At 40.8% G+C, this 72,089-nt stretch overlaps 3 protein-coding genes and 2 long non-coding RNA genes across 6 annotated transcripts in view; 3 read left to right on the top strand and 2 right to left on the bottom strand.

Annotated features, from left to right (window-relative positions):
• The window catches only part of LOC141611487 (uncharacterized), a 3,214-nt gene extending 337 nt beyond the window's left edge, over positions 1-2,877 (top strand). Inside the window, exons 1-3 of one of the 2 annotated variants that reach the window (XM_074430037.1) lie at positions 1-45; positions 142-238; positions 2,362-2,877. The exon at positions 1-45 is cut by the window's left edge and continues 40 nt beyond it. In XM_074430037.1, the coding sequence (XP_074286138.1) occupies positions 148-238; positions 2,362-2,483 (213 nt within the window). In that variant the 5' untranslated portion in view covers positions 1-45; positions 142-147 and the 3' untranslated portion in view covers positions 2,484-2,877. The remainder of the gene's footprint in view (positions 46-141; positions 239-2,361) is intronic. The other variant, XM_074430035.1, reaches the window with a different exon arrangement.
• A 14,776-nt stretch (positions 2,878-17,653) lies between these two features.
• On the top strand, positions 17,654-23,187 carry LOC141611486 (uncharacterized). Its single transcript, XR_012528632.1, has 3 exons — positions 17,654-17,887; positions 20,524-21,389; positions 22,083-23,187. It is a non-coding gene; the product is annotated as an uncharacterized LOC141611486 (long non-coding RNA).
• Positions 23,188-27,214: 4,027 nt separating this feature from the next.
• Positions 27,215-28,770, top strand: LOC141614263 (uncharacterized). The gene is made up of 2 exons (XR_012529319.1): positions 27,215-27,392; positions 28,604-28,770. It is a non-coding gene; the product is annotated as an uncharacterized LOC141614263 (long non-coding RNA).
• Positions 28,771-34,056: 5,286 nt separating this feature from the next.
• Positions 34,057-34,800, bottom strand: LOC141613191 (putative pentatricopeptide repeat-containing protein At1g12700, mitochondrial). Its single transcript, XM_074431931.1, has one exon. It carries the CDS (start codon positions 34,798-34,800, stop codon positions 34,057-34,059), a length of 744 nt encoding a protein of 247 aa, XP_074288032.1.
• A 1,852-nt stretch (positions 34,801-36,652) lies between these two features.
• LOC141611485 (uncharacterized) lies at positions 36,653-42,676 on the bottom strand. Its single transcript, XM_074430034.1, has 5 exons — positions 42,397-42,676; positions 42,253-42,295; positions 41,216-41,257; positions 40,827-41,076; positions 36,653-37,304 (listed from the first exon to the last, which is right to left on the bottom strand). The coding sequence occupies exons 1-5, from the start codon at positions 42,402-42,404 to the stop codon at positions 36,847-36,849; spliced, it is 801 nt and encodes a 266-aa protein (XP_074286135.1). The 5' UTR covers positions 42,405-42,676; the 3' UTR covers positions 36,653-36,846.
• Between the last annotated feature and the right edge of the window lie 29,413 nt (positions 42,677-72,089).

Genomic DNA, 72,089 nt, shown 5'->3' with positions numbered 1-72,089 from the left:
CATTGCCTGTTATCCTTATTTAAATTGGTTGCCAGACGGTCTTAGGCAAGAGTTTGTGTTTCAGTTCATATGGTTTATGTATTTTTAGTTATGCTGATACATCATACATACAAGTTGATTCATTTATGGTGAATTTTTTAGGGTTAGATGAAGTTCTGGGATTGGTACTTGAAGATTGCGGTGGGTTCCGCCATTGTTGGAGCTTCAATGGAGATGTTCATGATTAAAACTGGTTTCTGTGTGTGAACTCTCCATCTCTCTCCCTCCCTATTTTACCCTTTTTTTTATACGTGTAGTATCATTTTCTGTATTTCTATCAATATTCTGTGTGTAACTCGTAAATTAATTGGAATTTTGTTGCAACATTCTTCATCCATCTCATTTGTATTTATTTTACGGAATTTACGTTAGTCTCGTATGAGACTATCTCATGATAAATTTTTGTCATTATGTCAAATGAATATTGTAAAAAGGTAGTTAATTTTGAATTAGTGAATTATTGGGTTTATAGGTAGTTATTTAGAGGTAAAAGGGGTAGGCTCATGTTATACTCTATTAACATGAGACGGTCTGATAGGAGATTAAACATTTCTTTTATGTGGTTTGAGATATCCTCAGTCCCTTTAGTCAGTTGGTAAATTCATTATATCTTACTTTGTCGAAGTTGGTTTGAGATATCCTCAGTCCCTTCAGTTGATTTTGATTTTGTGAACGTTCGTCTTGATTTTGGAGCTTTAGATCTTCGACGTCGTAGTTGCTCTCTTTCTGGTGCTGTAAATGCCTATATGGTTTTTGTTGTGTTTGGTTGAGTCTTTATTTTATGAGTCTTGGTTAGGTTATTGCGTGGTTTGTTTTTACCCTTTGTTAGTTTTCTGGCGTTGTGCCTTCTACTTTTAGGCTTGGTGTGGTCACTAATAGAACCATCGAAAAAATGTACACTATGTTCTGTTCCGGATTCTTGTCTACACAAGGTCAGGACTACCGCAAGCCTTGTATTATGCAAGGTCTAGTTTTAAAACATTCAGAAGTAATTATACATACGGCTAGAGTTTATTTAGGCATTGGCTTGGTGGCTGCCAGGGTTCACTGATGAGTGCTAACCTTTTTAAACCAGGCTTCTGATCTTCTCTAGTCATTTTTTTCTACAGTGAATTTTTGTGTAGTTCCTTTGACCGTGTGTCCAATGCTTACCATGTACTAGAATCGTACGATGGTAACCTTGACAAGTATTTGCTTATTTAGTGCACAAGTTGTAGACAAATGTTAGGTTTGGGCCAATAACCAGGACTGTTACAGGCTTGGTTGTTGGGGTAGGACACTTGGACAAATGTTAGGTTTGGGTTAATAACCAGGACTGTTACTCCAGTATCCTAATAAAAGTCCGAGCAAAGTTCCATATTCCAGCAATTTAGTGGTGTGAATAATCAAAATGATCACTCTTAACGTGCTTTCTCCGTACTTGGTATGAAATTTCCATTCAAATGCTCTGGCAAGCCTTGATGCTGCCTCGTGCCGACCTTTATTAAGCTAAGACTATTTCCTTGTGGATCATCGCTCTTCCTGTCCAATATCACTATGTTACTATGTGTTGGGGTTTGTTTACGGCACCCAAGTACAATTTCAAGTCTCAATAATATCGTCTGTCAATTATACGTAGTTGTGTGCCTTGTGTTATTAAACCTTAAAAGTAGTAATACATGTTTCTGGAGCAAACTTGAAGTTGGTTTCTTATTAGGATACTGGCGTACTGTACTATATTAGCTTAGATAGTTTCTGACCACTTAGTTAGCCTAATCTTAATTATAGGACCTCGATTTTGTTTTTCTTTTCAAATTTGTTTTAAATTCTGGTTGAGTTCTTTGGTTGAGCTTTTTGCTTGGGAGGGTTCCCTGTACACACAAGCGTCGTACCATAAAGGAGTTTAATTGGATTTTCTTAGGGGATCCTAGATGTCAAACTCTTGACATGTATGCTTTCTGCCTCTGGTCATAATTACATCCAACCTCCCTTACAAGGTAGGAGTCCTTGAGGCATTAGGCAGGGTGTTGACTAGAATTTCAGATAATGGTAATTTTGTCGGCATGAACTGTTTAGAATGAAACTTTTTGAGCAAAAAGCATGGGCTACAATTAATTTCTTCATTTTTTTACTGTCTGTATTCAATCTTGTGATTTGCTTCGTGCATTTTCGAACTGTTTAATAAATTGTTCATATCTGTTACTAACATCTCAACATCACGGTTATTCTTCTAAATGAAGGTAGTTGTGAACTGCACCTGCATATTTGCCCTATGTTGTCTGAAATATTTTAAGCCACATTATTTGCAGCTTTGATAAGCCTGATGATGTGATGTAAATGCAGATGACAAGGTAACTGTTCTGGAGTCCGAGAAACGAGCATGGGAAAGCTCACCTGAAGCTCAAGCTATGAGAGAAGCTCTCAATCCTTGGAGGCATCTTGATAACAATGAAGATAAAAAGTAACTTTTTCTCCGAGTTGACGTATTTATTTTCCCAAAAATATACTGCAGGAGGATATCTCCTGGAAGACTTTAGGTTAGGTTTTATATTGTTCCAATCTGCGGGCCTGTGGTATATCATAGGTTATTTATTTAGTTTAGACATCATCACCTTTCTATTTTTAACTTGAAGATTTGCACGACTATTGTCAGACGATCCTATACAAGTATACAACCTATAAGCAATAGCATTTCATGGCAATGTGTACGAGGCTTTCGGCTATGTAATCTTGAGGAAATATGGCGTTTTTGTGAAATCAGGTGAAATTATTGAGATGGTTGTGAAATTTCTGTTCAGTTTTGTGCATTCCCTTCAGCTTCAAAAGTATATTTGGGTCCATGTACAACGACTCATTTGATACCTTATTCCGATTTTTTTTTTTTTTTTTTTTTTTTTTTAAGTTCTCATTTGATAATTTAAGAGATACCATTTGATGTAAATCTTATTTCACCACTTTAATAATGTCATATTGGAAAATGAGTTCTCTTTATCACCAGCCACAACACCTTATTGGGAAACGAGTTTTCGCTATATTTACCATCCACTCGAAGGTGAAAAGTAAATCAAAACTTAGATCATTAGAATAGAAGTGTGTATGTTTCATACTTTCATTTTTATAAGTCGTGTTAAGATGCTTTACAAGAATCAAGTAAAATCATTGAAAATTTTGCAAAACTTGCACTAATGCGGGTTTAAAAATTACTGCTTGAAAATTAAAAAGGAGAAACCTTTGTAGCAAGTCTTATTTTGGCCAGTAAATTGCTTTGATGTGTGAAATAATATGGGAATGTGTAACCGGGATGAAAAACATGGAAAAAATGTAAAACAACAAATTAAAGGAAAAAAAGAAAATTTCAAAGCGGCTTATACATTAACTCCTTATCATCAACCTTTTTGTGTTTTTACATTAGGTTTTAAAAAAATATATTAATTTAAATTTAAAAATAAAGTTATAAAGAGAGTAGAACAATGAGAGACCGTTTCTACAAACTACTTGAACATTGCAATATTCAGTTAATCAGGGGGTTTCTTAATGGTAAAGAGACATACAACGTATAATATTACGATAAGAGATAAGAGTGGCGAATTTGAGACTTTGTTGCCAAAGTTCACAATACCTGAAATCGCCATGGCTAAAGCTTGAATATCTTACACTTTTAAGATAAGTAGCTTACATGGTGCTAAAACTACATTATTATTATTACAAAAACTTAAACTAGGGGTGGGGTAGTTAAAACACGGGGTTTCTTCCGAGAGTTGTTGGAGCAGTCCATTGAGGTTGCCAATTCTTTTCTTTTCTTCAATATTTGAGCTTCGGAAGATTACCTGCAACAAGACACGCCCACGTCATGAGAATGTGGGAATTTACCTAAATAAATATAAACATTGCGTCTTGGAGATTCTTCTCTTCGATTTTGAATTCTTGTTGATTGTCTTCTAGCACTAAAAGCTTTAGTAACCTTCGACTTCAATGAAAGAAGATGAAAGCTGCGGTTGAGAATTGGCACCGGTTGAATCACATAAAACATATTGATTGACAAAACACACGATAAGCTCGAGTAACTTTCTCCATAGGTAAAACACAACCAATAAGCTTGTTAAGATCAGCAGGAGATAAAGACGTAACATCACTTTTCTATCGTCGGTCACAGTTTCACGCAAACATTTTTTCCTTTTTCTTCTTTTTCTTTTCTTCTTATAGGTAGTGCCTGAGCTTGTCTCAAGCTCACTGATAACATCACAATCAATAGGCTGCTGTCGGATTCGAATTTTCAAGAAGACAAATGTGACTTCCGGAAAAACTCACTTCCTTACCATCAAGGAGTTTTTTATAGGTACGCGCATCAATCTTTAGCAGAGAGTGTCCTTCTCCCTTTTTGTTAAAATGAAGCATTGTGTTGTCCACACTCAACACCATGACAATCCTCAAGCTTTCCATTCAAATTCATGCTATAGCATTATCAAGAACCTTAACATTTGCACTGCCATCAAAATTACAAGTGACCTCACTTGTAGAGGTCAAACCATAATCAGAGCAAGATTGCCGATCCAAAACAAGCTTGTTGGTATCAAGCTCCACATCAAACTTCTCGGTAACAAACGATTGGGTACGAATGTTATTATCTTGTGTACTAGTAAAACCAACGCAAGAGTCGCTTTCAGAACAACCATCGGGCTCAGTTAAATTATTCCAAGATGGCCCTTCATCTTGAACATGCATTTTACCCTTCCAGTAGGATGATCATCCATAAGCCTCTTACCATTCGGATTAATGGCAAGACAACTCTTAACCACACCCAATTCTCTAAGAAAATCCTTATTCTTAGGTTCAACTAATAAAGCCTCTCATTATACAAAGGTGAGATTGTTTTCGGATTATTAAAAGGTGAGACTATTTTGAGAAGACGTGTCAAAGGTGGGATTATTCCTATCAATTATTTCTTAATACTATTCCTTCTATTTTGCTTATTTATTTACCTTTATTTTTGACACAAAGATTAAAGAGAAATAGAGGTACCACTTGTGGTTATAGTTAGTGGATGCCAAGTAAAGTTGGCATAAAGGGCCGCGGGCTGGTGGGCGGCACGACCAAGCACGGCACGGCCCGGTCCCGTGAGAAAATCGATGAAGCACGGGGCACGACACGACTGGGCTTGAGACGGGCTCCGACGCGATTTTCTTCAGAAATCTGTGGCCATGCACGGCACGGCCCAAGCACGGTGGAGCCTGGCACGCACCAGGCACGGCGAGCCTGGCACGACCGGGCCCGAAGAATAGCCCGCTGATCATCATTTATTAAACAAAAAGTACATTAATATTTAATAAAATATATATATTTAAACCATTAATCATCATTTATTAAACAAAAAGTACATTAATATTTAATAAAATATATATTTAAACCATTAATCATCATTTATTAAACAAAAAGTACTAAAAATAAATCAATTATATAACATTTTTTTTAAAATAAAAAAAATATTAAAGCACATGGGCCGGCAAACGAACAAGGCACGAAAAGCCCATAGGCCAGGCACGGCCCGAGCACGAAAATGACCGTGCCTTGAGCGGGCCGCGACGTAGGTTTGGATCAGTGGGTCTAGCACGACACGACCGGAGGAGCCCAATATCTGTGCCTGGGCCGGGCCAATTTTGAAGGAAGGCATGACGGGCCGGCCCAACACGGCCCATTGCTTACTCTTATGCCAAGTGTACAATAGTAAATAGGGTTGAACCAAAATTTCCGATAAAATTTTTTTATCCGAATTTGATACGAAAGGCGAATATATGGATACCAGTGAAATTGGATATCTGATCCGGTTTTTCTTAGTAAACTGAATCGGAGGTAGATTAAAATTTTTTAAACTGGATATCCAAATATTATTTAAAATTAGTTTTGGTCCCCGTGCAATGCACGGACCGTTTCTGAGGTTTGTTCTTTAGATACTCAAGTGTCACCAATTCACCATATTTCTTTTGTCCTCTTTTTGTTATGTTTTTTCATTTTTTGTCCAATGCTATCATATCACAAAATTTTATTCAATGTATGACGACTTAAACAACAATTACTTGTCCTTGTACTCTTGTAGATTTAATTTGTAAATGAGACACTCGTGAACCCGAAATTGAGTATCCTTATAATGAAAACTAGTTTTAAACCCGTGCAAAATTGCAAGGATATGTATTTGGACCGGTATTAATGATGTTGGATGATTTTTTTTTTTTTTTTGCATTTCTATTGTAATTATCTAGTTGGTCTAAATCAGCGATCTACATAGTTAATGTTTACATTTGTTTCAAATACGTGTTCAAATGCAATGATTTAAGAGGAAATAACGTAATATACTATTGTAAATAAAATTTGCATACATAAAAAAACTTTACACCCCGAATAAAGAATTATAATTTAATAATCTATTTTAACACAGCTTAGTGTAATATCAGAATGTCAAAGCTTATATGATTTATTGGTGAAATTAGTGTGTGCTAGTAAGCCCATATACAATGAAGTACATGGATCGATAAATAATACTTCGTATTTTGTTTTGATAATTAAATATTTCTTATTTTTAAATAACAAATTCAAAGATGTCGTATTTATCATAAAATTTCGAATTGTTAAAATAAAATTAATATCCGTATACAAATAAAATCAAAGTGTAAAGCTTGGGCTATTATCGCTTTGGATTCGTTGTCAGTAAATTTATTGCATATGTATAAATATAGTTTTATCAAATTATTCGGAATGTATAAAATTATTTCGTAGTATTATTTTCATTTATTCCGATTTGTAATTCATACCGCTTATATGCCATTAATTTCATTTATTCGGAATGTATAAAATTATTTCATAGTATTTGTTCTACGACGGAATTTGTAGGATATTTGTATTGGCGGAATTCTGAAGAAATATACTTCTTTGCACACTAACGGAGCCCACCATAACATGAATTTCAGAATAAAAAAAAAAGGCTGAATTAATGAGATGCCACGTCCTGGTTTGAGTATTGTCTTCTGAATTAATAAAAATAAGATTGAAATAAGTTAGTCACTAAGGGTGTTAACATCCTCGTCTTCTCACTATCACATTTTTGTGTACTATAGCGGTCCTAAGACTACTAATAAGAATTGCTGTCAAAAAAAAAAAAAAAAGAGACTACTAATAAGTTGCTTCATAACTTTCGTCCCTTTTAATGAACATAGAACATTAAACCATGTATATATGAGATACTACATACATACGTGATTCCATGTTTAATACACTAAACTACACAAATCTATGACGAAATCCAAATAATAAAAATTCACTCCATGTTCTATAATATGTAACCATCAAATCTTATGCACTAAAATTTTATATGTACACATTTTCGTTTTTACTAACTATAATGAACCTCAAACTAAAGAATTAAAATCTCATATAATTACCAAGCCTAGATATAGGAATCCCGATGGCATGAGTATAAAAAAACTTTTTCTATAGAAAAGCAACATAGACAATAGAGCCATGAACCTCCAAAATCATGCTTTTAATTTGTAGAATTAAGCATGTTACCCTTATATAGAGGATAAAATTAGTATTTTTTTTTTTTTTTTTAAGAAAACTCTATTAGCAACGACTCACTTAATCATCTTGCTTGGCATGCTTATTTTTGTCCAAACACCTAATTACATGAAATTACAATGACAAAGATTAAAACAACACTTATACATCTATACAATATATATGCAATTACGCATGTATGTATATGTCAACGCTTTCATCTCCGGTTTTGATCCTCTAGTTATACTGCCATATTGGAGCTCTTTGTATGTGTGTTAATCATTCTCTATGCCTTTATACCCTGCATAAGAGACATATTGTAAGTGAAAATAAAGAGTAATCAACGGAAAAAAGAGTTCAATAGTTGAATGCAATTGCAAAACATAAAATGTCATTCATCTCCCTCTGAAGTAATCATACAAAAGCAAAACACTAAACGTACCAAATGCTTTTTTAGTACGGTTGATTATCGCCTTATTGGTGCATGTACCTGCATTCTAGTATGAATGATTTCTTGTGTTTAGAACTATAGAATCCAACGCAAAATGATTTAGAGACCATATGGTTTGAGAAACGTGAAGTTCGGAGCAAATAAATAAGTAGACAGATCTTCTTTCAACTTTGAGCGATGATTATAAACAATTGCAAAATAAAACAACATGAAAAGGAAATAAGACTACGAATCACTCACTTAACTGGTAACGAAGAACAAACATTAAAGTATTGATAAACGATATACCACGACAATTGAGTTGAGACATTTTATATATATATGGAAGATCAAAGCAAAGAGGAAAGAAAACATTTTGCATTTAGTACATACCATGAAAAACGATGGATGTGGAAGGACTTGTTGTAACACTACGGATTTCCTTTGGAGCCTACTCGACCGAGTAGAGCCTACTCGGCCGAGTAGTGCTCTGAATGCGTGTTATTTCGGTTCTGCCGAAGAACACTCGGCCGAGTATATTGAATACTCGACCGAGTGTAGGTCACTCGGCCGAGTGTCCTTACACTCGACCGAGTGTCCGGTTTGGCGAAGTTATATTTCGACGGTTTGATTAAGGAATGATTAGGGTATTTTTATATTCCGCGTCAGTTTCTAATATCATATTTCACAGCGTTATCATTGCTACGTTACCCTAATCCTACCCAAATCATTCCCTAATCATCCCTTTTGAGCATTTCGTAGCATCTTTGTGTTGATAATTTGCGGTGATTCTTGCGTAAAGGTTCTTGTTGCACTGTTGGTAAGTATATCTTTGTAATTATTGCATCGTTTTGGGTTGCTATACATTTATATGGAAGGGGATGTTGGGAATTGTTCAAAGTGTAATGGTATTGTATGATCTTTGTATAGGAGAAGACTTCGTAGAGGAGCCTTTTTGATTATCCGTGTTGCTTATCTTCTTTGTGATTGCTAAGGTAGGGTTTCCCTACTCGATTCTTTGTGCTTTACATGACATATTATTGTATTTACCGTTGTCTATTGATCATCGTAATATGGAGATTGTTTTGTGAGTGTTAGTGTGAGGGGATTGAGATGACAAAGTAATGTCATGTGATTGTGATTGTGGTGGAGTCACTTGCGGGAGTGGCTTCACACCCTAGTTCGCCCTCCGTGGAACCCGCCACGGGAGGGGATGTGCACATTAAGGGACAGGGATTATTGTCGCTCGTTGAGGAGCTGGACTAGGTGGGATCGGCTGCGGTCACCCACTGGCGGCGAGGATTACCTGTTGCGATGGGTAATGGCGGGGCTACACACTTTAGTGTGTAGTCGGATACCATGTGAGACGGGGGTGATTGGGAGTTGATGATGATCGACGAGTATTGCATTTGTTTGTCTTGTTTGTTGCATAATACTGACCCCGTTGTTGTTTGTGGAATCTGCGGTGATCCATTCGGGGATGGTGAGCAGGCTTGACAGGTTTTGCTAGTGAGAGCTTGGGGATTGTCTTGGGAGATTTGCCATCATGAGTCATAGCAACACCGTTGGAGTCTTAGCGAGTTTCTTTTATTATTAAGACTTCGAAGTTGTATTTCATTAGACGGTATTTGGTTTTGGATGTTGTAAACTTTGTTAATTACATTACTTTAATAAATGTGCTCAGTTCAGACGCTTTTGATATGTACTAACCTCGGGCAACCGAGATGGTAACACATTCTCATGGTAGGGTGGTCCTGGTAAGGCACCTTGGTATGAGGGGGTGTTACAAAGTGGTATCAGAGCCGAAGATTCCGGCACCTAAACAAATGAATTTAATGAACCTAGGGAGTCTAAATAAAATGAACCCGGGGAGAGTTGTCTGGAGCTACCGCAAAGACTCGGGAGACGTCCCGGAGTCGCAACTTGGCCCTCACTAACTCAAACCGGTAACAGGGGGAAAAGTGGTGAGAGTAGGTTTTGTATGTACATGTATGTGATGATGAAGGCAAATAAAAGTTGATAGTTGAATATATATATATATATATGTGTTAAAGTGGTGAAGGTGATGAATGGAGAAATGATAGAAGAGATGGATTGTGAATGATTGTTATGTTAGAAATCGAATCAGCGTGAATAGTATGCTGATATGTTTACAATGTGACATTAAAATTTTGGTATATGCATTGGATGTTGATATGATTGCAATATGATGTTAAAGTTTAATATATGCATTACATGCTGACGTGATTTTTACGTGGTTTTAAAATCCTTAAGTAATTGCTGCGGGAATAGTGAGCAGGATAGGGGAATCGTAAATCTTTTATGGCGTAACTCGGCCGAGCAGGGAAGGCACTCGACCGAGTGTGGGGTACTCGGCCGAGTAGCCAAAACTCGACCGAGTGTTGTTTGATAAGAAGTAGCAGTTGCTACTGTTTGTGATTACTCGACCGAGTATGAGAGTGTATACTCGACCGAGTATAGGCCACTCGGCCGAGTGTTGCTACACTCGACCGAGTGTTCTTTTTGGTGTTTTGGCGTTTGTCTCTGGAGTCGATACTCGACCGAGTATCTTCAAAGGTACTAGACCGAGTTATCAGTACTCGACCGAGTGTGATGTACACTCGGCCGAGTGTTCTTTTGGCGGAGGAATGTTAAACTTTGAGCATGTGTTTACGTTTCTTTCTTTCTTATCAGCTCAAAATGCCGCCCAAAAGAACTCCCGCTCAGATCCAAGCTTCGGAGATGTCTGTTGATGAGGTTGCTCGCATGATTGAGCAACAAGAGGCTCTCCTTGAAGCTCTCAAAAATGTGGGAAAAGGAAACGAGAAGACGATGGATGCAACCCAGCTTAGCATCAACATTGCTCGTTTCCACCCTCCCACATATGACGGGGTAGGCGAACCAAAGCTGCTAGAGAAGTGGCACCGTGAGATTGAAGCTCTCATGGAAATGGTTAAGTGCCCCGAGGATATGATTGTTGAACAGGTTGTGTACTATTTAAGGGGAGAAGCTGCAGTTTGGTGGCAGAACGTCAAGGAGGATGCTAGAGCTTACTACCAAGAGGAAGGGGCTATTCCGTGGTCTGGGTTGAAGAGTGCCATGAGAGAGCAGTTTGTGCCGGAGCATATCCGACACAAGATGAGGTCCGACTTTGAATCTTTTACTATGTCTGAGGAGATGACGGTCACTGATTACTATCATCGATTTATGGAGCTATCTCGCTATGTGGAAGATTTGACTCGGGCAAAGAGGTTTGGCTCTCCGTTTTGAGAGGGTTTGTCTGCTAAGATCGTGAGTCGTATGCCGGTGGGGTTGCTACCGACCTCAAGGAAGTGTATCCGAGAGCGGGTCAAGCCGAGAGAATGGTGGATCTCTCAAGGGAGATTGAGGAGAGGACTGCTACCGAAAGAGGAAGGCCGATAGTGGGAACAACAATCGCCCAACCAACAAGAAAGGGAATTTCAACCATGCTAAAGCTTTCTCTAGTGGAGTGGTTTCTCCGGAGGTTTCTCGTGGTGGGGGAAGAATGGAGGTCGGGTGTAAGTGACAACACCAACCTTACGTGTTTCAATTTGTGGTGGTGTAGGCCACAAAGGCGAGACCGCACGAGCTACAAGCCCGGCAATGGTTCAGAGCTCGATCGGAAATTTCTCTCGGGGCCGACTCGAGTTTTGCTAGTAGCCGACCGGGAGGTTCATGGGGCAACAGAGGTGGACGGGGGTAACCGGGCGGTTACAACCGCGGTGGTGGTGGATCTTACCAGCGCGAGAATAACGATGTCACCCAGGATTCGGCAGCTAAGCCTAGTACCTCCAATGCTTGATTCGGGGTGGAGGACAGAAGAATAGTGGAAAGCTCTTCATGATGGATAAGCAGGAAGCACAGGATGATGCTCATGTAGTTACCGGTACCTTTCTTGTTAATAATGTACCGTCCTTTGTTTTGTTTGATTGGGGCTACACATTCTTTTGTGTCTAAGAGTCATCTTTGTGTCTATGGGTTTGGGCAATTTTGAGGTTGTAAAGGATGATGTGTTCATACCTTCGGGGAGTCGTGTCGTGTCTCAAGTTATATAAGGGTATATCTATGGTGATTGGAGGGGTAGATTTACCAAGAAACCTATTAGAGTTTCCTAAGGATGGGTTTGAGGTGATTGTCGGGATGGATTGGCTAGGTAGGTATGATGCCAGGATAGATTGTAGACAGAAGAGAGTGTCTTTAAAGAGTCCCAAGGGTGTTAAGGTGTCCTATAGAGGGTTTGTGGTAAAGCCTAAGTGTAGGTTTATAGCGGTTATGACTTTAAAGTCATGTTTAAGGAAGAAGTGTCCCTTAATCCTTTGTCATGTGAGAGATCACCGAGTAGAGCCGCCGACAACTTCGGAGATTTCTGTGGTGAAAGAATTTGAAGATGTATTTCCTGAGGAAATACCGGGTTTGCCTCCCAAGAGGGATGTCGATTTCAGCGTGGAGCTTAAGCCAGGAACGGGTCCTATATCTAAAGCACCTTATCGTATGGCACCTAAAGAGTTGGCCGAGTTGAAGAAGCGATTACATGAGTTGTTAGACAAGGGTTATATCAGGCCTAGCGTGTCACCGTGGGGAGCTCCGATTCTTTTGTAAAGAAGAAAGATGGGAGTATGAGATTGTGCATTGACTACAGAGAGCTCAATCGGGTTGCAGTGAAGAACAAGTATCCGTTGCCGAGGATTGATGATTTGTTCGATCGGTTAAGTGGAGTGGTGTATTCTCTAAGATTGATCTCGGTCGGGGTATCATCACCGAGGATAGCAGACGAAGATATTCCTAAAAAAAATGCGTTCCGATCTCGTTATGGTCACTACGAGTATGTAGTGATGCCTTTTGGGTTGACCAATGCGCCAGCAGCTTTTATGGATTTGATGAACCGGATCTTCACACCGTTTTTGGATAGATTTGTGGTTGTTTTCATCGACGATATCCTAGTTTATTCCAAGACCAAGGAAGAGCACGAAGAGCATTTGAGGATAGTCTTGCAGACTTTGAGAGAAAATCAGCTCTATGCCAAGTTATCCAAGTGTGAATTCTGGTTAGAGGAAGTGGCTTTTCTAGGCCATGTCATATCTAAGAAGGGGGTGTCTGTGGATCCTAGTAAGATTGAGGCCGTTACCAAGTGGGAATCGCCGAAGAATGTTCTTGAGATCCGGAGTTTCTTAGGCCTTCCGGCTACTCACTAGGAGATTTGTGAAGGATTTCTCTACCATAGCACGGCCTATGACATCCTTGATGAGGAAAGAAGTCAGATTTGTTTGGGATGGGAGTTGTGAAACGGCGTTTCAGACCTTAAAAGAACGCTTGACTACAGCTCCTATCCTAGCCTTGCCAGAGGGTTGTGAGAACTTCGAGGTCTATACCGACGCTTCAAAGAACGGTTTGGGTTGTGTCTTGATGCAGGGAGGGAAAGTTATAGCTTATGCTTCGAGGCAGTTGAAGCAATATGAGGAGAATTACCCTACTCATGATTTGGAGCTGGGTGCAGTTGTGTTCGCTCTTAAAATTTGGAGGCACTACCTTTATGGCGCAACTTTTAAGGTGTTCTCTGATCATAAGAGTCTAAAGTATATCCACACTCAGAAGGAGCTTAACATGCGACAGAGGCGGTGGATGGAGCTGATTGGAGATTATGATATGGAGATCATCTATCACGAGGGTAAAGCTAATGTTGTCGCTGATGCTTTGAGTAGGAAGAGCGTTCATTCGCTATGTACAGCTATGTCCTTGCTGAAGTTGAGAGATGAGATGTCTAGATTGGGGATCTTTATGATTCGAGAAGGGAGTACCATCGGGGATTTGACTATCGAGCCAGAGTTGTATGAAAACATCAAAAGTAAGCAAGAGCTTGATCCTAAGATCCAGGAGTGGAAGTCAAAGGTAGAGAGTGGAGCAGCTTCCCGGTTCTCTATACATCCAGATGGGAGTGTTCGTTTTGATGGGAGATGGTGTGTTTCCCGACGATGCGAGTTGAGGAGAATGATCTTGTCTGAGGCTCATTGCACTCCTTATTCAGTTCACCCGGGTGGTGATAAGCTTTACAGAGACCTTAAGAAGACTTTTTGGTGGCCGAACATGAAGAAAGACGTAGCTGAGTTTGTGGCTAGATGTTTGACCTGTCAAAGGGTCAAAGGTGAACAAAGGAGACCTCAAGGTAAGATTCAGTCTCTGACAGTGCCTGAGTGGAAGTGGAAGTCGATCTCCATGGACTTTATTGTGGGGTTACCTAGGTCACAGCAAGGTAACAACATGATTTGGGTGATTGTGGATCGGCTAACCAAATCAGCCCATTTCGTCCCCATGAAAGATACTTGGTCTAAGATGCAGCTTGCATTGGGTTACCGAAAGCATGTGGTTCGGTTGCATGGTATTCCGAAAGATATTGTTTCCGATCGTGATGCGAGGTTCATATCAAAGTTTTGGCAAGAACTGCAAGAGTTGATGGGTACAACTTTGAAGATGAGTACAGCTTTTCATCCGGCAACTGATGGCCAGACAGAACGGACCATCAAGACCTTAGAAGACATGCTAAGGGCATGTGTTATGGACTTTGGAGGCAGTTGGGAAGACAGACTTGATTTGATCGAGTTTTCATACAATAATAGTTATCATACAAGCATTGGGATGGCACCTTTTGAAGCTTTGTATGGCCGGAAATGCCGAAGTCCAGTTTGTTGGGATGATAGTTCCGAGACAGTGGTCTTAGGGCCACAATTGGTTCAAGATATGGTTGAGCAAATCCAGTTGATTCGCCAAAAGATGAGAGCAGCTCAAGATCGTCAGAAGAGCTACGCCGACTTACACCGCAGGGACATTGAGTTCGCGGTAGGTGACAAAGTGCTTTTGAAAGTGTCACCTATGCGAGGTGTGATGAGGTTTGGGAAGAAGGGTAAGTTAAGCCAAAAGTTTATAGGCCCTTATGAAATTCTGGACCGTGTTGGCGAGGTAGCCTACAGGTTAGCTTTGCCACCAGCTTTGGATAGAGTGCATAATGTGTTTCATGTGTCTCAACTCCGGAAATATGTGAGTGATCCGTCGCACATCCTCGAGATGGAGAACATCGAACTTGATGAATCCTTGTCCTATGCTGAGATTCCTAAGGAGATTCTTGATCGCAAGGTTCGTAAGACCCGGAATGGTGAGACAGTCTTACTCAAGGTCCTTTGGTCTAATCATAATGTGGAGGAAGCCACATGGGAACCCGAGGAGGCTATGCGAGACCGCTTTTCTAACCTTTTTGATCAGGTATGTTTGGTTACAGGGACGTAACCGTTGTCTTTTTAGGGGGGTAGGGGATGCTCGCGATAGTGTTTTGGTGTTTTCTTTGCTTTGTTTGATTCGAGTCGGGAGATGCGTTTGGGGTAACTTGTTGTGATGTGTGTATAGTTCCTTGGAGTTGTCTCATGTAATTTGTTAGAGTCTTGTGTCGTGGTGTTGTGCTTGCTGATAGTAGGGTGTGAACTTCGGGACGAAGTTCTTTTTAGGGGGAAAGATTGTAACACTACGGATTTCCTTTGGAGCCTACTCGACCGAGTAGAGCCTACTCGGCCGAGTAGTGCTCTGAATGCGTGTTATTTCGGTTCTGCCGAAGAACACTCGGCCGAGTATATTGAATACTCGACCGAGTGTAGGTCACTCGGCCGAGTGTCCTTACACTCGACCGAGTGTCCGGTTTGGCGAAGTTATATTTCGACGGTTTGATTAAGGAATGATTAGGGTATTTTTATATTCCGCGTCAGTTTCTAATATCATATTTCACAGCGTTATCATTGCTATGTTACCCTAATCCTACCCAAATCATTCCCTAATCATCCCTTTTGAGCATTTCGTAGCATCTTTGTGTTGATAATTTGCGGTGATTCTTGCGTAAAGGTTCTTGTTGCACTGTTGGTAAGTATATCTTTGTAATTATTGCATCGTTTTGGGTTGCTATACATTTATATGGAAGGGGATGTTGGGAATTGTTCAAAGTGTAATGGTATTGTATGATCTTTGTATAGGAGAAGACTTCGTAGAGGAGCCTTTTTTATTATCCGTGTTGCTTACTGCTGTGATTGCTAAGGTAGGGTTTCCCTACTCAGTTGCTGTGCTTTACATGACATATTATTGTATTTACCGTTGTCTATTGATCATCGTAATATGGAGATTGTTGTGACAGTGTTAGTGTGAGGGGATTGAGATGACAGTAATGTCATGTGATTGTGATTGTGGTGGAGTCACTTGCGGGAGTGGCTTCACACCCTAGTTCGCCCTCCGTGGAACCCGCCACGGGAGGGGATGTGCACATTAAGGGACAGGGATTATTGTCGCTCGTTGAGGAGCCGGACTAGGTGGGATCGGTGCGGTCACCCACTGGCGGCGAGGATTACCTGTTGCGATGGGTAATCTGGCAGGGCTACACACTTTAGTGTGTAGTCGGATACCATGTGAGACAGGGTGATTGGGAGTTGATGATGATCAGACGAGTATTGCATTTGTTTGTCTTGTTTGTTGCATAATACTGACCCCGTTGTTGTTTGTGGAATCTGCGGTGATCCATTCGGGGATGGTGAGCAGGCTTGACAGGTTTTGCTAGTGAGAGCTTGGGGATTGTCTTGGGAGATTTGCCATCATGAGTCATAGCAACACCGTTGGAGTCTTAGCGAGTTTCTTTTATTATTAAGACTTCGAAGTTGTATTTCATTAGACGGTATTTGGTTTTGGATGTTGTAAACTTTGTTAATTACATTACTTTAATAAATGTGCTCAGTTCAGACGCTTTTGATATGTACTAACCTCGGGCAACCGAGATGGTAACACATTCTCATGGTAGGGTGGTCCTGGTAAGGCACCTTGGTATGAGGGGGTGTTACACTTGTAATGAACAATTAAAACGTCAAAATACTGAAATAATAATTGAGGTAACGTCTGAATTCATTAAGGATAATAACTCTTCATCTCCTCCCTTCATAACTCTGATTTAATGTTTGCAGGATCAATTAATTAATTTACGAATCATCATCCATAGCAAAGATATCAAACAACTATGATGTAAAATGAAAAGTTAAGGAGGGAGATAAAGAGACATAAGAATTTTAAGAGGTGAAGAGCTACCAAAGAGATTAAGCACATAAATACGTCATAGTAAAAGTCTTTTAATTAGGAAAAATGACTAATAAATGGAGGTTTTTGTAGAAACATAACCTATCACGTGTCCTCAAGATGATGCTTAAGTTAGACTTTTTATGTTATTATATAGATATAGATTATATAGATTTTAAAAAGATTAATAAAAAGAAAAAAAAAATGTAGGCAAATTGACAAAGTCAATGCTCATTGCTCAGTATAAGAATTTTTTTTTATCTTAAATAAAATAAAACAAACCACAAACCACAAAACACAACTACACTGTCAAGACATGAACCTGAACCGTCACTCTCTGAGACCCTCACAACTTTGTGGATTTTATAATAACAATTATAAAATCCGGATCGAGGTCGTTACCAACTTACCATGTAAAGTTGACAGTTTTAAAACTTATAAATTATGCGATCGAGGTCGTTATCATATATAAAATACACATATCTTCTTTTTAGTGGTGTGAAAAATGTCAAATGGATTGAATTGTTTTTGAGAGACTGACGATTTTTTTTTTTCTGTATATAAATCGAATCAGATTGGGATCTTGAAATCTGGATACCAGATTTTCGAATATCTGAATATTCAAATCCGGATCTGGAACAAAAACCCGAATGATTGTAAAACAATAGAAACTCGATCCGAACAAATATTCTATAGCCTAAGTCCCAACCTGAATCAAAACCACAACATATTGGCAGTTTCTCTCTGAATGCTCTCTTTCTCCATCTCCAATATTCCATCCCAGCAGTAAGCTCTCCTCTTTTTATCTTTAATTTGCTTTATTTCCTGCAAAAATATGTGGAATAATTTGCCTACTGAAATCACTAATAATATCTTACATAGATTGCCTGTCAAAACCCTAATTAAATGCACTATTCTGTCCAAATCATTCCTCTCTTTAATTACTAGTCATGATTTTATCTTCACCCATATTGCACAATATGCCAATTCCCACTTGTTACTTCGTTATTTTACCAAAGACAAACAAGAAATTTACCATTTTGATGCCGACGATGACACTTTTTCCGGCTTCCAAACTCAAGGCTTGCTTGTCCCCTTCCTTAATTATCCTGATAAGTGCTTTACTGTGGCGGGTTGTGTAAACGGTGTTCTTTGCTTAGTTAATGATTTTGGCATGGAGGGTACTCTTATTATACTTTGGAACCCTTCTATCAGGAAGTTTGTTCATGTTCCGAGGCCTATAATTGTAGTTCAAAGTTATGGTCCGTATGAGTCTGTTTGTGGCTTCGGGTTTGATCCTATTTCGGTTGATTACAAGGTTGTTCGACTCGTACAACTGGATAGTGGTGATAGGCCAAGCTCGGAAACGAAAGTTGAGGTCTATAGTTTGAAATCTGGGTGTTGGAGGGTTATCGGTGTTGGTCCTTGCTACTCAATTAAACAGTGCAGCACCGGGTATACCCCTCGCTTCATTAATGGCTCTGTTTATTGGCTTGGCACGCCTTATGCGTTTCCAAATTGTGAAACTGTGCTCCTCAAATTTGATATGTCTACAGAGAGTTTCGAGACCATACAACTGCCTAGTATTTTACAAAACACCGGGTTAATATTTGGAGGGACCTCAGACTTTTTTATCAATGAGTATAATGGAAATTTAACTTTGATTAAGCGGAACTACAATGGTGAAATTAAGACTTGTAGTGCATGGCTTATGAAAGAAGATGGGGTCATTAAATCTTGGACGAAGATGTTCGATTTCAATATTGCTAAGTTACATCCATGTGGCATGCCAAGGACTTTTGGTTTTAAAAAGAATGGGGAACTTATCATGCTGAAGGGTGGTCATGATATTTTTGCCCGACACGAAAGTGAGACTGTCATCGTTTCAACTGATCTAGTAACACACAGCATGACAACATTAAGCGACATACGTGTAGATTGTTTCTCATATTATTTGTCTACTTATGTAGAGAGCATGGTATTGTTTAAGGAAGGAAAAGGAATTGAAGAACAAACCAGGCAGTTGGATTTGTTCCAAACTAAGAAAAGAAGTATTGATGGTGAAATGAAATTCCAGAGGAAGAAGAAGAATTAGAGTAATGACATTGATGCTGATAAGTTTCAGGCGTGCTAAGAAAACAGGATGATTTGATGGGGAAAAGAAACCTCGGAGGAAGAATTAGAGGAATGCATTACATAGTATAGGTAGGCTGAGTTTGCTTTTGGCGTCGGAAGTTACTCAAAATCGTTTAGTGTGGTGTTATGCTCAGTTTTGCGCCTTTAGGGAGGTCCTCCTTGTCTGGTCAGCATTCGGCAAGCTAACTTTCTCAAAATCTTTTAATCCTTTTGAAGTCTTGAATGTAATTACACTATCAAACTTATGCTTTTACTCTACTTTTAATCGGAATATTAGTGCGATTGTTTGCTAACGACTTCTAGTTAAGTTTCTGTTTAAATTCAAGTTCCTAATTAGTTTTGTCCATCATTAGAAGCCTGGTCAACAGGTACATGTTTGCGTGGAACCTGAGAGTTCCGCTAGAATATGATAGTCTACCCGGTTCTTCAAAGTACGAAGTAGTTATCTATTTTAACTGTAGTTGGGAACTGTTATTGCTCGTTATTGGTTCAGTGTCTCCCATTTAGGCATTTAGCTTGTTTCCGCTAGCATTTTAGTGAGATTAGTTGTGTTTGATGTAGTTACGGTATACATTAGAATATTAGATGCCTATCTATTTTCTTGATAAATTTGTGGACATAATTATTTAGATTGTGTGTGGGAATTTGTAGTGATTGACCCAATTCTCATTGGGTCGTTCAGAAACGCCATTGTGGTATTAACACAATGGTATGGTCATGTATATCTGAGCCCCCTTATTTCGCCGTTGACGGGAGCCTTTTAAGGAACTGGGTTAATGTTATTGTTTGCTGTTGCAGAATTTAAGTTTTAAGTTATGCTAGATTTCTGTTATACCTTTCTTGAAACCCTCTTGAAACATGCGACTTAATAAATCAAGAATCAGGCTGTTCCCGACCTGCCTTTTAACCTTCAGTGAAGCCTTTTCTTTGTTCAATTTGTGGGTTTTTCTTATCCAAAATATTTCGGAGACGATGTGCCTCTGCTAGTGCAGTAGTGCTTTCATGGGTGAAGAGAATATTACTACATTAATCACTACTGTTTACTAAACTTGCTATACTTTTAGGAGTAAGTAAATTTTTAAGTCTGACATGGCATTTGTAAATTTTTGAGTCTTATTTCAATCTTCAGGTTATACAATACTGTTGGAAATTAGCTAATTGTTCAGGTTGATTATAGTCTTAATTGCAGTTGCTGCAGATCAGAGACTGCTAATTCTTAGTTTTTAGTGTCTCCCGTTGGCTTGTTTCCGCTACCATTTTAGTGAGATTATCTGTGTTCGATGCAGAAATTCGGTATACATTGGATGCCTATTTATTTGGTTGATAAATCTGTGGACAGAGATATTCAGGTTTTTTCAAGAACTTGACGCAATTCTCGTTATGTCGTTTGGAAACACAACGGTAAGGTCATGTTCATTTGAGCCCCTTATTTCTCCATTGAAAGCCTCCTTTTAAGAAATTGGGTTAATTTGATTGTATGCTGATGTGGAAATTTAAATGAAGTGATTCAAGATTTTTGTTATACCTTCTTGAAGCATATGACTTAATAAATCGAGAACCAGGCTCTTCCCGACCTCCTTTTATTCTTCATTGAAGTCGTTCAACCACTCTGACTGTTTTTTGTCGATTTGTGTTTTTTTTCTTACCCAAAATTTTTCCAAGACGAATGTGCTTCTGCTAGTGCAGTAGTGCTTTCATGGGTGAAGGAGAGAATATTGCTTTTTTCAAGCACAAGTCATGTTTACGAATTAATAGTGGATAATGGGTGGAAGACACATAACTTTTCATTTCTCAGTCATCTAAATTAAGACAAAAAATTATGTTCAAATCAACAGTTAGCGGATTATATAATCTGTGTCATGTTTACGAATTAATAGTTGAATTTGTGTTCTAAGCTAAGACTTCATATCAGATTTTCACAATGTCGTAACTAGTACATAGCTTCTTTTCTTTCATTACTACTACGGAGTATATATTTTTGCCAAAGATCTGTCAGAAATCATCTTTGCCGGTCCAATTCGAAATCTCCCTAAGCCTGAGGTTCCTGAAGCGCCTAAGGCCGAGGTCCAAGAAATTCCCAAGCCAGAAGTGTCGGAGCTCCTAAAGCCCACTGTTCCTGAACTACCAAATCCAGAGGTGCCTGTAGAAACTGGTACGTAGCTTCTTTTCTTTCATTACTACTCTATGATGTTAGTCCAACTCTATATTTATTCTCCCAGTTGCATCGGACTGCCGACCCTCGAACATGACATGAAACTTAAGACACATCATTTTAGACCAAAACATAAATTTATCCATAATGGTGTCTGTCACCTGAACAAGCACCTGTGTTAGATGCTTATAATCAGGGCGGAGTAGCATATCACATGTTACAGCAATAAAATCAGAGTAACATTTGTTAGAGGAGAATATCGAAGTGTCGTTTACTTAACACCGCTGCTTTTGCTTTTTACCATTGTAGCATATCAGTAAGACCATAACAGACGTAAACTCAGAGACGTTAAGCAAAAGTTTTCCGAAATATGAGGAGGAGTTAAAATGTTGTTTGATGCTTAGAAATTGTTAGTGCATACTGCATTGCCAGGTGTATCATTTTTCAAGTTTAGATAGGATGTTGAACAATGTACAACCTACTTCTCACCAAACTCCTTGGGACATCATCTATAAATACACTTCGAAATTACAGGTGTATTAGCAACATATTCTCTACCTATACAAGCTTAATCAATTCCCATTCATATTTCTACAACTATTTTTTCGATTATGGCTACACGTTCCCATCTCATGTTTCTAATGTTTGTAGTTATATCCTGCTTATCAAGTAGTAATACAAACATTGTGGCAGCTCGTCGTCTCTTAGACGCTCCTGAACTACCCAAACCTGACGTGCCTGAACTGCCCAAACCTGAACTGCCAAAGATCACAGTGCCTGACCTTCCTAAGCCCGAGATGCCCAAGCCTACGTTGCCTGAGCTTCCTAAGGTAGAAGTACCCGGGGTTCCTGAATTGCCTAAACCCGAAATTCCTGAGCTTCCTAAGCCAGAAATACCTGAGCTCCCTAAGCCTGAGGTTCCTGAATTGCCCAAGCTCAAAGTACCCGAGGTCCCTGAATTACCTAAGCCAGAAGTGCCTGAGCTTCCTAAACCTGAGGTCCATGAATTACCCAAGCCCGTAGTGCCGAGCTCCCTAATCCCGAGGTTCTGAAGTGCCTAAGCCTCGAGGTCCCGCAGCTTCCCAAGCCGAAGTGCCCGAGCTCCCTAAGCGGTTCTGAATTGCCAAAACCAGAGGTTCCCGAACTACCGGCCGGAGATTCAGAATCGCCCAAACTGTTGTGCCTGAGCACCCAGCTAAGCCATGAAATTGAGCATCTGTACACGATTGTTGTTATATATGTGACCTGCTAGTTTATGATACTGCAATCTCATAATCAGCTGGCGTTTGGATTTACAAATATGTTTGTATTGTATTTGATCTTCCAAGGGCTAGTAATGCCTAGTATATACTTGCTATACTGCACAAATATACTTTGTATGCGTGTGATATATGTACCTGCTTTATATGTTTGTGTTGCATGATTGATTAGTAGGTCTTACTTAAGACCTCTCACAAACCTGCATTTATTTTTGTCTTGTTTAAATTTGTTGTGAGGCGTCTTTACTTACGACGGTCTCAAGTCTTAACCAAAAATTCGAATTGCAGGATATATGTTACTGTGTTTCCCTCTTTTATATACTCTCTCTCATCCAGATCAAAGGTACATTTGCTTTTTGGCACTATTCATGGTCGTAGGAAATGTTTGATATTATTATTAATTTATAAGACAAAATATAGTCATGTGAAATCTTGTTTGATTTATCGTCATGAATGCTATAGGAATATCAAATTTTTATAATTTTTAATAATGTGTGACTAAAAATATGCACGTTACATAACGTGCCTCGACAAGTGTGATAAAGCAACTGTAACCTTTGGTCTGGATGGGAGGGAGTATTTAACTGAATTGTTAGTGTTGTTTTTTTTTTACAATTCTCTTAAAATTGTTGTTGTGTAAGTTTTACCTTGCATGTGTGAAGAGGTTAATTTTGTGAATCTATCAATTTTTGTTGAAGAAATGATTGTTTATTCCCTTCGTGTGCAGTATTCTTAGTAATTGAGGTTGAAATGTTTGTAAACAATTGAGTGTTTTGATATTATTAATGGCGGAACTGAGATTTGAAGCAAGGGGGAAGTTTTGGTGCAATAAGGTAAACCAGAAAGAGGCGGAAATTTTGAGTGAAAATATTAGAATTTTTGTTGGGGATGACTCCCTATTAGACCCGACCCGACCCGCTCGACCCGTTTTTAGGGTTACAAACCCGATTTTTTCGACCCGCGACCCGTTTGACCCGAACCCGAAATGACCTGTTATTTTAGGGTTGAGACCCGACCCGAACGGGTCAACCCGTTGAGTCAAGGGAAAATCATGAATTTTATTAAAAATAGGGTTATTCTACGTAGTAACCCTGTGTTTTTTAAAATTCTACCGTAGCTGGTAACCCTTCATTTTCCAACCATCCACATGGTAACCCCGAACTTATCAAAAAAAGTTTTAATGACCCTAAACTTTTATTCCGTTAAAATGTTCTGTTGGTTTGCATATTTATTGGACTTGGGCTTGTTTGTTGGCCTTCAAATATGCTTAAATGGCCAAGTAATTGTTGTCTTCTAAACTCAATTAAATAAATGAACCCCAACTTTTCCTAATAAATAATTATATTCTAGGTGTTGTAATAGTATAATTCATAATATTTTATTATCATTATTATTTCTATCATCATTTTTATTGTTTAACAAAGAATATTAAAGTAGTAAATATACTGAAACACATCTTACCTTTGTTATAAATTAGATTGGATTATAATTGTTAATATTAATGTTATTATTATATTTATTACAAAAACAAAGGTAGGATGTGTTTTGGTATATTTATTAATTTAATATTCTTGTTAAGTAATAAAAATGAAGATAATAATAATAGTGATGATAAAAATATTATGAATTATACTTTTATCACACCTAGAATATGATTATTTGTTAGGAAAATTTGGAATTTATTTTTTTAATTGAATTGAGAACACCACAATTACTTGGCCATTTAAGCATTTGATGCCTAAAAAACAAGCCCAAGTCCAATAAATATGCAAACTAACGGAACATTTTAACGGAATAAAAGTTGAGGGTTACGGAGAACTTTTTTTGATAAGTTCAGGGTTACCGTGTGGGTGGTGGAAAAATGAAGGGTTACCAGCTAGAATTCAAAAAAACACAGGGTTACCATGTAGAAAAACCCTTAAAAATATTAATATTTATATATTATATTTGAAAATATAGTTAAAAAATTATTTTTTTATTACTTAAAATTAAAAATTCAACCAAAAAGTCAATTTTATATAACTTTTATAATATTTAATAATAAAATAATTATTAAAAAAACTTTATTTTAATAATTATATCAATATAATTATTGTATATGATGAATAGGATTAAAATAATAATTTTAAATATATTTTACTTTTTAAAAAAATATTTTTTAAATTAAAAAAATCATTTAAAAAAGACGTTAAAAATAATTTCTTGACCCGTATTCTGACCCTAACCCGATCCGTGACCCGTATGACCCGACCCGCCCGACCTGTTTGACAGGTCTACTCCCTATGCCAGTCCCCTCTTTGTTTCGCTATTAGCTCTTGAATGTTGATATGATCATTAGTGGCGGACTTAGAATTTGTAGTTAGGGACAAACTATTGGTGCAATAAGTTAAAAACTAAAAGGAGCTTTGAAAATTTAAACAAAAATTTCAAAAGTTTTGTTGCTAGGGACGGCCGTCTGTTTAGTCCCCTCTTAGTTTTGCTATTGATGATAATACCAAAATTGATTATGAGAAATGATATTAATGAAGGTACTTGATGAATTTTTGCGTCATATTTACCAAGTAACTATTTGGAGTCGATTTTAGGACAAATTATTGTTTGAGCATTATCAGGAAGATTTCATGATATTGTCTTCGGTGGAGCTTTTCATATGAGACTTGAAGTGTAGACTAGGGTTTGTATCTAGATTCTAGAATGTTTATTTATCGGCCATGTTACTATGATTTTTCATATGATGTGGTGTATAATTTGTGTCCAACACTCGGACTTGTGTTTACTTGGACATGAGGGACTTTATTAATAGCTGAGATTGACACTTAGACACGCATTTGACATTTGAAAATCCATTAGCGTGTGTAACACTCGGAATCTAGGAAGCTGACAGTGCCAAATGTCGTGAAGAAATTTTGAATGAGCTGACATGTATTGCGTTACATACCCTAGCTAATGTTGCTGATTGCAGGGTTTCCTCTCGTCACTTACCAGACCTGCAACAGTAGCTCTTGTCATGCAGAGCATTTAAGGCCTTCTTAGTTGACATGCCATAATAACAAACATTGATTTTTGGAAGAAAATATGCATATGAAATTATTTGATGATTCTTCTTTTCTTTCTCATATTGACACACAGTGACATTGACAGCGGAGGAGAGGAATGACAGGGGCTCTTACTGTCATCTGTCGGTTTGGTATATTTCAGATTCTCAGAAATTTTTAGAATGACTGAATGACCACTGTTTGTTATTCTGACTTCAACTAAGAAGTTAGTGAAGGGAGTATATATATCGCCAAATCTAATTGAGCATCTAAGAACTTTTTCAACTTCGTAAAAGCCAAGCCTCATATTCAGGGAATGAAGATAACACTATAGAACAAAGGTCTTTGGTTGCCTCATATTCAAATAGCTTTAGAGCACAAGCGGCCAAATTTAAATTCAGGGATACCGCAAGATCAGACAAAGATTTAATGTATACCCTCCATACCAACAAGGCCTTGATTTTAAGAATAGGAGATCCCTCTCCTCTCCTTGCATAAAACAATTCATCATATCCCATCTACCATCCTCAAAGAGGCCCTCATTTATATGAGCACTGAGCACATGCAAAAGATTCAAGAAACTTCTCACAAATCAAATTGGAATCCATGATGACAAAGAGTAAACCAAATACCTGAAATCCAAGCACAGCCAGAAGAAACACAAAGCAACAAACAATCGATCGAAACCAAAGACAGTTGGTTGCAGGCACTGATTTAACAGCACCAAAAAGGAATATAAACCCCAATCAAGATTTAGGAAAAACGTAAATGATTACCCCCTCCAGCAAAAGGAAAAACAGTAGATCTTTAAAATTGGGAAACAAAGATAAGCGTAGGAAAAACAGTAATGCTTAATAAAGAGGGCGAAAGTTAGAAAAACAAAAAAATAACCACAAGAGAGGGAAATTGGTATCACTGACGAGTTCGGAAGAAGTGCTGTAGAACAATCGCGTCTTGGTAATCGTGCCACTTGAAGGAGAAACAAGCGACAAACCAAATGACCAATTAAACTCCCTCTTTTGCAATCAGAATCCCCGAACACTACAAGAAAAAGGTCATTTTGCGACCAATGTTAGAGACTAACGGCAATTGGTTGCTAATTAGCGACTAAAAACATGTTAGATGCAAACTAGAAACCAATAATCAGTTAGTCGCTTTAATTAGTTTCTAATTAGCAACCATTTAAATATTAGTCTCAAATTTGCTACCAAAATACCAGTAGTCGCTAAATTAGTTGCAGATTTGCAACTAATATAGAGACCAACTCAATTTTTTTATTAAAAACCTTGCAGCACGGGTATGAATTGAAGTAGGGTTTGTTGTATTTTAATAGCCGCTCTACCTCTCTTCCTCTCTAGCTCATCACCCTTAACTCCCATTTCTCAATGATCTCACCCTTAATAACACACTATTCCTTCTTTCTTTTACTTTGTAAACAAATTTGACAAACTTAAATTCACCTCTTTCTTTTATACCCTTGTTCATTCTTCTATCATCTCAACCAAATATTTTGGCATATATATATATTATTTCTTTTGCGTTTTAGGAGCAATATTTGATAGATCTAGTAGTTTTATTAGCTAGAAATTTGGGTCTTTGCTAATTTTTGTCGATGTGTTTGTTTTTGTTGTCCTTGCCCAGATTTATTCGACTTTTTGCTAGAGTTGTTCTTACCCTTGCCCAGATCTGTTCTAATTTTTGTATAAGAGGTAAGAACTGAACACATTAATTATGGAAGTTGATTTATATCGACGACGTTTTAGTAAATATCGACGACGTTTTTTTAAAAAAAAGACGATAACTGCCCTTCCACTCATCCAACACTTTCTCTCTCTAAAAAATTTCCTCTCAACTTCAACTAAATTAAAAAAGAAAACAACAACAACAATTAACAACACGACGGATCTCGAATCACCGGTACTTAAACAACTTAATCGCTTCATTATTTGGTTAATTTTTTTTTCCGCACCGCTAAATATATTCGATAATTGATTTACGTCACGTATTGATTTAGTAATAATAAACATTGCAATTTTTCTGCGTAAATCTGAAATTTGTACCCCCAAGGTTGAACCGTAGACCAAACTTTGAGATCTAACGTTCAGCCATGGATCAAACGTTGGAAATCAACGTTTGCCGTTGTCCAAACGTGGGAAATCAACGTTGGCCGCGGTCCAAACGTTGGAATCCCACGTTTGGCCGCGGAGATTTTTTTTTTTTTTTTTTTTTTTTTTTTTTTTTTTTTTTTTTTTTTTTTTTTTTTTTTTTTTAAAAGAATTTCAAAAACAAAAAAAAAAAAATTCTCCGCGGCCAAACGTGGGATTCCAACGTTTGGACCGCGGCCAACGTTGATTTCCCACGTTTGGACCACGGCCAACGTTGGTTTCCCACGTTTGGGCCATGGCAAACGTTGGTTTTCAACGTTTGGTCCATGGTCGATTGTTGAATCTCAACATTTAGTCCATGAACTAGTTCATTTTTAAAAAGAAAAAAACGTGTTTAATACGTTTATTTGCCGATTTTTTAAATTTATTTAACTTTTCTAGTCGATGTGCGTTAATTTCTAACATCTTTTAATTGGTTTAGTGCAATGAGAGATCGAAATGTAGTTGGCTTTTAGTAGAATTTGAGAGAAAATTGTTTAGAGAGAGAAATAGTGTAATTATGCAAAGGGCATTATCGTCTTTTGGAATGAAAACGTCGACGATATTTACTAAAACGTCGACGATATTTACAAATCGGGTTAATTATTCCTTCGTTCTTGAATCTTACTTTTGGGTTTGTGGTTTGCCACTTTTATTTATTTTAAGAAGTAGAAGGTAAATTATATTTCCATGTGTCATGAATTTGACAAGTTAAACGATTTTCATTATTTTTGAGGATTAGTTGTTGATATCTATGGTTTTTTTTCCTATGTTAGGTTTTGGATGAAGGCAATAATGGAGCTTCGTTGATGGTTGGCCTTTGGACTTGAAAGGATTTACATGACAATTGACAATAAAAAGATTAATTTTAATAAAGATGAACACCTCCCAATGTATTTCCATCCGTATTATTTTTAAATTATACGATTTCACAATTTGAGTACGTATACTTCTAACTCTACCAAGAGTTGGGAGTATTTTTTTTTAAATGACCAAATACAGTTAGCGACTAATTTAGCAACCATACGGTAGTAGCTAATTTGCAACCATCACAGTTGGTCTCTAATTTGCGACTACTTTGAGTTAGTCTCTAATCTGCGACTACTTTGAGTTAGTCTCTAATCTGCAACCAACTATAATTGGTCACTATTTTGCAACCAATTTAGCAACCAACTGAGATTTGCGACTAGGCTTACAGCAACTACCTAAAATTGGTCGCTAATTGGTCGCAAAATGAGTTTAGCGACCAATTTTGGGCAATTTGCTACCAATCAAGTTGGTCGCTAATCACCCTTTTCCTTGTAGTGGAAGAGCAAGACTTAAGTAATTCGGCACGCCGGCGACGGATAGACTGACAGCGTAGGGAGTAGACGCCGGCGAGCCTAGAGAACAGAGAAATGTGTAGGTTTTATCAAGAGGAACTTTCTCTCTCTGGAACTATCTTACACTATTCAACACCAACCTTTTTGACAGAAATACGAGCAAGTGAGAAATGTTAATAAAGTTGATTAAACACTGTCTGATGACCATAAACTCGCACAAAACATAACAAACACAAGTCATCCCTATTAGAATAACGACCGCTGTTTGGCGGTTGACCATATGCAAAGCTATCACCACCTGAGGTCGCAGGGTAAGCAGGATTTCCACCTGAAGACGGGAAAGATGGGGGTAGGGGCATGCTGGTACCACTGAAGTTATCACTTGCAGCAGGATTCTGGAATGTGGGCTTTTGAGCTGTTAGTGGTGCACTACTAGAACCAGGAACTGTTGGAGGAGCACCATTTGGACCGGGATTCTAGAACATGGGTTGTGATCCTGGCGTTGAGGTTGGACGGGGATTCTGGAACATGGGTTGTGATCCTGGCGTCGAGGTTGGACCAGTCATTGGAGGTGGGACAGGAAACCCATTTCCTTGAGTTAGGGGAGCACCTAATTATCCAGCACCTGGTGCAGGAGGCGGGGCACCATAAACTGTAAAGGTTGAAGGATAGGCCAATTAGCAGAAAGCGAAAATATAAAAGGATTTCACAATCAAAAATTAGTAAATCTCAAGTAGAAAACAACAAAATTACCCTTGCTGCCTTGAGGAAATGAGGGGCAAAAGGGTCAAGTGTATGTAGGCTTATCCTTGTGTTGAAAAACAGAGGCTGTTCTGTGATATCGATAATGAAATTGCACTCACCAACAGCTATTTCACAAAATAAGCTGCGCATACAGTTTAATGAGCCATTTTACTCCACATTTCATCATATTGCAAAGCCAGCGAGAGTATTAGGTATGTAACTTATTAGGTTCCATTGGAAGTTATAGAAACAAATTTCGAAGACTAAGACAGACTTAACTACGGAGGCTTTAATGATGGTTTATATCTTAGGTCAAATACGCCACTCTGTAAGAAATATCGACATCCAACATTAACTGAAAGCACAAGTGCACAACAATAATTAGACACTTGGAAAGTCCCCCTTGCCCCCTCATTTACCTATACAACTCACCATGGGGTGGGGGTGGGGGTGGGGGTGGGGTACGAAGGGATACATTACTCCATTTCCCCTCACCTCCCTTTTCCTTCTAATTTTGTATCCAAACACAGGGTTAGTCCCACCCTCCTCTAATGAGCTCCCAAATCAGATTTGTAATACGACCAATTCGAATTTGTATACGAATATATGATTTTATAACCAAACACCATAATTCCATGTAATTCGGGTTTGTATCTCGTGCGAACTGAATCGCAATTTGGTAGGTAACTAATCGAATCTGGTAACTCAGGTTCTTTGTCTGAGACTCGTCAAACGTAACTAGAAAACTTCCAACTCGAAATTCATTTTCTCAATGCAAGAACAGGCTTCAAGTCAATCTTAAAAACTAATGGATATGCCCCCACAGACCGAGCAGAATGAGTCTTCAACATATTTGCAGCTCAAACATTGCCACTCCTGCAGTCATGCCTCTCGGAAGAGGTCAGATGTTCAGAACACCAGGAAGAACATTCAAATTCTTCCAATTTCTAAGGATATGTACTGGGAGCAATACCAGTGACAACATCTAACTCGCACCTTGCATTGTCCCTCCAATATATTCTATTTCTCTTGATCATTCATTCACAAATAAAGTCTCCAAATTAGCTCAATTTCGATTTCAAGAAGCATACACCTCCAGTCCCCAATAATTAATACTCCATTTTTTAATGATGTTCCCACTTCTTGAATACAAGTGAGAAGTATTTTAATGAAGTGGGAACATCAATAAGATATGGAGGGAGTACCTATGAAGTAACACTAAGATCCACTAATATTGAAAGCTCCCACATAACCTAACCTAACACAGGTCAAGGGGAGCCTACACTACTCAGGACAAATATTACGATTCAGCTAATCAGAGACGTAATATTACGATAGAGTGGAGAGTTTGAGACTTTGTTACCACAGTTCACAATACCCGAAATCGCCACAGCTAAATCCCGAATATCTTACACTATTCAACACCAGCATTTTTGACCGAAATGCTAGCAAGTGAGAAATGTTAATAAAGTTAATTAAAAAAAACTGTCTGATAACCACGAGCTCGCACAAAATATAACAAACATTTCTTTTATTTTACTCCCTCGATTCTTTTTTAATTGTCATTCTCACTTTTCGAGACACTTCTCTCTTCAATATCTCTCAAAATATATGACTAAATATATTGAAATGTATATTCATATTAAAGCTATATTCGTAAGGAATTTTGGTGTAATTTTTATAATTTTCCAACCAATATATTTTTGTATAAATTGAATTCAAAGGCTCCCCTCGTAAAATGAAAACGTTATTTGACGGATTTAAGGCTTAGGGTTACGTTAGGTTTTATTAGTGAAAATTAGGGGTACCACGAAAGTTCCAAAAAGTGGAGGGGTGCCATGGAGAAAACGAAAAAATATAGGGGTACTAGACTACTATGTAGAAAAACCCAAACAAATAAAAAATACTCCCTCCATAACACCATAGTCTTCCCACTTCAATAAAATACTCCTCATATATATTAGAGAAGCAGGAAGATCAATAATGGAGGGAGTATTTAGAAGAGGGCACCAAGATATCAGTGTGATAGTTACACGAAGACATCAGTGAAACATATTAAGAGAGCAGAAGGATTTCTATCATAGAACCTAAAAAAGTATGCATGATGTATTGATGCACATTCTTTGGATTTCGAGATTAAAATTCTTATGTAATCATGTATGTCAAGTCGGTAAGTACCAATGCTCACTGATGCATTACATAAAGAAAAAGACAAAATGTTAAACATTTACCTCGAGGACAGTTTTCAAATATCCTAAACCACATTCCAAGCAGAAATGATCATCAAGTCATCAATTTAGAAACTTGGTTATCATGCGATCAATGGTTAAGGAACAATGAAAGTGTGCAATCATCAGCTTCAAACGGCCCTCATTAACCATTATATCACGGTAACATAATGCATTTTGCAAATCCTCATTGACAATGAATCCTCGGATAATGGCATGGAAGTGACACTATCGGGAGAGCATCCATTATGCCTCATTTTGTTTAGGAGCTCTATTGCATCATGATACTGTATGTTTTAAGATCTGGTACCAAACCCTAGGACAGGAGATCAGAAACTAGGTTATCGACATCTTTAACTTGGCCTTGGCCTGCCTCACACAAGCTATCAAATAGGAATGCCACTGTCTTATCAAGTTGTGCATTCTTACATAGCCCATCTAGCCAACTCATAGTTGACCAAATCATGAATCTACAAGTCGAGAATTCAGCACTTTTTGGAGAAATTCTCTCGTTTATCATGCAATAAATGGCTACGGAATAAAGAAAGAGTGTTAGCATCGGCCTCAAAGCCCTCATTAACCATTATATCACGAAAACATAATGCATTTCGCAAATCGTCGTTGAAAACGAATCCTCGGATAATTGTATTATAGGTGGTGCCATCAGGAGAGCATCCATTTTGCTTCATTTTGTTTAGATGCGCTATAGCTGTACTCAAAAGACCATTTTTACATAACCCCTTAATCATTGTACTATAAATTATATGATCGGTTACCATAACCCTTGATAGGAGAACAGAGAAAAGGTTTTCAGCATCTTTAACCTGACCAGCCTCACATAAACTGTCGATTAGAATATTGTAGATGACAATATCAGGAGCAACTCTATTAGACTCCATCTCCTTGAGCAATGCCTTCGCTTCAACAAGCTGTGCATTTTTACATAGCCCGTCTAATAAGGTACCATATGTGATAACATTTGGTTTTATTCCATAGAATTGCATGTCATTGAACAACTGACGTGCCATTGGGATCCAATTAGATTTACACAATCCATGTATGAGTGTGTTATAGTCCACGACGTTAGGAAAGCATCCAATTTGCTTCATTTTGTTAAGGAGCCCTATAGCTGTACTCAAAAGACCATTTTTACATAACCCTTTAATCATTATATTATAAGTTATATGATCGGGTACCATACCCCTTGATAGTAGAATAGAGACAAGGTTTTCAGCATCTTTAACTTGACCAGCCTCACATAAACTGTCAATCAGGATATTGTAGATGACAATATTAGGAGCAACTCCATCAGACTCCATCTCCTTGAGCAATGCCTTCGCTTCATCAAGTTGTGCATTTTTACAAAGCCCGTCTAATAAGGAACCATAAGTGAAAACATTTGGTTTTGTTCCATACGTTTGCATGTCGTTGAACAACTGATGTGCCGTTGGGATCCTACTAGATTTACACAATCCATCAATCAGAGTGCTATAGGCCACGACATTGGGGGCAATCCCTTGATCAATCATTTTTTGTAATATGTCAAGGGCTTTGTCAATGCTTTTCAGTTTAACATACCCATTGATCAGAGTATTATACGTCACAAAATTAGGGTGGCAATGAGTTTGTACCATTAAATCAAAAACCTCTCGTCTTGTCCATTTGGCCGCACAAGCAATACTCATCCAATAAAGTATTATAAGTACGTACATTAGGAGCCACACCTTATTCAGTCATTATCTATATAAGGGCTTGTGCTTCATCAATCATAGTGTCCTTACATTGCATGTGAATCAACGTGTTATATGTAACATCGGGTGCAATGTTGCTCTCAATCATCCCAACCAACCTTAGCCTCCACCTTACGACCTAGATTGAACATTCCTCGAATCAATGTGTTATAGGTGACCACGTTTGGATTGATGCCCTCGATTTTCATGGCTGAAAAGAGGTTCGGGCCTGAGTTAGGAGTTTATCTCTACACAGACTATGGATAACAGTGTTGTACATGATAAGGTGAGACTTATACCTAGAGGGACGAGAATTCATTTGGTGGAGCAAGTGGAGAGCGCCAGCATAGTCCCTAATCCCGCAAAGACCTTTCACCATGGTACCATAGGTAACTATATCTGGCTGAATGCCTAGCTTAACCACAGCTACGTCGAACAACTCAACAGCTTGTGGAAGTTGGTTATTGTGCACAAAGCCGTTAACTAAGGTGTTAAAAAAATCAAAATTAGACTCAAAGGGATACCCAAGCTTTTGGGACTTCGCAAGGAGAGCATACCCGAAATCAACACGGCCTAAGTGGCAATAACAATTAGAGAGGATAGCCATGGAATGAGAATCGGGTCGGGTACCAGATAAATCGAGATGTGAATAGAGAGAAATGACTGTAGATTGAGGTTGTAGTCGCTTGAGTTTGAGCATTGCCGCTAATAACCGATTAAAATCGATAATCGAAGGTCGGCGGGGAAGAGCCATCATTTGGTGGAATAGATTAATGGGAAATTGGAGATTAGTGAACCCTAATTGACATTGTTCTCTAACATAATCCATAAACTTACGAGAATCATCAATAGTAGTAGCCTTAAAATGAGCAGAATTGCTGAGATGACGGGAATTAAATTGAAAATTGAGTTGAAATCGAAACCCTAATTTAGAAAAAGGGGAAGACATTTTTGCAGAAACGGGAGAAGAAGAAATAAATTACCAGAAAACTAGAAGCTTACCAAATCGAAACGTAATCGTAGAAACTAGTATAGATCCCGTGCAAATGCGCGGTTTTCTAGATAAACATATTAGAGAAACTAACAATTAGTAATAGTATTAACTTTAATTGAAATTTAATTATAAAATTTACTATTAATAATGTTTAGTATTAAGAGGTAGAAAACACAAGGTTCAACACTTTTAATATTTGTCACTTTTTATCAAAAAAATAACATTTTATGTAATTTTTTTCATAATATATATATATATATATATATATATATATATATATATTTCGTCTATCAAAGTTTTATACTTTTGATGGAATTCAGAGTCAAAACTCAAAATTTGTGAAGTTGGACTCCCAAAAAGAGAATGTAACCTTTGGTTTGAAACTTTGAATGAGGGGGAGTAAATGAAATTAAACAGAATGACCCAATTGTAGATATTACATAACGAAGCCCAATTATAGAGTAATTTTCATTTAGACGGGAAAATATTGGAGATCTCTTATTCTTTTAGTATAAGGGGGATGGCGAGCGATTTGCAGAAGAGTGAAATGAAGAGAAGCAGTGATTTTTTTTTTTTGGTTACAAGAGAAGCAGTGATTGTGAATGCAATCAACTAAGAAACCCGATTCGATTAAAATCTTTGACTCAAGGTGAATCAAGTCGTGACATATTTGATCGGGTTGTATTGGGATCGTGTCACATGTAAACAGGTCACGAACCCTTCAACCCAAACTCTATCCGATAAATTTTGTGTTGTGTCCTTTTTATTAAGCCTCAACACTAACTTTTTAACTTCGTGTCATGTCTATATTTGAAAAGTGTAAATACATTTATGTGATAAAAATCAAGTAAAATTAGTATTAATTTAGTAAATAGGTCGTGCCGAGTTCGTGTTTTGAAAGCTCAACCAAACCCAACCCAATTTATTTTTGTATCCTGTTCGTGTTAACCCAATTACATAAACGAGTTATCAAGCTTCTCAATCGAAACCCGTTAATTTCATGTCGAGTTTGTGTCGTGTTTTCGTGTCATGTCATTGTTTCTCAACTCTAGTTCTAAAGAGTAGTATTTTCAATTTCTACTTTGTTGATACCACTTTGATATCATATTCCACTCTCAAGTTGTGATTGTTATTTTTCAAAAAATAGTTCTCATTTGATAACTTATTGGACAACATAGTATACAATGATGATTTAAGACTGACGGCGGTACAAAAATAGTTATACAAGTGAAATTTGATGTAATTGTCCGGTTAGGAACGAATTTTCTCAATAGAACGGAATACCACCTTATTGTCAGACCAAAAACAATGGTCTTAAGAAAAACTGACTGGTTAGTTATTAGGGATCAGGTTTTCACTATATTACCAATTTACCATCCACATCACAAAAGTGAAAAGTAAATCAAAACTTAGGTCACTAGAGCAGAACTCATAGAAGTGTCTATTTCGTTTGTATAATTCGTTTTAAGAATGCTCCTCAATAGTTAAGAAAAATCATTAAAAATGCTTAAATTTGCAATAATACTCTAGTATAATAATTACTCCATAAAAAACTGAAAGGAGAAATTAACCTTTGTATCAGGTCTTAATTTGACCATTTAAATTACTTTGATGTGAAATATTATGACAATGTGTGTAATCAAGAGAAAATATCACAGAATTTATAGAGAATAGAACAATGAGAGACCGTCTCTACCGTATATTTGTGAAGAAAAATAAAGAGAGAAAGAAAAGCAGCAACCTACTAGCAATTGCAAGATTCAGCTAATCAGAGACGTAAAATTACGATAAGTGGAGAGTTTGAGACTTTGTTACCACAGTTCACAATACCTGAAATCGCCACAGCTAAATCCCGAATATCTTACACTATTCAACACCAGCATTTTGGACCGAAATACTAGCAAGTAGCAAGTGAGAAATGTTAATAAAGATGATTAAAAAAACTGTCTGATGACCATAAGCTCGCACAAAACATAACAAACACAAGTCATTACTACTAAACTAACGACCGCTGTTTGGCGGTTGACCATATGCAAAGCTATCACCAGCTGAGGTAGCAGGGTAAGTAGGATTTCCACCTGAAGACGGGAAAGATGGAGGTGGAGGCATGCTGGCACCACTGAAGTTCCCACTTGCAGCAGGATTCTGGAATGTGGGTGGTTGCGCTGTTGGTGGTGCACCACTAGAACCAGGAACTGTTGAATGAGGAGCACCATTTGGAGCGGGATTCTGGAACATGGGTTGTGATCCTGGCGCCGAAGTTGGACCAGGATTCTGGAACATGGGTTGTGATCCTGGCGTCGAAGTTGGACCAGGATTCTGGAACATGGGTTGTGATCCTGGAGTCGAGGTTGGACCAGTCATTGGAGGTGGGCCTGGAAGCCCATTTCCTTGAGCTGGGGGAGCACCTGGAGCACCTACTTGTCCAGCACCAGGTGCAGGAGGCAGGGCACCATAAGCTGTAAAAGTTCAAGGATAGGCCAATTAGCAGAAAGCGGAAATATACAAGGATTTGACAATCAAAAGTTAGTAAATCGCAAGTAGAAAACAACAAAATTACCCTTGCTACCTTAAAGGAAATGAGGGGCAAAAGGGTCAAGTCAGTGTATGTAGTCTTATCCTTGTGTTGAAAACACAGAGGCTGTTCTGTGATAACGATAATGAAATTGCACGCACCAACTGCTATTTCACAAAATAAGCGGCGCATACAGTTTAATGAGCCATTTTGCTCCACATTTCATCATATTCCAACGCCAACGAGAGTATTAGGTATGTTACTTATTAGGTTCCATTGGAAGTTCTAGGAACAAATTTTGTAGACTAAGACAGTCTTAACTACAGAGGCTTTAATGATGGTTTATATCTTAGGTCAAATATGCCACTCTGTAAGCAATATGGACATCCAACATTAACTGAAAGCACAAGTGCACAACAATTACTGCACTTGGAAGATTCCCCATCCCCCCTCATTTACCTATAGAACTCGCCATATCTCCACATGCAAAATTCTGTTAAACCGACAAAAAGGGTCTGCGCCAGAGTTGGAATTATCTAGGACAGTTACACAGTTGGGTTAGAACTTGTTGTTGCTTACAATGCTCCTTGTCAAAAGTGGATTTTTAGTTTCATCAGAAGTCATTTTGAAAGTACAGGGCCAACAAGACACATGTAACAAGGTCATCGAAACTATTATCCCGAAAAATCTGACCTCTTATCCTTTTAAATAATGGGTTTCTCATGGAGGTTTATTGTTGTTTCAACATTGGACACACAATCACAGATGAGGCAAAACCTTCGTTTTGAACGAAGCATCAATCATTTTTACAAGTTCTCTATGAAATCTCAGCAACCTACTTACTGATAAGTGGACTTGGCAAATGCTGTGAAGAGAAATAGAGAAAGGTATTCTCCCTCCGTTTTCCCTATTCTATTTTGGGGTGTCAAATTCACCTTTTTACCTTCTATATTGCGAATGCTTTTAATGGGTAATTTGAGCATCCACATGCATTATTGTCTACTTGTCATTCAACAACAATAACCACAAATGATCACCTCTTCTCTTATTGGTCTTTATTGGGGGGAAAGGAGGGATACTTTGTTTGGTTAGCAAGTGCGGTTGAAGGGACACGAAGGGATACATTACTCCATTCCCCCTCACCTCCCTTTCCCTTCTAATTTTGTATCCAAACAAAGGGTTAGTCCCACCCTCCTTTAATGAGCTCCCAAATCAGAATCGTAATACGACCGATTCGAATTCGTATACGAATAAACAATTTTATAACCAAACACCATAGTTCGATGTAATTCGTGTTTGTAACTCGTGTAAATCGAAATTTGATAGGTAACTAATCGAATCCCCTAACCCAGGTTCTATGTCTGAAACTTGTCAAACGTATCTACAACACTTCCAACTCAAAATTCATTTTCTCACTGGAACAACAGGCTTCGAGACAATCTTAACAACTAAAGGATATGCCCCACAGACCGAGCAGGATGAATCCCCAACATTTTGACAGCTCAAACATTGCCACTCCTGCAGTCATGCCTCTAGGAAGAGGTCAGACGTTCAGAACACCAAGAAGAATATTCAAATTCTTCCAATTTCTAAGGATATGTACTGGGAGAGTGGGAGCAATACCAGTGACAACATCTAACTTGCACCGTGCACTGTCCCTCCAATATATTCTATTTCTCTTGATCATTCATTCACAAATAAAGTCTCCAAATTAGCTCAATTTCGATTTCAAGAAGCATACACCTCCGGTCCCCAATAATTAATACTTCCTCCGTTCCATATGATAGTTTACGTTTGCTTTATGCACGTATGCCAATGCTTGTTTTCTTTTGTTTATATCTTTAGTTACATATCATTAAAAATTTTAAAAATTTGATATTCATAATGCTCTCAGTAAGACAATTTAAACAAGATCTCACATGACTATCTTTTATGTTATACATTAGACGTTGTATTGAAGATTCTTCTCACTTATGAATAGTGCCCAAAAAGCAAACGTAAACAATTCAATGGAACGGAGGAAGTACCTATGAAGTAACAGTAGGATCCACTAATGTTGAAAGCTCCCATATAACCTAACCTAACACAGGTCAAGGGGTGCCTACACTACCCAGGACAATAACGCTATTGAACACATGATAAAGAACTAAGAACCATCACTGTGAGCTAACACCACAGTAAAGTGCACAGCTTTATGTTATACCATCTAACATCATGGAGCATACAGCTCGATGATAAGGGCAAATACATTTATCATCAACTACAGCCTCAGCTAAACTACAGCATACACTAACTGAGAATGCTTACTCATAGCTTATGAAGGAATCAGAAGAAGCTTAAAACAACCTCAGCTCAACGTAATCCCTTCAAAAACGCCCCCTCGTCTCAATCTGCTGAGATTTAGCCTTTTAATCAACAACAAAAAATCGCTAAACATACCAAACTGCCACCAAGCTGAAACCCCTAACATAGGCATGAGAATTTTAACATCATCAAAGACCCACTAGCTCAAACTGTACATAATGCCTTATGCCTGGGGACCCTTCACCTAAATTTCATACGACCTATGATGCCCAATATCCCAGACATATGTTGAGCACGAGAGGCGAAAATTACAGTTAAACCAAAAAAGTCATGAATTGTCTCCAAAATCAAGAAAAAAGTACTTTTACTATTGTCAACAATATAAGAATAATAAATATAAGTTGCCAATTTTTTTTGGTAATAAAAACAAAATTTTAGGGCATACATAAACGTGTCAAAGTAAGAGTTTGGCTTAGAAATAAGATGTGCTTGATTTTCATGATCGTAAAGCTTAATAATCACTACCTACTTCCAAAGAAATCATCTAGGTGCCTCTACATAAACTGAGTACCCCTAGTAATTTAAGATCGGAAACAAAGATTTATTAGACTTCAGTTTGTTTTATGCTAGTATCACATCGGAAATTGGAACACGGACTCCATCAGGTACCACAATGGCACAGCCCTTGAACAACTTCCTAAGAAACAAAGCACATTTATTCATTCCACATTGAACAAGTGGAAAGAACAAGAAACCTACATGAAGCAACAACATTATACCAGTTGCTCAAGGCTCCTACCTATGTGGCTTGGTAATGGGTTGGATGTGCTGCAGCCTTACGCTTAAGTTTGAAACATAGAGTCCTTCTAGATAAACTATAATAAAAAATACATTGATCGATACTTATTCCACAAATAAGAATCACAAACAATTTGGTGAGACATTATACTTTTTTCTATCGTATTACAAATCCAGAGAAGAGCAGCTCATACACAAGATAGCAAGAATAATAATTAAAAAATAAGTTCACTTCAGCTTAACAAATTAAGATATTCCCCCATCCAAAAACCCATCTCCTAAACAAACCGTGAATTGATCTACACTATTATAGTTTATTGCATTATTGACGAATCCTTTAGCTCAATTTGGCACAAATACATACCTGGAAGGCCCATAGGTCTAGGCATAATTGCCATCCTAGGAATCGGAGCCATCTGGCCATTTGGAAGAACACTGCCAGGAATCGGCAATGGTGCTGGAAGAATGGGAGGCCTCATACCAGGTCGCCAGGCTGCAAATGTGGCACCAATTCCAAAAGCAGCTTGCCCAGAGAGATGCTCCTTGATCCTCTGATCTATCAAACTCTGTGTTTGTTGCTCCTCAAACTGTTGATAGTAAGTCCTCACATTTGCCTAAATTGTCAATAAATACGAAGCCCAACAAGTTTAGTTAATGACATTAATAATGGGATTCTATTTCTAAATATAAAGCCGCTATTCATATATTTTGCGTCCGCCTGACTGGGACAGTAACTAAAGAAGTAGCCCTTACCTTGTGCTTGTATCCTGCATTATGTTGCTTCCTGACAGATGGCTAAGATAACAAACAAGATGTCAGTAGATGTCACTAAGCTAAAGAATAACTGAAACAAATACAAGATGTCTAATAACTTTCATCAAAAAAAATTTACTCAGAACCGCTGCTTCAAAATAAAAGTTATCTTGCACATTTATAAGTGAATGTCTAGCATTTAAAGTAACAAATTACATTGATACACACAATGGAAAAAATAGTTGCATTGACGATGTGAAATCTAAAAAGTAATTTCTTTTATCAGCAATATAGTTTGAGGGATTTCAAGAATCAAAAGTAGAGGTCAAAAGCGAAAATGTATTTGATTCCCATCCGAAGACAAAAGGCAAGTGAAAAAACGCATACCTCAAGTAATATGGACATAAGATGAGGACATCAAAGATGAATAAATTAAGCAAGAATTCACGTACAACAATAACCTAAACAACCATGAAACATACAAATGCAACCCAAAAGGCAATCATAACTAGCTATTTTCCAGCAGGACCTCCCCTACAGGATCGTCACCACAATAGAGTTTAACCACCAAGTTCGGGATGGATTGGTGTGGTTCCTCTACACCTTAGACAACAGAATATCCGAACCACAAACTAACAAAATCATGAGGAAAAGAATGGGACAGATTATGGAACATACAATGCATAACGGACATATTATTGATAGGGCGGGGAGGGATACAATTTCTGTTATTTGGTTACTGAATAAGGAGAAATGCAGGGATTCATTTTCCCTCCTCCAAGCCCTATCAAAATCTCTTCGACACAGGAAACACTCGAGAGCAAACTCATCTACTCTATTCTACTTGCTCTTCCTACATTCCCTCCCCACCGTTTCCCTCCTCAAATCGTATCAAAATAAGCTCCTAAAATTCTCTAATCGTTTCATCACTGCAAATTTTCTTTTGAACTTACAACAATGCATAACAATCTAAGCAAGAAAACTAACAAAAATAGTACAAAATCAAAAAAAAGTTATTGATGACAAAGAACACTTACAGAATCATGTGTCAAGTAAGTGTCACAATAATCACAGTAATACCTGCCAAAAATTCAAACAAAACAGGTAAGCAAACACGCTAAAATCAAAATTTCTTATAAAATCATGTTAAATTAGATGAAAAGGGAGAAAGTGAAAGATACCTCGGCATTATTAACTATATATAGATATCGAAATGAAATTAATGGGGGATAGAGAAGAATTCCGAAAGCGAGTGAAACCCTAGGGCAAGGATGTTTGTAGAAATCGAATTAATTGGGGAAGTGTGATTTGGGGCTAGGGTTTGGAATTAGAAGGAGGATTAAAGTGATTGAATTTTCGACGAAGCTTTAGGTTTCAAGGATTAATGGCGAAGGAGCTAGAGTGGAGACTTGAGAAGGACCAAAACACAAACAATCAAATTGTTTTCTATACCTCATATAAAAATGAATATTGCTCTTTTACATAACGCAAATTACCTTCCTACCCCTCTCATTTTCTCAAATTTCTCTCCTCCCTCGTCTCATGCTACATGTATACGGACTAAGGAGTACTCCCTCCATTCAACTTCACACTACCACTTTTTTTTTTCACGTTTATCAACGCGTCTTTTACGCGCTAAATATCGTTAGCTACGTATTTGCAAAAAATATAAAAATTAGATATTTTTAGTGTACTCGTAAAGACGAATCAAACAAGATCTCACATTAATATATTTTCACTTATGTATTGAGAGAAAATTGAAATTGAATGTGTTCCGGGTGTAATTCCGGAGCAGGATTGTGACCACTTGAGCTTGTAGGATGATGTCGTTGCTCGTCTCTTCCTTTCACTCTTTCCTGTAAAGATGAACAAACTGAGGGCTCGGCTTGGGGCCGAGCGTACTCACTCCGACGCTCAAGTCAGTAAACTTAGAGAGATAAGTTGTATGTTTAACTTGGCAAAGTATATTGTAGAGAGATAAGGGAGTTTATACCAGATTTTTCCAGTTTATTTCTCAATGAGAGATGTGGAGTATTTATAGACTTTCACCTTTTGTCACGTAGTGGCCAAGTGGCGTAGCAGATGGAAAGACTGTCTTACCCTCGGCCGAGGGACCCATGATAGGCCGGCAGGCCTGGTTGACTCCATGACGAGGGGACTGGATGCGAGTACACGGATATGCCTCTCGGCCGGCTAGTTGCCGAGCCGAGACCCAAATGACAGGCCGACAGGCTTTGTCGGTTAGGCCGTTTTCTTTTGACTTGTTGTCTTTTAGCTTTGACCTTGGTCAATATGTTGACAGTCGCCGGGTGCGAATATGCCCCATCAATTTGCCCCAGCGTAGTCTATGCCGTGGTATGGACCTTCGATGCGTGTTGGGCGTATTCTGCGCATGTCGAACTTCTTCCTCGGCTTGGTCCTGTTCAGGCCGTACCATATCCCCCCTCCACATTGTTGTGTAATGGACATCGAATGTGGAAAAGGAAATGGCGCTGGCCGAGACCAAGGTTGGGAGTGCCGTGTGCTTTTGATTGCCCCGCCGTCTTTGCCAAGCTTGGTTGATCACCGTGGCCGTTGGCAAGTAGATACCAAGGAGCGTGTCGAAGAAGATGGGTCACTGTATGTCGATTGACATTCTGCGGCTGCATGCTTGACACGTGGCCTGGTGTTGATTGGTGGACGCTTCATGGGCTTTGCTCTGATTGGTCCACTGAATGGGCTTTGCTCTATAAATAGAGTAGTATGCCCCTCATTTTGCTGTGCAAATTTCTTTTTCAAGAAAAATTTCCTCTCTCTAGTTTTCGAAGAGTTTTCTCTCTCTAATTTTCGAAGCGTTACTCGGCGTAACACTTTCTTTCAAGGTAAAAACAAATTCTTCCCCAACTTTTATTTGTTAAGTATTCGTTGCCACCATGTCTGCTGCTGACGCTCCGCCTAGCACCTCAACCCCGGGGGACGAACCGCCGCTTCCCGCTGAACAGGAGCCACTGGTTGTCTGCCCGGTAGGGTTCGGGGGTCGCAAGTCGTCTTCTCCTGAAATCGACGAGAAATATCTCGAGGATTTCAATGATGATGAGGAGGAAGAGACCCAATCTGATTCAGAGAGGCCGCATTACTTGTGGCACGGCGAAGCCTGCTCGATTAAACCTGATCGCGTTTGGACGAACAAGTTCGCTTGTGCCTCCGGGCCTGAACTTTTTGAAGACCATTACAACTTCGGCAGGGGTATAGAATTATTGTCCCTGTGGGTGATCAGGCAGTCTGTTGCCCTCCCGAAGGTTGTATAGGCGTGTATATTAGACATCTGGAGTATGGGCTCCGTTTTCCTCTTAATGAACACGTCTCGGCCATAATCAAAGCCATGAATGTCGCCGTGGCACAACTGCACCCGTTGGCCATTAGGACGATTATTGGCTTCGTATGGTTTTGTCTTTTTAAGGGGGTGGCCCCAACGGTGAACCTTTTCCGCCGGCTCCACCATCTTCGGCTGTCTACCCAAGGCGTCATGGGGTGGTGGGCGTGCGGCACCGAGCCGGGTTACGTGACCGTCTCAAGCCGACATCCCGCAAAGACCGGAAGGGGCGGTGGGTATATGTCGAGGTTCCGGAGGACTATCCACTGCCCCGGTCCTTCCAGCGTCGCGTCAATTTGCTTTTGTGAGATCGGGGAGCATGAAAGATATGTCTCCCGTAATAAGATTAAGATGGACGCCAAGAAGGTTTATCTTAATGACGACGAAGTGCGGGCAATGAGCATGTTCGAGGCTGAGAAGGATGGCACGCCGAAGGGATGGATGCCTCCGACGCAGATCGTCCTTCAAGACGAGCCGCTTTGTCACGTCGGCCTCATACCGGCCCTCAGCCAGGGTGAGTGGGGTCGGTATGAGGCCCCCCTTTGCTTTTATGCTTCGATATTTGAGCCTCGGTTTACTTCTTTCGCTTAACTCCTGCTTTGTTTCTTGTAGATCGATTTGGCCGGGATCTCTCTGTCTCCATCCTAAGCAAGTTGGGACTTGACCAGGACAGGAGAGTTGTTGAACTGCACCCTAAGGCCGCGCCGCGTGATCGCAAGCAGGCCCCGCACGAACTCATGGAGCAGGCGTTGAAAGCAATGGACGTGGGGGCGACTCAGGCAGAGATTGGCGGTAACGTGCCGCGCCGGAGACCAAAAGCAACGTCTTCGGCGGCTACGACGTCAACTCCAACTCGATCTCCAATCCCCATAGTCCAAAAAGATAAGGAGGTCGTCAATGTTGACGAGGACCTCACCGTTCTGGAGGGTCCTCCTCCTTCAAATAAGTGGAAAGAAACAACGCCTGCTGCTGCTGTTACCGAGGCAGGGAAAGAGAAGGGGTCAGCCGGCCCTCTATCCAAGAAGGCTAGGATTGGTACGGATCTAACCCATGGCTCGGATTTAGCAGGTTCCTTATGCATTCCTGATGACAGGCTTTCTGATATGTCGATGAATGTTGACATGGACGCTTTGTCTGGGTTTTTTCTAGATCAGCCGTCGCCAGCTGTTGCTTTCACCGAACGGCAATTGGAGAAGCAGCCTGTGCAGATGGGCGACAAAAATATCGCCGTCGACACGTCGTCCAATAAGGCTTCCTTCGTTCAGCTCAGGGCGGACGGCATAAGGTTGGCCAAAAGGCTGGTGAAGTGGGCTGAAGTTGCCGGCACTCATCTTATCGAGCAAGAAAAGCTCGTGGCTCAAACTGCCCCTACGCTCAAACGGCTTAGGCTTGAGCTTGCCGCTTCTAGGGAGGAGGCCGAGAAGGCGAAACAGGACTTCCTCGCTGAGCGAAAGCTTAAGGAGGACGCTGAGAAGGTGGTCCTGGCCGAGAGAGCTAAGGTTGAGTCCGCGTTGGCTGATGCCGCTAAGTTGCGGGAGGAGAGAAACAAACTTGAGGGTGGTTATAAGGCCATGGTTGAGCAGAGGGAGAGATGGAAAACCCTGCATTTGGTCGAGGCGAAGGAACATAAGGGCACAAAGGCTATCCTTGCTCAGAGGGAGAAGGATATTGAGCTGCTGAAAACCGTCATCATCCCTGAAATGTGTGCCCTGCAGGGACCAAGTCAAGATGCTACAAGGGATGCGATTAAGGAGCTCCTTCCTGAAGGCACTTTTCCGTGGCAAGATTTTGACAAACTTCTGGATGAGAAGGCGGCTTCTGAGGAGGCCAAGGCCGCGGCCGAGGCGAAGGCGGCGAAGGCTGCTCAGGAGGCTGCGGCCAAGGCGGCCCATGATGCTAAGGTGAAGGAGGCTAGAGAGGAGGCTGAGAGGGCAAAAGCACGTGAAGCTGCCAAGTCGTCCTCTAGGCCGTCCACCGACGGTGATCTTCGCCGCCGCCGGTGGCGAGCGGCAACAAGCATAGGGAGACGGGCGGTCGTCACCGGACTCACTGGCCCTTCTGGACGCCTTCACTGTTCGGGGCCAACTTTTGAGCCTTTCCTCCCTGCCATCCTTTTGGCGCTTCATGTCTTAATGTTGTCATTTTTGTTGTTCCTTCTTTTTTGTTAAACTTTGGTAGGTTGAGCTTAGGCTATCCCTATGGGGACGGCCGTCGACTTTATTTTGTCTCACTTGTAAACATTTTCAATGAAGTTTGTTTATTTGCCTTCGGCTTGGCCGAGGCTTTGATCTCATCCTCCATTCAGTTGTCTTCTTACGTTTTTAAACATATTGAGCGCTTTTTCGTTTTACCTTCGGCTTGGCCAAGGCAATTAGATTGCGTATCTCAACTGTACTTAAACGTTTTTAGCATATTGGTCGTGCCCTCTGCTGCACCTGAACAGGCCGAGGTAGCAAGATTCACGTTTCCCAATTTACTCAGCAACATGTTGGCATGTCGGTCGCTTCCTCCTCCGCTCTCGGTCTGGCCGAGGCAATCGAGGTTACGGCTCGACTACATTCGTATCTATAGACATATTGATCGCTTCCTCTGCCACTCCCGGATTGGCCGAGGCGGTCAGATTTGCGTTTCTCAACTGTACTTATACGTTCTTAAGCATGTTGGTCGCTTTCGCGAGTATCAACTGCATTTGTAGTGACTGCCCGGCTTTGGCCGTGGCGTTTACTTTGGTACGACTACGGAGGGGACAAGCATTTCGATGGAAAACTTGGATCACTCTTCATAAGATATAATCACGCGTTGGGGTGCCCACAACAGTCTCGGACACCTCCACCGCTATACGAAATATTTCCTAAGGTTGTCTGTGTTCCAATGGCTCATTAGAGGCACACCCTCCATGTCTGTCAGCCGGTATGTCCCCGGCCTCATTTCTTCAACCACCCTGTAGGGTCCCTCCCAGTTGGTCGTCATCTTACCATGGATGTTTCCTTTGTTGGTTGCGGCCGACTTTCTCAGGACTAGATCTCCTACTCTCAAGTCCCTTTTGTGGACCCTACGGTTGTAGGCTCTTCTCATTCGGTTTTGATATACTGCCAAGTTGAGCCGTGCCGTATCTCGACTTTCTTCGACCAGGTCTAGGGAGGCTCTCGGGCCTTCTTCATTTTCGATCGGGTTAAAGGTTTGCGTTCGAATGTCGGCACCGCCGCTTCAATTCGCGGGGACGGCCTCGGACCCATAGACTAGGTGGAATGGATGTACCACTGTTGCTTCTTTCTCCGTGGTTCGAAGGGACCACGGGACGCCGGTAGTTCATCGCCCATCTTCCTTTAGATCTTCAACCTTTTTCTTCAACCCGTTCGTATTGTTTTATTAGCCGCCTTCGCCGCCCGTTGCTCCGAGGGTGGCGGACGGAGGAGTATGCAAATTTGATACCGAGCTCTTCCAACCAATTCATCACCATGTCGCTCAAAAACTCTCGGCCGTGGTCAAATACAATGACTTGGGGTAACCCAAAACGAGTTATGATGTTCTCCCAAATCACCTTTCTTACGGCCGCCGTGGTCTTGGCGGTACCGCGACACCTCGACCCATTTGGTGAAGTAGTCAACGGCGACAATCGGGTACTTCCTTCCTCCGGAGGCCGTCGGAAATGGTCCTAATAAATCCATCCCCCACTGTGCAAATGGTAGGGGATTAATCTTGGTTGCGAGGTCTCGGGAAGGTGCATGTATTACGGAGCATGCATCCGACAATTCTTGCACTTCTTGGTTTTTGCCCCGGAATCTTTCAAAGCATGGTAGGCCGAAGTAGCCGGCTCGGAGAGCTTTCGGGCTAGCGTTCTCGCCCCCATGTGATGTCCGCAGATGCCTTCGTGAATCTCTGTCAATATAAGCTCCGCGTCGGCTGGGCCGACACATTTCAAGAGTGGTCTTATTACGGACCTTTTGTACAATTCTCCTTCGAACACTAAGTACCTTGCAGCGATCCTTCTTATCTTCTCGAGACAGATGTGGTCCTCCGACAACTCTTTTGTCGGCTTGTATTTCATTATCGGAGTCATCCACGTCGTCTCGGCTTCGATGTCGCCCACCATGCCGACGGTCTTAGTGATGCTTTTAGCATTTCGATATCCACCAAAGACGGTTCGACCGACATTTTTGATGCTTGAACGGCAAGTTTTTGAGAGTGCGTCGGCTCGGTTGTTCTCGGACACTGGGATGCACTTTGTATTTGGAAAGATTTCAATTTTGAGGTGTCATCTTTTACCCTCTCCAGGTACCTTACCATCCCATCGTCTCGAGTCTCATACTCTCCTCGGATTTGATTAGTCACTAAGAGCGAGTCCGTTTTCAACACAATATGTTCCGCCCGGCAGCCTCTAGCTAACTCGACTCCGATTATCACCGCCTCATATTCGGATTCGTTATTTGAGGCCGAGAAGGTAAACTTCAAGGCGTACTCAAACTCGTTTCCGTTAGGGCTGATGATAAGGATGCCGGCTCCTGAGCTGTTCGCCGTGGAGGACCCGTCGGTATACACTTCCCACACGCCGGGATGTGATTCTTCTTGATACGTGCACTCGGCCAGAAGTCGCAAGCGCCGCCCCTTTATCGAAGGCCTCGGCTTGTATCGAATGCCAAAGCCGGAGAGCTCCACTGCCCATTTGATAAGTCTGCCGGATTTTTCAAATTTTTCTAATGCTTTCTCCAATGGCTGGTCGGTTAAGACCGTCACGGGATGTGCGTTGAAGTAGGGTTTCAGCTTCCTTGCGGCAACGACGACGGCGAGGGCTGCCTTTTCGATTAGTGGGTAATTTCTTTCGGCGGCCAGCAGTGTATGGCTGATAAAGTAAATTGGGTATTGCTACTTATTTTTTCCTCGACGATTACGGCGACCGACCGTGGCCGAGGTAATCGCTAAGTATAGATATAGCGTCTCCCCCGGCAGCGTGTCAGAAGGTGGGCTTTCAGTTGCCTGAAAGCCGTGCTCTATTCCTCCCCCCAGCTAAAGTTTTTATTCCCCTTCAACACTTTAAAGAACGGAGTGCTCTTGTCGGCCGACCGAGAGATGAAGCGGGCGAGAGCCGCCATCCTTCCGGTTAGCGTCATAACCTCTTTTCGGTTTCTCGGCTCCGGTAGGTCTAGTATTGCTTTGACTTTCTCCGGATTGGCATCAATTCCCCTGGGGCTGACAAGCACGCCGAGGAACTTGCCGGCCCGGACACCGAAGTTACATTTCTTTGGGTTAAGCTTTATTTTATATTTCCTTAGTGAACAAAATATCTCGCCTAAATCGGCTAAGTGCTCGCTGTCAGACTTGCTTTTTACAATAGCATCGTCGACGTAAGCCTCGATGTTTCGCCCTTTTTGATTTTGGAACACTTTGTCCACCAACCTAGTGTAAGTTGCGCCAGCGTTCTTCAAACCGAACGACATCATTTTATACATGAATGTGCCGTGACTGGTGATGAATGCGCATTTAGGCATATCTTCCTCGGCCATAAATACCTGATGATACCCTGAGAAGGCGTCTAGCAGGCTTAGCATAGTGTAGCCTGCCGTGGCGTCAATTAAACCATATATTCGAGGGAAGGGATAGCAATCTTTAGGGAACACTTTATTAAGGTTGGTAAAATAAACACACATCCTCCACGCCCCTGACGATTTCCTCACCATTACAACATTTGCTAGCCACTCAGGGAAAGTACAAGGCATGATAAAGCCCACCGCTAATAATTTGTCTACTTCAGCTTTGATGGCCTCATCCTTCTCGGCCGAGGAGTTCTTCATCTTCTGCTTGACCGGCCGAGCGGTGGAGAGTACGTTCAGCTTGTGAACGATCACCTCCCGGCTCACGCCTGGTATCTCGGCAGCTGAGTATGCGAAGACATCTTTGTTCTTCCTCGCAGGTCTAGGAGATCGGCTACGAATTTTGGCTCCGGTCGACACCGAGCATTTACGGTGCGCCCGGGTCAATTTCCACTTCCTCGGTCTCGGCTCCTTCGACCATGCCGACATTAGTATTCATCGGTTCGCCCTCCCGCCGCAAGGATGGGCTCTTCCCTTTCTCCGATTTCTTCGCCACTTTGAGGGATTGCATGTTGCACCCCCTGGCAGACACTTGGATATTGACTATTTCATCTTTCTCGTCCTTTGAGACGAGCTTTTGTGCTTCCCCCCGGTCCGAGACGTACATCAATGTCAGGGCCCGGATGGACATCACTGCATCGGCCTCGCTCAAAGTGACCCGGCCTATGAGAACATTGTAGGCAGACGAACCATCAATAACCACGAACTCAGATAAAACATTTTTAGCCGCATCCGCTTGGCCGAACATCACCGGCAGTCTGATTGACCCCAAGGGTACCAGGCCGGCCCCGCAGAAGTCTGTATAGCGGGTTAATGCAGGGGCTCAGGTCTCCAATCTTTAGACCGAGATTAAGAAAGCACTCCCTAAACATGATGTTCGTGTAGGCGCCTGTGTCAATCAGGCACCTTTTGACCAAGTGGTTGGCTATATCCAGGTGGACTACAAGCGGGTCGCTGTGCGGGGCGACGACTCCCTCGTAGTCCTTCTTTCCAATGGTTATATCGGGGATGGTGGAAGCGGGGATCGCTGTTTTAGGCACAAAGTTGATGGCTTGGTATAACTCATTTAGGTGCCGTTTGTGCCCATTAGCTGACCCACCGTTTTCGTTTCCCCCGATGACAACCTGGATTACTCCCATCCGTTGGAAAACTGATTTTCTATTCGCCCCGTCGGCGCTTGTTCCGGGCCTCCGCTACATACTTGCCGAGGCCCCCTTTCGGATTAGCTCTTAGATGGCGTTCCTTAGATGTCGACAGTTGTCAGTTTTATGGCCGGTGTGGCCGTGGTACTCGCAAAACTGGCTTGTGTCACCGTCCCCCCTCGCCTTGGGGGGCCTTGCCTAGAGTAGGCAATGGGCCGTGCTGGGCCGGCCCGCGTGCCGGCCCACCGTGCCTTCCCCAAAAATTGGCCCGGCCCAGGCACGGATATTGGGCTCCTCGGGACGTGCCGTGCCAGGCCAACTGATCCAAACCTACGCCGCGGCCCGCTCAAGGCACGGCCATTTTCGTGCTCGGGCCGTGCCTGGCCCATGGGCTTTTCGTGCCTTGTCCGTGGGCCGGCCCATGTGCTTTAATATTTTTTTTATTTAAATAAAAAACGTTATATAATTGATATATTTTTAGTACTTTTTGTTTAATAAATGATGATTAATGGTTTAAATATATATTTTATTAAATATTAGTGTACTTTTAGTTTAATAAATGATGATTAATGGCTTAAATATATATTTTGTTAAATGTTACTGTACTTTTTATTTAATAAATAATAATAAACGGGCCATTCTTCGTGCCGGGCCGTGCCAAGCCCGTCGTGCCTGGTGCGTCTTAGGGCTCCACCGTGCCTGGGCCGTGCCGTGCCTAGGCACGGATTTTTGATGAAAATCGCGTCGGAGCCCGTCCAAAGCCCATTCGTGCCGTGCCCGTGCTTCCTCGATTTTCTCGTCGGGCCGTGCCTGGCCGTGCCGCCCACCGGCCCGCGGCCCTTTATGCCAACTCTAGCCTTGCCCACTTCTGTCCATCATTCTTGCTTAGGGTAAAGACCTCGGCTGGAGTGGCGACCAGGGGGGTGAGACTACTGTACCGCTTCTGGTAGTATGGTCCCGAACTCCCCGGCGCCGCCGAGAAATCTGTTTCCTATTAGATCTCTCAGGCCGTGACCTATTCCCGTCACGGAGACCTTCATCTATGTTGTCCCGACGGCTCTTCCTCTCTGGGTGCCCAGCTTCACTGTGGCCTACCCAGGTTTTGTGATAGTCTTCCACCTTTACGGCTCGGTCGGCCATCTTTTCAAGCGGAGTCTAAGTTGAGGTCTTCGCACTTGATCGGCTCGTTTTTGAACTCGCCTTTCGGGAGGCCTTTCATCGCCGCGAAGGCCGCCGATTCGGTGTTCGGCTCACGGATCTCGCCGAACCTTAGCGTCGAATCTTTTCACGTAGCCGGAGGGACTCGTCCTCCCCCGTCGGATAGTTAGGAGATCTGATGTTTCCACGGCCCTTCTCTTGTTGCAAGCATACTGGGCTATGAAATTGTCTCTCAGGTCGGCATAATAGTATACCGAGCCATTAGGTAGCCCCTTGTACCAACTCTGAGCCATCCCATGCAGGGTCGTTGGGAAGACTCGGCACCACACCTCATCAGGCTGCTCCCATACCGACATGTACGACTCGAAAGCCTCGGCATGGTCGGTCGGGTCGCTATCCCCTTTGTATGATAAGGGCGGCAGCTTCAGCTTAGTTGGCACAGGGATCTCGAGGACATAGGTACTGAGGCGTTGTCTGACCACGTGTCGAATGACACGCGGCGATCGGCTCCTCGCAACCTTAGTCCGGCTTATCTCCCTCTGGCGGGAAGGGCTTCTTGTCCGACTTTGGTGAGTCGGACTTCTTTCATTCCTTCGGGGTTGGCCTCGTTGTTGCCGCGGAGACGCTGTCCTCCCGCGAGTGGGGGAAGGACTCAGGTCTGCCACTGGCACCACGAGCTCTGCTGGCGTTCTAGCACGCCCAGCTCCTTGTATCGCTCCGAACAAGTTGTTCGGGGTCACTCTATGGGCCCTGGTCACCTGTGGATGCGCTGCCGTCCCCGTCGTCGTGACAGTGGTAATCGGCGTACTACCCATCAGGTCCAGGAATAGCTTTAACTTGGCCGCATCGACCACATGTCCCATGACAGTGACTTGGTCGGTAGGCAGCGGTGTTTCTGGCTCTTTCGGCATCCCGATCTCAGAATTACGGAACGTGTCATCCTGGAAGAATGCAGTTCCTTCACTCTGATTTCTTGTTGCTTTGACATCTTCTTAGCTCATTTGAATGGTCTTTTTTTTTTTTTTTTTTTTTTTTTTTTTTTTTTTTTTTTGGTAATGTAGGTGACTAGCTTTTAGTACGTATTCCCACAGACGGCGCCAATTGTTCCGGGTGTAATTCCGGAGCAGGATTGTGACCACTTGAGCTTGTAGGATGATGTCGTTGCTCGTCTCTTCCTTTCACTCTTTCCTGTAAAGATGAACAAACTGAGGGCTCGGCTTGGGGCCGAGCGTACTCACTCCGACGCTCAAGTCAGTAAACTTAGAGAGATAAGTTGTATGTTTAACTTGGCAAAGTATATTGTAGAGAGATAAGGGAGTTTATACCAGATTTTTCCAGTTTATTTCTCAATGAGAGATGTGGAGTATTTATAGACTTTCACCTTTTGTCACGTAGTGGCCAAGTGGCGTAGCAAGTGGAAAGACTGTCTTACCCTCGGCCGAGGGACCCATGACAGGGCGGCAGGCCTGGTTGACTCCATGCCGAGGGGACTGGATGCGAGTACACGGATATGCCTCTCGGCCGGCTAGTTGCCGAGCCGAGACCCAAGTGACAGGCCGACAGGCTTTGTCGGTTAGGCCGTTTTCTTTTGACTTGTTGTCTTTTAGCTTTGACCTTGGTCAATATGTTGACCTGGTCAGCGGGTGCAGAATATGCCCCATCAGAATGTTTAAATGTGAATAATGTGCAAAATATATAGTGGTAGTGTGGAGTTGAATGGAGGGAGTAATAATTAAAGAAATCCATCACCCCTGCCCCACCATGCCACCACCTCCATTCCGGTCCACGTGCACCAACAATCCCTATCACGAGCGATCCTACCCGCCGCCGACCCGACCACCAGAGACACCGGGTTCTTTTCCCAACCGATGTCACGGCCACGACTTCACCAATGAACCACCCTTAACGCAGCCCCAGTAATTCCTGTACACTACCATGTCACTCCATACTCCCATCGCACATCATTCATCTTCCATGTTCTCTTATGTATTGTAGAGTTTATTAATTAAAAAAAGTGACAAGACAATTAAGTCTTGAATGACTATTTGATTAAAATCTCAAATTGACATGCAATGACGTTGTATTGGTCATTCTTTTCATATTGAAATGGTAGTGAAAGAAATTTATCGAAAGAAATGGTACTTTAAATCAATCTGACAAGCAATTAAGTCATACGGAGTAAATGCTAATTTGATTAAAATTTGTCAATTGTGTACTGCGCTATACCTTTATAACCTTATAGTACCCTAAATCACACAATCTAATTACACAATAAAATTTTGTGTAATAGACAACAAATTAATCTAATTTTTTGATAAATCAAAGTAGTTACATGTTGGATATGAGAATTAAGATTCATAACTGAAAAATGTGAGTGATATTGAATTAGGTTTTAAAACAAAGAGAATATAAAATCATGTTTTTTTGTTGAGGGGAAGGGTAGTGTTTTCAAAAACATTGTGAAAAAAATGTATATGAAAGAGTAAAAGTTGTATGTGAAAGAGCAACATCGATAAAAAGAGGATACTCCCGTGACCAATATTTCGACGATGGCTGATTTTCATCAACGACGTTTTAGTAAATATCAACGACGTTTTTTTTAATAAAAAGACGATAACTACCCTTGCACTCAACCACCACTTTCTCTCTCTAAAAAATTTCCTCTTAAATTCTACTAAAAATCAACTAAATTAAAAAAAAAAACCAACAACAACAATTAACAAGATTAATTAACATGACGGATCCCGAATCACCGGTACGTAAACAACTTAATCGCTTCATTATTTGCTTAATTTTCATTTTTTTTTTGCGCATCGTTAATTCTATTTGATATTTGATTTACGTCACGTATTAACTTAGTAGTAGCGAAATTGCGATTTTTCTACGTAAATCTGAAATTTGTGCCCCGAAGGTTGAACCATGGACCAAACATTGAGATCCAACGTTCAGCCATGGACCAAACGTTGGCAACCAACGTTTACCATGGTCCAAACGTGGGAAACCAACGTTTGCCATGGTCCAAACGTGGGAAACCAACGTTTGCCATGGTCCAAACGTTGGAATTCCACGTTTGCCATGGTCCAACGTTGGAAACCATTGTTTGGCCATGGTTGAACGTTGAAAACCAATGTTTGGCCATGGTTGAACGTTGAGTTTCCTTGTTTGCCCATGGTTGAACGTTGGTTTTCCCTGTTTGGCCATCGTTGAACGTTGGAAACCAATGTTTGACCATGGTCGATTGTTGAGTCTCTTGGTTTAGCCATGGATTACTCGTTTTATCTTGTTTTGCTTTCGTTTTACGCAATTTATTTAGGTTATGTATCGTTTTTATTGTCTTACTATAGTCCGTATTGCTTGGAACAAGTTTCGCGGGAGACTTTTGGCGAGAATTCAATTGATTACAATCCGTTGTTTGAGACTACTTTAGATTTCGAAACGCGTGGCGATGCTTTCAATTGGGCTAATAAAGTTGCATTCGAGAATGGATTTGCTTTGGTTAAAGCAAATAACGGAGCTAAAAACAGAAAAAAGATCGGGTTGTTGGCAAGTTATTTTCGATGTAAAAGACATGAGTTACCAACCCGATCGGATGATCTTAAAAAGCCAAGGAGGTCGCAGAAGTGTTCATGCAAGTTCCGTATTCGTGCCGTTCAAAATTTCGTGTCTAAAAATGATAAATTGACGATAGTGTGGAACATTATAACCTCCGAGGGTGGTGGACTACACAACTACAACGTAGCCGTTTATAAGGACGGGGATCGGCACTTTGCGGGATTGGACGCGGAAGAGAAGGCATATGTTAGGCAACAAACTATGGTCGGGGTTCTACCGAGGGATATTAAAAAATGCTCTTCATTTGAAAACCCCAAAAAAACCTCAACCGTCAAGCACCCAGCTATATAATGAAACAAGGAAAATTAGGCAAGAAGTTAGGGGTGAAAGAAACACTGCTCAGCAAATGTTGGCTCTAGCTGTAGAAGCGAAATACGTCCATAGACACGAGATTAATTCCGAGACAAAAGAGATTAGTCATATTTTCATGGCACATCCTGATTCCGTGAAGTTGCTCCGGGCTTATCCTTACGTGGTTATCATGGATTCGACGTATAAAACCAATATGTACAAGAATCCACTCATTGAGATGGTTGGTGTCACACCCATCGGATTGTCCTTCTTAATTGCATGTTCGATGATTCCTACCGAGTCTGAGAAGTGTTACACTTGGCTGTTGAAGAAGTTAGCTGACATTTTAGATCTCACGGGAGCGTCCCCTTCTTTTTTTGTCACCGACCGGGAATTGGATTTGATCAACGCTCTTAAGGCAATATTTCCCGGGGTTGATCATTTGTTGTGTCGATGGCACGTGAACAAAACCATCAATGGTAAAGCTTTGGAATTCTACCATACTGAGAGTATAAAGGCATTTATCATCAGAAATACAGAAGACGGTTGGAATAACGTGATCAATGCACTTACCAAGCAAGCATTTTAGCAAGCTTGGGCGTCTTTCAGTCGTAAGTGGGGACGTATGTCACTTATATCGGGAGAGCTTGGGGTGAGCACGCAGGGAAGTTTGTTTTATGCTATACAAACGAGGTCTTCCACCTTGGTAACACAGCAACTTCCCGTGTTGATTTAGCACATCCTCTATTGAAGGCTTGATTGAAATCTATTCATCTCACACTTGATACCATGTGGTCCCGTATCCACGACATGCTAGAAGATCAACACTCCAAGATTAAGAAAGAACTCGAAGATTCAATGAGTAAACCGATGATAGCATCCCGTACTTTCTCCTTATTGCAAGGGAACGTGTAATACTACGGTTTTCCAGGTCTACGGGGACTCTATCGAGTAGGGCTTACTCTGTCGAGTAAGTGTCTTTTTATACAAAATAATAGTCTGCCTGATAGGTACTCGATCGAGTACGTGCGACACTCGATCGAGTAAGGGGCACTCGATCGAGTAAGTCACTTACTCGATCGAGTAAGTTTGTCTTACGAGTTATTTTAGCCGGGTTTTGTTAATAACGCGTGATTAGTATTTAAGGGTTTCCTTCATCTTCCTAATCACTTTTCTAAAACCTTTCAAAGAGAGAAAAGAGTTACGTTACATTGTTCTTCGCGTTATTAGCAAATCCCAAGGGCTAGGATCGTCGGATTGTCTTATTCTTTACGCCGTTCAGTTCGTCGCGTCAAGGGTAAGATTCTTGTATAATTTTTATAATGTTCCGTTAAGTTTGTTTAAAACCCTAATTGGGTAGATTTGGGGGTTTTGGGTGTATTATGTTGATTAGGTGATAATTATATGAATATGTGATATAGGAGTAGGTTTCGTAGAGGAGCATTACTGATTAGCTACTGTGACGGTCTTATGACTGCTTTTTCCAGGTAGGGTTTCCCTACTCGGTTATTGTTTATATAGTATTGTTGATGGTTGATTATTGTTGTTGATTAATATCATATTGGAATTGGTAATTGGTAATTGCTGTTGTATAATATGATTGCTTGTGATTGCTTGTCTGTGGTTTGCGAGGTGCGTCCTCGGCTGAGTGGAGTCACTTGCGGGAGTGGCTTCACGCCCTTAATTTGCGCTCTATGGAACCCGCCATAGAGGGGATGTGCACATTTAGGATCATGAGTTATCGCTCGGATGAGATGAGCGGGGCTTAGGTGGGAACGGCTGCAGTCCCCCACTGGCGGTGTGAAATACTTGTTGAGATGAGTATTCTGGCACGACTGCACACTTTAGTGTGTAGTCAGGTGTGTGGAGTTATGATGGAGATTGGATGATTGTTGTATTGTTTCTGTTGTTGATACGTGCATTTTATATAGTCTTTTTAGCCTATTTTATGCACGTATTTCTATGCTTTTATCGTAGTTTTATGCTACGAAATGCCCCGAATATGCTACTTTGTTGTATTTTGTCTTATTTGCAGGAATGAGCCATAAAGTAGCGAAATCAAGCCATTTACCGCTCGTTTTGCATGCATTTGGAGAAAGAGTAGATTTGGAGCGGGAAATATTGCTGTCTTGGGATGCGTGAAGGTGTTCCGGGAGCTAAAAGGACAAGTCAAAGGCAAATTAACGAGAAATACAAGCTGCTGAAGTCAATTATCACTCGATCAAAGACATTCTTGGTCGATCGAGTGGTTTTAGGTGGTATAATAAGTCGATCGAGGGGTTAGATTACTCGATCGACCAGTTCTTCTTATGCGTTTACTCGATCGAGGACTTCCTTAGTCGATCGAGCAGGTTTTTGAGTTAAGTTCACTCGATCGAGTGATTTCTCTACTCGATCGAGTGTACTTTGCTACGGGTTGGGCTTTTTAGTCTAATTTTCCGTCATTAGGTTTAATCCTACCCCTAATTTCTTATAAATAGGAGTTAGGATGTCATTTGTATCCATCTCTTCTTATCCGGAGACACTCTAATTCTCCCTTTTCTTTCCCTTGTTACGTTATTAATCGTTACTTTGTTCTCTATTCCGGATCATTAATCCGGTATTAATTCTTCCTCTTATTTCTTCTCTTATTTTCTTCTTTAATTATTGTCATGTTTATTGTTATTTCTTTATCTCTCGTTTCTCCTTTTATTATGCATAGCTAAGTCCCCTAGTATGTTAGGATTAGGGAAGCCGTGGTAGCAATGCTTTAATCGTATTAAGCAGATTAGACTGCGATAGGAATTGTATTAGGCAATTTAATTGTTATCTGGTCGAATGTATGCATGCAGGAGACCCATAATTTTAGTTAACCCCGACCTAGATCGAAAGATTGGAAGGGAAGGCTTGCTTAGTTACAATAGGGTATTGCAGTGAGGGCGAAAGTTAAGCTGTTTACACTCTAGGGCGGTTTAAGGACCGAAAGGTGACGACCATAGCTCTTCTTATCAATAGTCTAATCGCCTTAATATTCCTGATATAATAGATCTGATAGCTGCCACGGTGGACCGACTCTTAGCATACTTCTTTCTTTTCTTTGTTAATTCTTTTCCTTTGCTTTAATTTCTAGTTTAGTTGAATCAATTCAAAACCCCCGTGACACTTTTGGACCGAATTAAACAGATAGATAGCAACTTAGCCTCCCTGTGGAGATCGACCCTACTTGCCGCTGACTTCGTTAGCAGTAATCTAGGTATTTTATTTTTGGTGTAGAAACGACCGCATCAAATTTTGGCGCCGTTGCCGGGGAGGCGACGCTTTTTATCTGTTTTATTTTGTTTGTCCTTTCGCCTCAAGGGAAGACTAAGTACCTTGAGGCTGTTCTTATCTTTCTCTTTAGTGCTGTTTTGATAGGCTCACAGGTTTATTAGACAGGCTACCGAGGGAGATCATCGAAGGGAAGGCTTGAGTACCTTCGACCCCTCTTGCCAAGATGACATCTGTTTCCCGACTAATTGCTCAGTTTGAAGCCCAAGCTGAGAGACCTGCTAGTTGGGAAAGGAAGAAGTCTTGGGGATGTGGTCCTGCTGAGCACAATGCAGCCGTAGTTGTGCCGCCACATCCACCTCATCAATGGCCGCCGCAACAGGATCCTCGTGATGTAGAGGAAAAAGAAACCGCGGAGCTGAAATCCTTAATTCTGGAATTTGGTAGACATGTGGGTGCTCAAGTCACCGAAATTGCTGAGTTGCGATCCGAAATTGCTCGGTTAACGGCCTGGGTTGAATGACCGCAACAGAAGAGGTGTGCTTGACCGAGAGTGGTTTTTCCCATGAAGAACCGCGTTGTCCGATCTTTGAAAATGACTTCTATATTTCGGATGAAGATTTTCTATCGTATTTCCAGAATGCATGCAAGGATACAGTGCCACGGGAAGAATCACTCGATCGAGTGACCTTTAATGGTCGATCGAGTGAGTTTCAGAAGAACGATCCTCGATCGAGTAGTCTTCTTACTCGATCGAGTGAATTGCAGGAGGATGATGTTCGATCGAATGATGTTGTTACTCGATCGAGTGAGGTGCGGAAGGAACTTGGTCGATCGAGTGAGCAATTTGCTCGATTGACTGAATTGGCCATTGATGGGAGCTTTTATTCGTCACTTGGGTTCATATTGGATGACGAGTTTGACGATGATGAGGATTACGGTGAACCTCCCCTATTCACAGCCGAGTCGGATACACTTGAAGCTGCGATTTACGGGGCAGATTCCACTGAGGAGGTAAATGAAGAAGCAGTTGAGACGGTAGTTGCTCCTAGCACGGATGAGGTATCACATTCTTTTCTCAGTGATTCCATGGTTAAGAGCAACCAACCTGAGGTAGTAAACGGTAATTTTATTATTGTTTGTATGTTACCTCGTCTGATTCATGCATGTCCTTTTAATGCTTTACCCCCTCCCATGTGGACATATAATTTAACTGATTTTCACCGTACATGTCATCTCAAAATCGCTAATTTGAATTCAACCCATAATGTATTGACGATTGCTCCCGCGCTCCTTTATTTTGTGGATAAATTTAGGAGCGCCCATAGGAAATTTGTTCGGCTTAAAAAGTTAAACATTTTTATTTCCTATTTTGTTATTCCACTCTGGTGCTACTTACTGTTTTGTGTAGCACATGCGCAGGTTTATGACTTGATGCTGCGCGCTTTGAGTTGCTTTGATTGTAACTACTTATAGGGCTCGAAGAAAAAGAAGGTCGAGCTGGGACCTGACTGAAGCTAGCGCTACCCGGGAGGCAACCCGGCGATTTTATTTTTGTTTTTATTTCATTTCAGTTGTAATAAATGGTTTTTGAACCATAGACTTTATCAGTTGCTTGTCTAGTTAGTTTACGGGCTGTTTTTCATTGTGTTTTGCAGGTACACGCTGAGATCCACTCGATCGAGTAGTTTCTCTACTCGATCGAGTACCTTTGCTGATGAATCCAGTCGATCGAGTGAAGATGTTACTCGATCGACCGCCTGCAGAACTGAAATCATTCGATCGACCACTGTTGGACGGCCATCGAGTGTATTTGACTTGGATTAGCTTCTTGAGACGGTTTTTCTGGACCCTTAGCAACCTCCCATTTCATGGTCGGTTTGGGGAGGTCCCCTTTATTCGCGCTATCTTGTGAGTTTTTTCCGCTTACTCTCTCTTTTTCCTTTAGTTTGCATTTCCTTTCCATGTTTTGGTACAATGGGGGCATTGTACGGTTTGGTTTGGGGAGGTTATGCATCCATATCTGTGTCTGCATATTGTTTTTATTGCATTTCAGTTATCATGTTTAATTTATGTTTGCATTGTTATTTATTTCATAAAAATTTAAAATTCCATAAAAATTGAAAAAATTGTTGAAATTCAAAAAAATTTCACGTTTATTTTAGCATATAGGTTGAGTCGGAACGGTAGATTTCAATGATGATATTGCTCTGCATTTGTCTTTTTGCTTAAGCCTTGCATTAAACTATTAATCTTATTAGCTTTGTCTTTTGCATAATCTACGAGTTAATGTTAAAATTTAGCTGAACATATAGACTTGACCTGAAATTTTGGCAACCTACTTATAATTTCTAAGATTTAGAGCCATATAAACTGGTGTCATTTGTGACCAGTTTCATGTAGGATTGTGAGTAGTATACTCCTTGCATAACATGTATCATCAATTTGCACGTATATGAAATTCAATTGCTTTTTGCCGTTATACATTCGGGTTAGTGGTTGGTGTCACATGCAGGGAGGTGCTTACATTTCCCTTTTCTTTCATTCTTACCCATTAAACTCCACATTAGCCAAATTTGCCTGTTGACCCTTAACTACATTCCAAATTTAGCCTGCCTTGTCAAGCTAGTTTAGATTGTTCTGCGGTATATTGTCTATTGTATCAAATGTTGGCGCGTATTCTGTTGATTCGGAGTTGGTAATTTATTGAAGAAAAGGGAGTTGATGAAAAAAAAAGACGTGGAAAAAGAAAAAAAAAGAGAATCGAAAAAAAAGAAATGAAAAATCAAAAAAAATGATGTGAAAAGAAGAAATCGAAAGAAAGGAAAAATTTGAAGAAAAAGATGTTTAATTATGGGTCGGTTTCTGCTCCTATGTTCTATCTTATATCATTTGAGGAGTATGTTTGGTTTGGTTTGGTGAGTTTTATGCCAAATGAAGGGCATGTGCTTAATCCCATAATTGCTTAAGAATTGGATATGTCTCATATGGTTCTGTTTAGGTACTAGCTTGATCACCTATACCTCCACATTCCCATAAATGTTTTGCCTTTTCTTACCCATTGCCTCACTTTACCATATTTTTGTAAGCCCTCGGCTGTGACAGGACCTTGTTTGGTTGGAATGTATGTTTGGTAGTTAGAATTGTCTATCATATTAGTTGCATGCATGTTTATGTGGGTCTAGTATAGGTGAGCGACTATTTTTCTTCTTCTCTCTTACATATTTATGCTTGCCCTTTGCTTCATGAGAGAAAGAGTGACCCGTGAGAGTCCATCATTAAAGGTCTTGCAAGGTCGACGGTTCAGCTTTATTTATAAACATCTTACAACTCGTTTGCATTTGACTGTTTAGCTATAAGTTTTAGTTTGCTTGCATTAAATTGGCTTAAGCGGGCATTTGTAGCTAGCTCTGAGTTTTTTTTTCGTTCCATTAGTGTATAGTTTTGAGTTTACTCGGGGACGAGTAAAGGTTTGGTTTGGGGAGATTTGATACGTGCATTTTATATAGTCTTTTTAGCCTATTTTATGCACGTATTTCTATGCTTTTATCGTAGTTTTATGCTACGAAATGCCCCGAATATGCTACTTTGTTGTATTTTGTCTTATTTGCAGGAATGAGCCATAAAGTAGCGAAATCAAGCCATTTACCGCTCGTTTTGCATGCATTTGGAGAAAGAGTAGATTTGGAGCGGGAAATATTGCTGTCTTGGGATGCGTGAAGGTGTTCCGGGAGCTAAAAGGACAAGTCAAAGGCAAATTAACGAGAAATACAAGCTGCTGAAGTCAATTATCACTCGATCAAAGACATTCTTGGTCGATCGAGTGGTTTTAGGTGGTATAATAAGTCGATCGAGGGGTTAGATTACTCGATCGACCAGTTCTTCTTATGCGTTTACTCGATCGAGGACTTCCTTAGTCGATCGAGCAGGTTTTTGAGTTAAGTTCACTCGATCGAGTGATTTCTCTACTCGATCGAGTGTACTTTGCTACGGGTTGGGCTTTTTAGTCTAATTTTCCGTCATTAGGTTTAATCCTACCCCTAATTTCTTATAAATAGGAGTTAGGATGTCATTTGTATCCATCTCTTCTTATCCGGAGACACTCTAATTCTCCCTTTTCTTTCCCTTGTTACGTTACTTAATCGTTACTTTGTTCTCTATTAGGATCATTAATCCGGTATTAATTCTTCCTCTTATTTCTTCTCTTATTTTCTTCTTTAATTATTGTCATGTTTATTATTATTTCTTTATCTCTCGTTTCTCCTTTTATTATGCATAGCTAAGTCCCCTAGTATGTTAGGATTAGGGAAGCCGTGGTAGCAATGCTTTAATCAGTATTAAAGATTAGACTGCGATAGGAATTGTATTAGGCAATTTAATTGTTATACGGTCGAATGAATGCATGCAGGAGACCCATAATTTTAGTTAACCCCGACCTAGATCGAAAGATTGGAAGGGAAGGCTTGCTTAGTTACAATAGGGTATTGCAGTGAGGGCGAAAGTTAAGCTGTTTACACTCTAGGGCGGTTTAAGGACCGAAAGGTGACGACCATAGCTCTTCTTATCAATAGTCTAATCGCCTTAATATTCCCGATATAATAGATCTCGATAGGCTGCCACGGTGGACCGACTCTTAGCATACTTCTTTCTTTTACTGTTAATTCTTTTCCTTTGCTTTAATTTCTAGTTTAGTTGAATCAATTCAAAACCCCCTGTGACACTTTGACAGACCGAATTAAACAGATAGATAGCAACTTAGCCTCCCTGTGGAGATCGACCCTACTTGCCGCTGACTTCGTTAGCAGTAATCTAGGTATTTTATTTTTGGTGTAGAAACGACCGCATCAGTTGTGTTGTTTTATGTAAACAATAACTGACCCCGTTTAAATGTTTTGAAAACTGTGGTGATCCATTCGGGGATGGTGAGCAGTTATTGAACAGGTATGATATGATGCGCATGGGATAACTAGGTTGAGTTGCCACGAGATGTCTAGTAGTCTTCCGCTGTGTCTTAAACATTGTTATACGTTATTTGATTTAGCATTTTTTGGGAACAATTGTATTTTATTTATCAGTTTTGGTTTTGGACATGTATCACTTTAAATTTACTTATCAAAGTATGTTTCGTTATTTTCTATTTGATAATTGCCTCGGGTAACCGAGATGGCAGCATTCCTATGCCTTAAGTGGTCCTGGTAAGGCACTTGGAGCATGGAGTTGTTACAAAGTGGTATCAGAGCGACGATTTTGGAACCTGTAACTAATGAACCCAATGAATCTAGGGAGTCAAACTAAAATGAACCCGGGTAGGAGTTGATAGGATCTAATGCAAAGGCTTGGGAGACGCCCTAAAGTCGCGATCTCGCCCTACAACTTTGAACCGATCGCTATGGGGTGTGTCTTGGGATCGTTATGTGTGTTTATCTAAGTACGTTGCTTATCTATATCGAAATGTGTTGTATGAATTGGTGGATGAATGCATGTGGAGGATGGAGAATGTTGTGGTAAAAGGTGAGTAAGTAACATGAGTATATGTGTTGATATGAATAACGGAATTGCATGATGATTGTTTTCTAATGTGGCTTATTAGAAACATATGAAATAGGATGTTGTTTTTTTTATATATACACGTATGTATATCGATTTTTTGTATATATAGTTGGTTGGAAAGTAGTTGAGTTGAGCATGCGGGTAGTATACGAGTCAGCATGACTCGATCGAGTGGGGGGCACTCGATCGAGTGAGAGGCACTCGATCGAGTAGGTGAGGGACTCGATCGAGTGGGTGTGACTCGATCGAGTGGGTGTATATCGTTTATGGACAGTGTGCTGTTTTTGAGCACTCGATCGAGTAAGTAGGGGGACTCGATCGAGCGAGGTCAACTCGATCGAGTAAGTAATAGGCTCGATCGAGTGAGGTTTTTGAGGCTTTATGGTCAGGTTCTGGAGTCGAGGCACTCGATCGAGTAAGTGGGCAACTCGATGGAGTGGCCTCAACTTGATAGAGTGGGCTGAGAGCTCGGTCGAGTAGGTTCTGCACAGGTCATATACGTGTTTAAGTTGTGGGATATGTGTTTTTGTTTACCTCTTCTCTTATATAGCTTAAAGATGCCGCCAAAGAGATCTGCGTTGTATGCTAGGGCCGAGATGATGAGTATTGATGAGATTGCCGAGATGCTTAAGCATCAAGAGGCGCTAACTGAGGCCTTAAAGAAGTTTGGGAAGGATAAAGAGGCTGAGATGGATTTGGCTAAGATGAGTGTCACCATAGCCCGTTTCAACCCAAAAGAATACATAGGTACCAGAGCGCCAATTTTGCTCGACAATTGGCATAGGGAGATGGAGAATATTCTTAATGTGGTTCATTGCCCTGAGGACTTTAAAGTGGAACAAGCTGCGTTCTACTTGAGAGATGCAGCCGGAGAATGGTGGGATAAGGTGAGGGAGAGTGCTTTAGATCTGTATGTGAGACTGGGGAAGTCAGCTATACCTTGGGATGAGTTCAAGAGAGCGATGCGCTGAGAGTTTGTGCCTGAGCATGTCCGTAGCAAACTGAGAGAGGAGTTTGAGGATTTCAAAATGACACCGGAGATGACTGTGGCTGAGTATTACCACAAGTTCAATGAGAAATCTAGATATGCTGAGGATATGGGGTTGAACCAGGAGAACCTAGCCTTAAGGTTTGAGAAGGGTTTGACATGTAAGATCATGGAGAACTTACCTGTGGGAGTCTTTACTGATGTTAAGGAAGTCTATGAGCGCGCCGGGAGAGCTGAAGGGTTGGTAGAGATGGCTAAGGATAATAGGGAGAGGGGTCCCGAAAAGAGGAAGGCTGAGAGTGAGGGTGGTGGTCAGTCCAGTTACAAGAGGGGTGGCCATAACCAGGCATGGGCTTATTCGTCGGGATCAGGGTTTAGTGTTGGAGCTTCTTATGGGCGTGGCCGAGGTGGTGGTAGTAGCAGCTGGGGAATATCTTGCTTTAACTGTGGCGGTGTGGGCTACAAGAGACATGAGTGCACCAGTGCTGTGGGCATAGGTTTTTAGAGGCCATCACAAGGGAGTTTCTCTCAGGGTGCGTCTCAGAGTTATGCTAGTAACATGCCGGCTGGGTAATGGAACAATAAGGGTGGTTAGAACAACAACAACGGTGGGGCTAACCGCAATGACGGTAATTAATATCAGAGACCAGCAACGAACAACAACCAGGGGCCGGCTGCTAAGCCGTCTACTTCTGCTAGTACTGTCCAGGGAGGTGGACAATTGGACATAAGACAAGTGGCAAGATTTTCATGATGGACAAGAAGGTAGCTGAGGATGATGCTCACGTAATCACGGGTACTTTTCTTGTTAATGGTGTCTTTACATTTGTTTTGTTTAATTTAGGGGTGTCATAATCTTTTGTATCGTCAGTTCATGCTAAACTTTTGGGTTTGAGAGAGTTTGAGTCTGTGAAAGAGGAAGTTTTTATACCGTCGGGTGAGTCTGTATCTTGTGGAAGGTTGTATAAGGGTGTGTCTATAATAGTTGGGCAGGTTGACCTACCAGTGGACTTGTTATTGTTTCCTGTGGATGGTTTTGAGATGATAGTTGGCATGGATTGGTTGGGTAAGTATAAAGCTAGAATAGACTGTCACCAAAAGAGTATCTCTTTGAGAGGTCCTAAGGGAGTTAGTGTGTCTTATCGTGGGTTTGTTGTCAAACCCAAAGTCAAAGTGATTGCAGCGGTGACATTGAAGTCTTATCTGAGGAAGGGGTGTCCTTTGATCTTATGCCATGTGAGAGACCATAGTATGGTGAGTTCGATAGTTGATCAGATACCAGTGGTGGGAGAGTTTCCAGATGTTTTTCCGGAGGAGATACCAGGTTTACCACCAAAGAGGGAGATAGATTTCAGTGTTGAGCTGAAACCAGGGACGAGACCAATCTCTAAGGCCCCTTACCGCATAGGTCCCAAGGAGTTGGAGGAGCTTAAGAAACAGCTGGATGATCTGATTGAGCAGGGATACATTAGACCTAGTGTATCACCGTGGGGGAGCACCAGTCTTGTTTGTGAAGAAGAAAGATGGGAGTTTGAGGTTGTGCATCGATTATAGAGAGCTGAACAGAGTTACAGTAAAGAACAAGTATCCTTTGCCAAGGATAGATGATTTGTTTGATCAGTTGAACGGTGCAGTGGTCTTTTTTAAGATTGATTTGAGGTCGGGTTACCATCAGGTGAAGATTCGGGATGAGGACATATCGAAGATAGCTTTTACATCGAGGTATGGTCACTATGAGTATGTTGTGATGCCGTTTGGGTTATCTAATGCACCGACAGTGTTTATGGATTTGATGAACCGGGTCTTCAGTCAGTTTTTGGATCGGTTTGTGGTAGTCTTCATCGATGATATCTTAGTCTATTCCAAGAATAAGGAGGAGCATGAGGAGCACTTGAGGTTAGTGTTGCAGACTTTGCGTGACAATCAGCTATATGCAAAGTTGTCTAAGTGTGAGTTCTGGCTCGAGGAGGTTGCCTTTCTGGGGGCATGTGATTTCCAAGAAAGGTGTAGCTGTGGATCCAGTAAAGATAGAGGCAATCTATCGGTGGGAAGCACCGAAGAATGTGGCAGAGATCAGGAGTTTCTTGGGTTTGGCAGGGTACTACCGTCGGTTTGTGAAAGACTTTTCTAAGATAGCCAGACCTATGACAGCGTTGATGAGGAAAGAGAACAGGTTTCGTTGGGATGAAAGTTGTGAGACGTCGTTCCAAACATAAAAGGAGCGTTTGACCACAGCTCCAGTCTTAGCATTACCTGAAGGGCGTGAGAACTTTGAGGTATATACAGATGCTTCAAAGAATGGTTTAGGATGTGTGTTGATGGAGAACGGGAAAGTAATTACCTATGCTTCTAGGCAATTGAAGCCTTATGAGGAGAACTATCCGAAACATGATTTGGAGTTGGGTGTAGTTGTGTTTGCTCTCAAGATTTGGAGGCACTATCTTTATGGGGCGACCTTTAAGGTGTTTTCCTATCATAAGAGTCCCAAGTACATCTTCACTCAAAAGGAGTTGAACATGAGACAAAGGAGGTGGATAGAGCTGATAGGGGACTATGACATGGATATTATATACCATGAAGGGAAGGCAAACGTAGTTGCTGATGCGCTGAGCAGGAAGAGTATGCATTCTTTATGCATAGCTATGTCTTTGATGAGATTGAGAGATGGGGTGGGGAAGATGGGGATACATATGATACAGAAAGGGGATGCTAGAGGGGACTTGACAGTGGAGCCAGATCTTTACGATGACATTCGCAGGAAACAAACTTTGGATCCTAAGATTAAGGAGTGGAGAGCTGGAGTAGAGAAAGGGACAATGTCTTAGTTCTCTAGTCATACAGATGGCAGTGTGAGATTTGATGGCAGGTGGTGTGTTCCTAATGATGAGGAGTTGAGGAAGATGATCATGACAGAGGCTCATTGCACACCATATTCAGTACATCCAGGTGGTGATAAGTTGTATAAAGATTTGAAGAAGACTTTCTGGTGGCCTGAGATAAAGAAGGAAACAACTTAGTTTGTGGCTCGATGTTGACAGGTCAGAGGGTTAAGAGAGAACAACGACGACCACAAGGTAAGATTCAGTCTCTTGAGGTACCTGAATAGAAATGGGAATATATCTCTATGGATTTTATAGTGGGTTTGTCGAGGAGTCAACAGGGTAACAACATAATATGGGTAATAGTTGAGCGTTTAACCAAGTCAGCTCATTTTGTGCCGATGAAAGATACTTGGACCAAGATACAATTAGCTTTGGCTTATAGGAAGCATGTGGTTTGTTTGCATGAGGTGCCTAAGGATATAGTATCAGATAGGGATGCAGGGTTCATATCACGGTTTTGGAGAGAGTTGCATGAGTTGATGGGAAATACTTTGAAGATGAGTACTGCTTTTCACCCTGCGACAGATGGACAGACAGAGAGGACCATCAAGACTTTAGAGGATATGTTGCGAGCTTCTGTGATGGAGTTCGTTGGTAGCTGGGAGGATAAGTTGGATTTGATTGAGTTTTATTATAACAACAACTATCACACGAGTATTGGTATGACACCGTTCAAGGCTTTGTATAGGAGGAGGTGTAGGAGTCCGATTTGCTGGGATGATAGAGCTGAGGCCATGGTTTTAGGACCACAAATGGTACAGGAGATGATAGAACAGGTTAAGCTGATCAGACAAAAGATGAAAGCGTCCCAGGATCGACAAAAGAGTTATGTAGACTGTTAGGCCTGGAAATCCGCAAATATTTCAGGATGCTATTTCGTCCTGGCCTGACCATCAGGGTGTCAGGACGTCAAGCCGCCAGGATACAAGAAGACTGGTGCCAGCCATAGAGAGGACAACGATCAAAATATAAGGACAATATTTGATCAATTCAATGACTATATTATTGACAATATACGGATAATAATTGGAGCATTAATGGAGAAGATTTGGTAATAAAAGACAGCAATTAAGGGAGCAATTGAGCGCATTAAAGAGCATTAATCCGAGCAATTAAGGAGGAATATTCAGGATTAATATAGAAGATCCGACAACCGTTCAGCATGGACTATATAAGGAGAACTTGGAGATTATTTGCAACACACAATACACACTCTAGCATACAATACTCTCATACGATATTCAAGCTATATTACGATCATATGTGCTAAATATTCAATATTATAGTGAAATCCTCTCCTGGCTTGGTGCCTGTGGTTTTTTCCCATTCAAGGGTTTTCCACGTACAAATTCCTTGTCTTATTATTGTTTATTCGTCTTACTTTACTTTTCTAGTTTCATACCCTGCCCTGCATATTCACAGATAAGTTCGAGCTAGTTAACCCTGCCTAGACCTACCCTGACCTGATTTCGCTTTGCGCAAAATCCATATAAAACAGTTGGCACCCACCGTGGGGGCATCTAGCTCTTTAAAATCATTTTCCTTATCTCACAAAAATCCAAATAACCCACAAAAATGGCCCAGCCTACCATCGAAGAACAATTGAACGCAGACCTCCAGCAACTTGATGAGTTGGAAGGCTTGAAAGACAAGGTAGCCCAAACTAAGGCTGAAATCCTTCATTTAAGAGAATCTGAGTAAGCTCTGAAACAAAAATTGGAAAAAACTCAAGGAGCAGGCTCTAAATTCCAGCCAGGAACACCATTTGCATCAATTATCAAAAACATTGATTTTTCCAGCTTTGGGAGTCCAAGTGGCTCTAAGTTTATCAACGTTGATGGCGATGGTGAGCCAAACAATAATAATGAAAAACCCGATGAATCTGCAGTAGCCACCATGATTGCAGTAGTCCAGAAAATCAAGAAGTTAAATGAAAAATTCGAAAAGATACCTGGAGTTCCTGCCAGCTTGAAGGAAGTTGCCCCTGATAGCTATGTTGATTCGCCTTTTATAGACGAAATAACAAATGTGGATCTGCCTAAAAAGTTTGTGATTCCGTCTATGAAGATTTATGATGGGACTACAGATCCACAGAATCATGTAGCTCTCTATAAACAGAAAATGTTAGCTGCATCCATCCCCAGCGAGTTCAGGCAAGTCTGCATGTGTAAGGGATTTGGAACAACCCTGACTGGACCTGCTTTATAATGGTACATCAACCTGCCAACTGGGAGTATCCATTCTTTTGCCAACCTGATCAACAACTTCAACCAGCAGTTTGCAAGCAGTAGGGAGTTGGAGAAAAGGTCCAGTGATCTTTGCAGGATTACACAAAAGCCAGATGAGACTCTTAGGGTATTCCGTGCCAGGTTCAACAAGGAGAAAGTATCTATTCCCAGGTGTGACATTAGAACAACATTGGAGGCATTCAGGCAGGGGTTACTACCTCATAGTGACTTGTACAATTAACTCACTAAGTATCCCTGCCATACCTTTGAAGATGTCCAAGCCAAGACCCTTGCATATATCAGGCTGGAAGAAGACAAAAGCTACAAAGTTGGATCATCCAGTGGATCAAAGGACTATGAAAAGAGCAATAGGAAGAGCAACAAAGGAAACAATTACAGACCTACTTCATATTCCAGGCCAGACTATTCAGAAGTCAACCTGGCATATGAGTATCAAGGTAGGGCTAAAGTTTTCCCACCTATTTCTGAACATAATTTCAGTGTTGATATTGTAGGCTTGATCCAGAGACTTGACAACATGGGATCAGTAGTCAGATGGCCTAGGAAGGTGGAAAATTCCAACCCTAGGAGAGACAACTCCAAGTGGTGCGAATTCCACATGGACATTGGACACACAACGGATGACTGTTTTACCCTGAGGAAAGAAGTGGTCTACCTGTTGAAATCTGGATATCTAAAGGACCTGATCAGGACAAGAGGCAGGAATACATATCAAAGCAAGGAGAACCAAGAGCAAAAATAGGACCGCAACCTTCCTCCACCACCCCCAATCTATGAAATAAAATTCATATCTGGAGGATCGGAAATTTGTGGCCT

This window comes from Silene latifolia, chromosome 11, assembly GCF_048544455.1.
Source record: "Silene latifolia isolate original U9 population chromosome 11, ASM4854445v1, whole genome shotgun sequence".
Taxonomy (NCBI): Eukaryota; Viridiplantae; Streptophyta; class Magnoliopsida; order Caryophyllales; family Caryophyllaceae; genus Silene; species Silene latifolia.
Note: the sequence above shows the minus strand (reverse complement) of the source record. Positions and strands in the feature narration are given on the sequence as shown.

Bases quoted from the DNA above. Each gene is read 5' to 3' on its own strand.
- LOC141613191 (XM_074431931.1), bottom strand. From the start codon at position 34,800: ATGTCTTCCCCTTTTTCTAAATTAGGGTTTCGATTTCAACTCAATTTT.
- LOC141611485 (XM_074430034.1), bottom strand. The intron at 41,258-42,252 runs GTAAGTGTTCTT...TTGTTATCTTAG, and splicing joins CTTACTTGACACATGATTCT to CCATCTGTCAGGAAGCAACA. The intron at 37,305-40,826 runs GTATGTATTTGT...GAACTTTTACAG, and splicing joins TAGACCTATGGGCCTTCCAG to CTTATGGTGCCCTGCCTCCT.